Source organism: Poromitra crassiceps, assembly GCF_964638095.1.
Source record: "Poromitra crassiceps genome assembly, contig: HAP1_SCAFFOLD_57, whole genome shotgun sequence".
NCBI classification, from domain to species: domain Eukaryota; kingdom Metazoa; phylum Chordata; class Actinopteri; order Beryciformes; family Melamphaidae; genus Poromitra; species Poromitra crassiceps.
In genome coordinates this window covers 25,556-97,644 of record NW_028152260.1, presented here as the reverse complement: position 1 = coordinate 97,644, position 72,089 = coordinate 25,556, and the positions used below count along the sequence as shown (strand labels likewise).

Genomic DNA, 72,089 nt, shown 5'->3' with positions numbered 1-72,089 from the left:
GTTGTGACGCCAGGTGTATCGCCCCTGGGAGAGACTGACCTTACACCCTGACAGTATATGCCTCAATGTACATACACTAGAACACAACGGGCAGGCACCATCCTCGCCCAACCACTGATTTAAGTTCTGGGGAGATGGCAGCACATCATAAGTAGCCCCTAGAATAAATCTAATTCTGCTGGCCTCCATGCTCCACAACTCTCTCCACTTCAACTTTCTCTTCTCTACACTCTCCCAGTTCACCCACTGTCCTTGCTTTGCCTGCGACACTGCCTTAGTACATCTTACTGCCTCCTCTTGCCTATGTACTTCTTCAACTACCATCTTCCTCTTTTCTATTACTGATGCCTTGTTCCACACAGGTTTCCCTATGCACAACCCTAAGCCTCCACGCCCATGCTGCACCTGACCTATGATATCCCTGTGTCTAAGAGCTGACTGTGCTTGCTGTACTGCCTCCTTTGGGTTCCACTTCCTCCCTGTTTTAACTGTGGGCGCTACACTCCTAACCACTGGATCCTTTGACTGAGTCAGAGTCATTTCCAGTCTAACCTTAGCACACTTGAACTCCTCTGTCAGGCTAGATAATGGCAATTCCAATATGCCTTTCCCATATAAGGCTACACTGCTTAGGCAGCATGGGACTCCGAGCCATTTTCTAATGAATGAGTTAATCATCCTTTCTAGCTTTTCTACCTTTGAAAGGGGAACCTCATACACTGTCAGTGGCCACATCAACCGAGGCAACAATCCAAACTGCAAACACCACAACTTTAACTTTCCTGGGAGCCCTGACTTGTCTATACTTGAAATACCTTGAATCATTTCCTGCCTCACCTCCTCAAACTGTCCCTTATCACTGAGACTTGCATCATACCATCTTCCCAAACTCTTGACTGGTTTCTCTAACACTGTAGGCACCACCTCATCATTTATAACAAACTTCTTACCTACTACCCTCCCTTTAATGATTGAAATACTCCTGGACTTACTTGGCTTCACTTTCATTCTAGCCCACTGCAGATTACTATTTAACTTATCCAACAATCTGCTAGTACATGGAGCGGTTGACGTCATAGTCGTCATGTCATCCATGTATGCCCTAATTGGAGGGAGCCGCAGCCCTCCCTGCAGCCTTTCTCCACCCACTACCCATTTTGAAGCCCTAATAATGATCTCCATTGCCATGGTAAAAGCTAATGGGGAAATTGTACACCCTGCCATAATGCCTATCTCCAGCTGCTGCCAAGCTGTAGTGTACTCTGCTGTGGTAAAGCAGAGTTGAATATCTAAGAAGTAGGCTTTAACTAAGCTCTTAATACTACCTGGCACTCTAAAGAAATCAAAGGCCTCCCATAACAGACTATGCGGCACTGACCCGAAAGCATTAGCCAGGTCCAAGAATACTACATGCAGGTCTCTCTTCTCACGCCTAGCTGACTGGATTTGGTGCCAGATCATGCTGGTGTGCTCTAAGCACCCGGAGAAGCCGGGAATTCCAGCCTTTTGCACCGAAGTATCTATTAGCCTATTCTTTTCTAGATAACTAGACAGCCTCTGTGCCACAACACTAAAGAAAACCTTCCCTTCAACATTAAGTAGACTGATAGGTCTAAACTGACTTATCTCTAACGAGTCCCTTTCTTTAGGAATGAAGATTCCCCCTGCTCTACGCCACGCCTTAGGAATAACCTGCTTCTTCCAGACTACCTTCATCAGCTTCCATAGAAACTGCAACACATCTGGAGCACTCTTATACAGCCGGTAGGGGACTCCATTAGGACCCGGGGCTGAAGAGGCCCTTGCACGTCTCACTACTTCTTGAACTTCTTTCCACCTTGGTGGGCTATCATCACACTGGCTCTCTATTTCACCAATAGGTGGAATATCAGCTGGGACTGTCATCTCTCTAAACCTTTCCCTATCTTTGTGAACCTCCTCCAAATATTCCTCAAGCTTCTGCTTAGGTACCATAAGGCTACCATTCTTTTCCTTACTAAACAATGACTTCACAAATCTAAATGGATCCTTATAGAATGCTATTCTAGCTCTCTCTTTCTTTTTCCTATTTTTCCTAATGCTCTCTGCTCTTCTTAAAACTGCCAACCGATCCCTCACATCTGACTGCAAGCAATCAATGCCTTCCTTCTCAACCTCTGTAGCTTTTCTCCACTGCCTCTTAAGCTGTCTTCTTTCCTGGATAAGTCTATCTATCTCTTGTTGGCGCCTAGATTTAACTACCTCACCCTCTAGTTTCTTCCTTTTCTCAAAGACGCCAAACCTTTCCTTACCATAATCATAAATGCAATCTCCCATTTTCTCCAACTTACTCTCAGCAGTTCCTTTAAGCTTCTCTAACATCCTAACCAAATCACTATTGATATCTTCCCACTTCCTACTTTCCGCTGCACCTGGCCACTTAACTCTAGGCTTCTGACCGCTAATCTTCTCCCTTTTTGGCTGGCTGGCCTCTCTGCTTTCCTCGGTGCTAGGACCTGCCTCAACATCAGGGGTGCTGATGTCCTGCGAGCTGTGGGTTACTTCCTGTCGCTGGACTTCACCCGACTGACTTGATAAACTTCTTAAGAAATAATTATCAATGCGGGGTCCCTGTGTTCGCTCTACCAAGCACCTCTTCCTGCCTTGATGGATTCTAAGGCCCCTCAAAGTTGTTACCTTCTGCCAGCCACACAAGCAAACCTGACGCTTCTTTCCATCTACATCTGAACTAGTGGCTTCCACTGACATGTTTTCCCTACTCATAGTCAAGTCCGTTCCAGAGTCAATAACCGTGTCAACCATAGGTGAGTCATCTTCCGCCCCCGCTCTCGCAGACTCTAGGGGTGTTTTTTCATAATTCTGTTTCGTAGCAAGTTTGGGTGTAACCAATGGCTTATTGGCCTTGGCTACTGCCACAATGAGCAGCTAACCCATTGCAGCCCCGATGGGGTCTAATCCCTCCTGTCAGCTGTCTTTCCATGCTGTCACTAGGTCTTTCCCTAGTTGTCAGCTGCACTATTCACAACAGTCACTAGCCTAAGCTAGCTTTAGTATTAATTAATACACAGGACAAGATGTTACTATCCCTTGTGCCAAAATCCGAGGAAAAACACATTTAGAAGCCCAATCCAGAATAAAACAAGCTAACAGGCTAACAAACTAATAAACAAGACACAAATCACCAGTTACCTACCCTAGCCAACAGCAGTATGAAGCATGTCATTGGGGTTTTCAAGTGGGCACCTTCCTTCACCGACGTTTCGTTAAGTTAGGCCCACGACACCTCAAGAAGGCTTAACGGTGTAATCCAGCGTCCTGGAAACACCCCCCTCCATGCTACCACCGCACAACTGCATATTACCTCACTATCTAAGCCTAGCTATCCAGGTCGGTTCGGTATGACATTCCTGACTACACCACCACTGTCAATGATTCATCCCTGTTGATGCGGACCGTTAATCATGACCAACAACAAACAAACCCTAACTACACCACCACTGTCAATGATTCAGCCCTGTTGATGCGGACCGTTAATCATGACCAACAACAAACAATCCCTAACTACACCACCACCGTCAATGATTCAGCCCTGTTGATGCGGACCGTTAATCATGACCAACAACAAACAATCAATCTGACCTTAGCGAGCTCCCCAGCTAGCATGTTTCCTCCTTATCCACAGCCATTCACTTGCTCGTTCTGCTGCCTGAGACATGTTGCTAACCGCAAGTTTCAGGCTCCGTCCCCGAATGCCCAACTCAGTTAGTAAGGCAATAACGGACTTTGCCACAAAACCACGGCAGCCCACCTCTACAGGCCGCACTCGAGCCCTCCAACCTCGCTGCTCTGCCTCTGCTGCCATTTCAGCATACCTAGCTTTCTTGCGCTCATAAGCCTCCTCAACTCGATCTTCCCACGGGACTGTGAGTTCGATAAAATAAACTCTCTTCTCTACCTCAGACCACAGTAACAAGTCCGGACGTAGCCGGGTGCTAACTATATATGCTGGGATGACTAGCTGTTCATTCAAGTCAACCAATATATAATAATATAATGTATAATAATACAATACAATATAGACCGGTATAATAGACATATATATATAATATATAATATACAGGTTATGCAGGAAGGTCGCTAAAAAACAGTTTCCTGATCCTCTGGCGATCCGGGGAGAGTTGCAGACTAGCACATGCTTCCTCAGATAAATGTGACGAGTTTCACCAGCAGGATGTAGCGCATGGGATGATCACGCTACCCCCCCCCCCCCCCCCAATTCCCCTCCACCCCAAACAGGCGCCCTGACTGACCAGTGGAGGCGCTAGTGCAGCGACCAGGACACATACCCTTAATCCGGCTTCCCACCCGCAGACACGACCGATTCTGTCTGTCTGACCAAGCCGGAATTACCGCTGCTGGGAATTGGACCCGGGTCTCCGCGTCAAACATTTCTCCTGTGTGTTGTCAGTTTCTGTGTGAACCTCATTGTTGAACAGTGTTTCTCGTGTGTGTGTGTGTGTGTGTGTGTGTGTGTGTGTGTGTGTGTGTGTGTGTGTGTGCGCGCGTGTCCGTGTGTGTAGTTTGTCTGTGAACCTCAGTGTTAAACAGTGGAGACATCGCGCTGCACCTGAACCTGCGGCTGAAGAGCGGCCTCTTGCTCAGAAACTCCTTCCTGTCTGACTGCTGGGGGCCGGAGGAGACACGGCTCGCCGCCTTCCCCTTCACTCCGGGACAGTACTTTGAGGGGTGAGATCGTGACCTTTGACCCTGACATGGACACCGCTTCAACACCACTCATCACAAACGTGATGTTTTTTTTGGCATGTGGCTTTGAGCTTGTTCCTCTGCTGTAGCATAGCTGCCAACATGAGGCTGAATCTGACAGAGACTCTTTAGCTCACATTCAAATGAGCTTTATTGCTATTCATTCATTCAGTATCTGTCGCCAAAATGAAAAAAATAAAGTAGCAATACAAATAATTCAATTTTAATTATTCAACCACACACAAAGAAAAAATATATACCGTAAATTTCGGACTATAAGCCGCGGCTTTTTCCCCGTTTTTTGGCCCTGCGGCTTATATAACGGTGCGGCTTATCTATGGATTTTTTCTGGGGAAAAAAAAAAACGGAATTCTCTCTTTTTTAGCACTCTTTCTAACTATAAATCCACTTCTGTTTTAATTTCCTCTCTTGCCCTCTTTTCACCACACCGCGGACACTGTGTGCACTGTAAAAAAAAAACACAGGTGGTGTTGTGTTATGTTGTTTTGTTGAAATGTTAATAAATGGGAGCTTCCTCAAACAGCCATCTCTTTCCCGACAATCCCCTCTGTGCATGAACCCTTACATATGGTAATTAAACATTAAAACACAATAAAAAAAAAAAAACATTAAAACACCTGCGGCTTATAGTCCGGTGCGGCTTATATATGTAACAAACAGGCAATTTTGCTGCTGCGGCTTATACTCCGGTGCGGCTTATAGTGCGGAAATTACGGTAAATATCTTCTCTCCTCTCTCTCTCACCCTATCTCTCTCTCACACACACTCTCTCTCTCTCTCTCCATTTCTCTCTCTCTGCAGATGATCATCCTGTGTGAGGCTGGGCAGTTTAAAGGAACAGCTCACCCTAAAATCCAAAATACATATATTCCCTCTCACCTGTAGTGCTATTTATCCATCTATATAGTTTTGTGTTAGTTGCCTGAGTTTTGGAGATATCGGCCGCAGAGTTTCTGCCTTCTCTCCAATACAATGGAACTGGATGGCACTCAGCTTGTGGTGCTCAAAGTGCCAAAGAAATACATTTGAAAAACTCAACAGCAATGTCTCTTTCCAGAGACATTTTGGCGTTAAAAAAATATATTGGACAGTATTGGAAAGTACGCAAATAGTGCATACTTTCCAATACCGAGTACTTTTTCACATGGCGGAGCCGATGCTCATAATGGTAAACTGCAGTACACCCTCCCAACCACTGAGCACCGAACCGATAGATCTGGCGCTGTGGAGCACCTAAAAACTTTGGCACTGGCATGTGAAAAACAGCTCGGTTTTGGAAAGTACACACTATTTGGGAGTGCCAGGGCACCCACACCATGGATAACAACATTGTCTCGGAGGTGGGTCCAGTTGTATTGTGATTGATAGCTTGTATATCGCGTACAGCCACTTAGTCGGCGTTGCAGTGGCTGTAGGGAAAAGGACTTTGGGGTGAAGGGCATGGTGCTACAATGTACATTTCATGTACTTAATCAGGGATGCAAATTAGTCAACAGTCACCTTTTTCATCCCAACATAGGATGCTTAAATTAATGATTTTTTGTGGTTTTGTGTCTGCCCTGGTAGATCTGTCACCTTTTTCACTCTACATGAGTTTGCATCTCTGACTTAATGGTCGCGAATGGTCATGGAAATTATATTCTGCGTCCTTGAAAAGTCATGGAGAAATTTTTGAATTTTGGCTGTGAAAAAGGGTGGGAACCCTGAATACTGTTGATGTGGTCGTAACGTAGCACTGGACCAAAGCGTCAAAGCAGTGACTGAGCAGGCTTCCCCCGCTGTGCGCTGCAGGTATCCACGAGGAATACCAGCTGCCCTACTTCAACCTCTGACCCCTCCAGAGAAGAGATGAGGAAGATCTGACCCCTCCAGAGAAGAGATGGGGAAGGTGGTGCGTGACCAGAGGCTGAGGCCCAACGTGCCCAACTGGTGGCAGAGCTATGAGGTATTCATACTGGTTGACTCACTGGTTTTCCTGAAAATAGAGATTCAGATTGGATGGGTTACAAAACTAACTGACTAACCTTTGGTCCTGAAATCCTCCATTACAGTTTCACATTGTTTCTTTTGTACTACCGTAAATTCCGGACTATAAGCCGCACCGGTGTATAAGCCGCACCTGCAAAGTTGACTGTTTTTTACATATATAAGCCGCACCGGACTATAAGCCGCGGGTGTTTTAATGTGTTTTTTTTTTTTTTTTTTTTTTTTTTATTGTGTTTTAATGTTTAATTACCATATGTAAGGGTTCATGCACAGAGGGGATTGTCGGGAAAGAGATGGCTGTTTGAGGAAGCTCCCATTTATTAACATTTCAACAAAACAACATAACACAACACCACCTGTGTTTCTTTTTTACAGTGCACACAGTGTCATACAGTGTCATACAGTGTGGTGAAAAGAGGGCAAGAGAGGAAATTAAAACAGAAGTGGATTTATAGTTAGAAAGAGTGCTAAAGAAGAGAGAATTACGTTTTTTTTTTTTTTTTTTCTCTGAAAAAATCCATAGATAAGCCGCACCGTTATATAAGCCGCAGGGGCCAAAAAAGTCCAAAAAACGGGAAAAAAGCCGCGGCTTATAGTCCGGAATTTACGGTAACTGTGATGGCCCCACCCACTCTGATAAACAGTGCTGTTAATGGGAAGTATATGGCACCTAAAAAAAACAAGATTCAGATGCTGTGAAAGTAGGCAGTTGGCCGTTGCAATGCAGCAGTAGACGTCTTCACGATGGAGTACTTCAGGAATGAGTCCAGAAGATCTGGATAGATAGATAGATAGATTTTTATTTCTGTGTCATGCACCATATTCAAGGTGCCCAGCCCGTCTGGGCTTACAAGACACAAATCATTCAAGTTCAACAATACAAACAAATCAACAAACAAGCTACAAAACGCTCAAACATAAACAAGACAGAATTATATATTCAGATGAACAGCTTCTCCATTCTGAGTTTCCAAGCCCTCCCAATAAACCTGGCCAAACTGAAGACTTCATCTCTGAACAACCATTCCAACTTCGCATCATCTCCTGACCAAAATAGTTCCGGTTTCTTATTTTGCATTAACTGAAATAGAGACAATCTTGGTTCCTCATATAGCGTACAATGAAACACAAAATGAAATTCATCTTCCACAACACCTAATTCACATACAGTACAAAGTCTCTCCTCCTCAGCAATAGAATTGAATCTGCCAACCTCAATAGCCAAAGGGAGGGTACCCGTTCTCAACTGGGCACATAAAGATCTTCTGGATCTATCCAGGGGTAAAGTAACATAGGGTTCTGGAGTGAACATATTTTTAATTTGAACATATGTTCTAAGTTTTGGTTTGAGCCAGATGTCATTGGCCCATTTTTCTTTATAATCAAGAAATAGCCTATGTTTAATATAGCGAACACTACAACGTAAACTGTTTCTGAAAATAAATTGCTGGTCAGCTTCCCTGAACACAGCATTCATATCATTACACCATGGATAGTTATGTGCTTTATCCCAGTTAAACACTTGTTTTGCTACTCTACTCTCTGGCATATTAGATAGACGGTTCCACAATCTCAACATTTCACCTTTTTTTTTGATCAAACAAGGCTCCCAACCCATATCCCCTTGAAAAGCCAACACAGGTGTAAATGTATGTACGCCCAGAAAACATCGGATTGCACGGTTTTGGATGGCATTCACCTTGGAAAATTCCTTACTTCCCCAAACTCCAGCTGCATAAAACAAAACTGGTGACACACATGCATCATAAAGCTTTGAAAATGTAGCATAACCAAGATTTTTACAAGTTTTCACTTTACTTATTACTGAACCCAGGGCTCTACCAGCAGTGTCGGCCAACACACTGACGCCCTCTTCAAACGTAGAAAATTCATCAAAAGTAAAACCCAGATATTTATATGAACTGGTATATGCCAATGACATAGCTCCAACATGAAAATCAAAAATGCTTCTCCTTGTACCTGATTTCCGGACATGTACAATTTGAGTTTTTTCTCTATTAACTCATTCAGTGCCAGCCACTTTTGGAGAACGGATGCTCCCAGTGCCAGAGTTTTCAGAGCGTTTTCAGTGATTTCTCGAGGCCCACAGAATATTGTGTGATATTACTATGTAAACACCGAACACGCACAAGAACGAGCTGGCTCTATTGTATCATCAGCAAAAAAAAGTTTATTGATACCATTTTCCGTTCTTTAGTTATGAGCCGGAGAAGATAGGTTGTTTTCAGCGTTTTCAGGCTTTTCAAATTATTAGCTGAGATAATCCGCCTTTTGTGAAATGCAGCATTTCAAGCACATTCACTGAGTCTGAAGATAATATTTTCTGATGTAGTGACGTAGTTGTTGTGTGATGCCCTGCGTGCACCACCCCCCTCCCCCCCTCCCCCCCTCCCCCCGTAAACTCCTCCCCACACTGCACACAGCCTCACGCAACCATTATATTTTCGGAGTGCTGCGTGCTGTCGGCTCTCAGCGCCACAGCAGGGAAGAGCCAACCCGGATTGCTGAATGGTTTGGCGTCAGGGGCTGCTTTCCTGTCTGCTAATCGGGTGGAGAAACTATACAGACAGACAGACAGACAGACAGGGACAGAGGGGCTCAGTTGTGAGCGCGGATTGACTCCTGTTCGGAGCCAATGTCAGATCCCGCGACAGAGCAAATGGCTCTGGGAGCATGCATCGGGTTGTCTTTGATCCACGGCTTTTAGGCTGTTTCTCGGACCTGTCTCTAATCTGGACTGCACCGAGCAAGCACTGTCGCCACCTAATGAGTCCGTAAAATAGGTTATACACCTCCAATAGCTACTATAGTTGTACAGGAGCTGCGGAAGGCTTTGATCGACGTCCCACCGTCAAAAAACGCATTGGACGTCGAAGGACGTCCGTGGCATTCTACGTCACTATTTAATTGGACGTCGAAGGACGTCCATGGCATTCAATGAGTTAACTAATAATCTCCATTTCCTACTCCAAAGATGAACAACATTTAACATAATCTGCAGCTCTTTCTCATTCCCTGCTAGGAGATGGATGTTCGCACTTCTGGTTCCTATGTGTAAAAGTCAATAGGATTGTTGTATGGGGATTTGGTTAAATGGTCTGTCGTTAACAAATGTTTATGAAACAACAACCTTTGTGTTTAACGAGATCATCTTCACAAAAGGACTTTTTATGATTTTCAAAGGAAACGCTTTAAAAGTCATAAAAGTGTTCTTCATTTGTGAAGATTATCTTGCTGAACACAAACTTATGTTTCATAAACTTTTGTTAACCACAGAACTTATTTCATGCATTTAAAGTCAAGCTGAAATGAAAAATGACTTTTCTATTTTAGATCACAGCCCTGTGTATTCAGTGCATCTATTTAATAATGTATGCAAAAAAAAAAGTTTTTCACTTTTTTTTTTAACATCAAAAGTTCCTTTTTCAGGATTTCATTCATAACTGTAATCCATAGTATGCTGACGTCAGTACTATCAAATTTCTACCCCATTTCAACCAATCATACCATGACATGACATCTGTCAATCAATCTTTATTTCGAGGAGAAAATTCTGAGCAGGCAAGATGGCCACCTAGTACCTGTAACCTGGGCAGACTTTTCTGGCCCATAAATGTTAACATACTTGGCCAATAGAGAGGCAAAGTGAACGTCACTTTCTGCTTCAGCACTGTACCAGAGATTTTCTTCCGCAATTTATTTTCCCATTGACATTTCGTAAAATGCCTATAAAAATAGTTTTACTTGGTCAAACCAAACGGTTCAGGTATATTTAGAATCGGGAGAGACCATAAAACATGTCACTCGGACCAAAACTTAAACAAACATTGAACAAATATTTTCTTTAAACCCGCATTTTTAGGTTTTGGTCTGAGTGAAAGGTTATGCGGTCTCTCCTGTTTCTAAATATATCTGTACCGTTTGGTTTGAACAAGTAAAACTATTTTTATAAGCATTTTACGAAATGTCTATGGGAAAATAAATTGTGGATGAAAATGTCTGGTACAGTGCTGAAGCAGGAAGTGGCGTTCCACTTTAGCTCTCTATAAGTATGTAACATACAAAATAAAACAAATGGTGATGTCTTCATTTAATGTAGAATGCAAAGACATGTAAGTGGCTCGTTAACTTGCATTCCAGGAATAACGTTAACGTAACGGGCTCTTACCCCGGCCTCTTGGACATTTCAAGGCAGCAGGCAGCACTCTGCCTCGGCTTGGAAACTGCAGTCTGCCCGGAGGCAAACAGCCGGTCCTATCTGCCCTGGGGGCTCGCGCAGTGAGCCAGCCAGTAACAGCGCCGTATTCACATTATATTGTATATATTGTTTGTACCGTACATAGACTGCACAGTGGCTGCCCACTGCTCCTAGTTCTAGGAAGGTTCCTAGTAGAGGATGGGTCAAATGCAGAGGATGAATTTCCCCAAGGGGATAAATAAAGGATAACTTAACTTAACTTAACTTATTGAAACGTGACCGGTAGGTTTCAGATTTGTCCGGTAAAATACATTATTTTGCAGTGCAGACTGTGCGGAGCAGTGCAGGCTTGTTCTGCCCCCAAGCGCCAGGAGGCCAGGAGGAGGATTGGCCAATGTCAACTCTAGTCCCCAGAACCATCAAACCAAATCATCCACACGCCATGTCCCGCCTCTCCACCCTGTTCCAGTCAAAGTAATGTTTGTTTTCACTCGGATACGTCATCACAGACCGTGAGATGTCACTTCATGTCGTCTTTAACCGAGATCCCCATACAAAAATCCCATTGACTTTTACACATAGGAACCAGGAAGTGCCGGGACTTCTGGGTAAGCCTACAATAATCTGTACAGGGATCTGCAGTACTCTATTTTGGGGTGAAGGGGATCATTATTCAGTATTTCTAAAATACTGTATATCCATCTAGTGTTATTGTTTCATAATATCTATAGAGAGTATCGTAGGTACTGGATCACTTTTATCTTCTTCCAAATGGTAGATTTTAATTCTAGATTAAACCCCTCATTGTTTCCTAATATCTATAGAGCAGAGATGGGGACTTGGCCTTGAGACTTGGGAGATTTGGGGCTTGAGATTTGGGACTTGTGAACAATCTATTTTTGTGTGTATTGGCATTAAGGCAAGGGTTACTAATAATCATTTCAACTAATCAATGTTGGTACTGTATGCTAATAGATAAAGGAGTAAAAGCCTTGATATGCTTCCGCGTCAAACCCCTCGCCGAATGCGCCGAGGGGTGCGCCGCGGCCGGTGAGCCTGCGTGCAACTCCTTGAAAATGTGACTTGACCCAGCTGACGCGAACAGCGCGAGTATAATATAATAGGGGAGATAACAGGAGAGAGTGAAAGCTTATTACCAAGTATATGCACTACATTCTCTCCATGGGCTAACTTCTAGTCATTGAAATCCTAGTGAAATCACACAATTGACTCATTTTGCTGGGGACCGACTCCCCTGCGACCCCTCGTCAAGCTGATGTTTGAGTGTATAGGACCAGCTGCCGCCGGCAAGGCTCCAAGTCAAGGCAGACGCAGAAGTATATTTCAGCTTTAAGGATAATACAGTACATGCTTTGATTCCCTTAGCTTTAGCTCTGCAGTGTTCTAAGCAGACCGGCTGGCATCCAGCAGATGATAAAACGCTCATCCATAAGAGACTTGAGACTTGACTTGGACACTAGCTCAAAATACTTGAGACTTGACTTGGACTTGCAAAAAATGACTTGTGAGCATCTCTCAGGCCTTCTTCAACGCTGAAGAAGGCCTGCTGGCTGAAACGTTCGTTGTAACTGGTCTTGATGGAATAAAAACCCTGAAAGGACATTCATTGAGTGCTGGCATTCTTCGTTCTTTGATCATCAAAAACCTTACAATGCCAAAACACATCTGCTACAGTGGTCTTGTCAACTAGCAGTTAGGCCACAATTTTAGGGGCAACCAACCAATTCCAATTCACTGCACCAATTGTTTTTGCCAGTGTCTGGATTGATTTAGTTTGTATAGCCTAAATGGATTCACCTTAGCACCTCAGCAGGTTTCTCCACGATGCAATGCAACATTGCTCTCTAGTGGTGAATGTGTGCATGGGTTTCAAGCAGGGTCGCCAAGGTTTGACTACATTTGGGTCTGAGCCTGTGTAATGTGGGGCTCAACCAGGGACATGAAGAAAAGGTAGAGCATGCCTACAATAAGGCAGGTGCTGGACAAATAAAGCAAATAACTAGAAAAATAAGTAGAGTCCGCACACTGAAATTTACAGGCTCCTGGTCAGTTTATTGACGTTTTGATCAAAGGATCTTCATCAGAATAGAAGCAGGAAGTAGGAGGGACACTCATATACAACAAAAGACTCGATCCCATTGGTGGAGGGAACCGAGGGCAGGTGAAAACACTGATGCCAATCAAGAAACAGAGACCAATATAAACATTATCTGTCTATATATATAAGTACAGAGTGCAAAAAGCTGACCATATACACAATTCAGAAGTACAAACCCAAGAACAATCAGATCTATACAATATATAAGATCAGAACAGTGTAGAAATAAACAGCCCACTCTATTAGTCAATGATATAATTCCTACAAATAGAATTCCTACACTGGTAGATGTAGGAAGACAACTAGTGAAGGCACGAGGACTATACAATACTAAGTGTAGATATAAAATGAATAATTTGAAATTTGAAAAAAAGGGGGGGGGGGGGGGTATTTAAAGGGAGCGGAGCTCCAGGGGAAGTAGGCAAATTGACCTGTACAAGACAAGAGGACATAGGTTGAGTGTACACATTCCACACATGATGGACAAAAGATCTATGAAAAAGCTCTGAAGTGAAAAGACTCATTCATGCCCCTGTTGACTGTGTCTAGAGTAGAGATCCAGTAGGCCTCCCTCCTGAGTAGGAGGGAGTTAATGTCGCCACCTCTAGGCGGAACCTTCACATGTTCAATACCAATATATTTTAATGAAGAAATAGTGTTGGGCCTGGAAAAAGTGAACAGCTACAGGGTTTCTAAAATCCTGAGTTCTAATATCGCTTCTGTGTTCACAAATCCTAGTCTTGAGGTCTAGATGACTTACCTATGTATGCTAAACCACAAATACACTTGATCATATAAATGATATTAGAGGTGGAACAGCTGATAATTCCTTTGATTTTAAAACGTTTGCCAGTGATTAAAAGTGTGGCATTTATACTGTATGTGAAATTACATTGGGCACATCTGCCACATTTGTAATTACCATCAGGAATGTCACTTAGAAAATGAGAAGGTACAGGTTGTCGCAGGTGTGACCTGACAAGTAAATTACTCAAATTCGGGGGTCTTTTGTAAACGACATGAGGGGGAACTGAAAAAAGATCATTGAGAGAAGAATCAGAGCTTAAAATGTGCCAATGTTTTCTGATCGTTTTTCAAAGTGACGACCGAGAGGAGAGTACTGTACTAGACAGTTGAGACGCTGATCTCCAGCACTTCTCTCTCTAGTTGTGAGGCACTCAATTTGAGAGCAGTCACTGAATTTTATATCTACACTTAGTATTGTATAGTCCTCATGCCTTCACTAGTTGTCTTCCTACATCTACCAGTGTAGGAATTATATTTGTAGGAATTATATCATTGACTAATGGCGTGGGCTGTTTATTTCTACACTGTTCTGATCTTATATATTGTATAGATCTGATTGTTCAGCTGCATGTCCCTGATATGGACTCTGAACTGAAAAGGGCCAGATTAACATGTCAGTCAATCCAGCTCTGGTCCACTAGCTGTCTATACTCTGCATCCTGTGTGAGACACTAGAGACAATATCAATTATGAGGGGATCCTCTCATTTCAGATATTAAAAGATTTTTTGTTCACTGTGTAGATGGAACACCAGATTATGACAATCAAACACTTTTCAAGGAGCATATTCAAATTCAAGCATGTTCCTAACCTTGAAAACATGAAAAGATTTTCCAAACTTTCAAGACTTTGTACGAACCCTGTACAATAAACACAGGACAGCACAACAAAGCACAATAACATTCACATTATACATAGATAAACACTCAAATTCCCCCTCCATCACAGATAACAATTAACAGAGTTCCCACATATGCTCATTTTCAAAGAAATTCAAATTTCAAAACTTTTCAGGACCGATTAATAGAATTTCCATGTAATGTGAGGCAGTGACTCTGACTCTGGATCAATACTGGTATGATTACCTATAGGACAAATCGGACATAGCTGCTATTTATATGGGTTTTCAGTGCTTTAGTGTCACTGCATTGTAGAAGCTAAACTAAAACAGGAATTTTCCATAAAAAATCATATAAAATACAAGAAGCACTAAAATCGACACATATTAGAGCTACGTTACATCAAGAGCTACAGAGAATAAATTTGCTGTGATGTTACATTATAGAAGGTTATCCACGGGAAGATTACTGTAACAATTTCATTACACACATTTCATGACTTCCTAAACTTTCACGGATTTTACTAATTCCATGACTTTTCTTTCCATGGCCGTGGGAACCCTGAATGAAATGGTTACTCTCCTATGTGGATTTTCAAGCATGCTTTATGACCAAAACCTTTACCACAGACGGAGCAATTAAATTGTTTATCTCCTGTGTGGATTATCATGTGTGTTTTCAAGGACCCTTTTTGACCGAAACCTTTACCACAGACTGAACAATGAATTTTTTTCTCACCTGTGTGGACTATCATGTGTCTATTCAAGTCTCTTTTAGAACCAAAACCTTTACCACAGGCTGAGCAATTAAATTGTTTGTCTTGTGTGGACTATCATGTGTTTCTTCAGGTTTCCTTTATGACCAAAACCTTTACCACAGACTGAGCAATTAAATTGTTTCTCACCTGTGTGGACTATCATGTGTGTTTTCAAGTCTCCTTTACGACCAAAGCCTTTACCACAGACTGAGCAATTAAATTATGTCTCTCCTGTGTGGATTATCTTGTGTGTTTTCAAGGACCCTTTTTGACCAAAACCTTTACCATGGACTGAGCAATTCAATTGTTTATATCCTGTATGGATTATCATGTGTGTCTTCAAGCTTGCTTTATGACCAAAACCTTTACCACAGACTGCAATTAAATTGTTTATCTCCTATGTAGACTATCATGTGTTTTTTCAGGTTTCCTTGATGACAAAACCTTTACCACAGACTGAACAATTAAATTGTTTTTTCTCCTGTGTGGACTATCATGTGTTTCTTCAGGTTTCCTTTATGACCAAAACTTTTACCACAGACTGAGAAATTAAATTATTTGTCTCCTGTGTGGACTATCATGTGTCTATTCAAGTCTATTTTAGAACCAAAACCTTTACCACAGACTGAGCAATTAAATTGTGTCTCCCCTGTGTGGCTCGTGTGTCTTCAAGCTTGCTTTATGACCAAAACCTTTACCACAGACTGAGCAATTAAATTGTTTATCTCCTGTGTGGACTACCATGTGTTTCTTCAGGTCTCCTTTATGACCAAAACCTTTACCACAGACTGAGCAATTAAATGGTTTCTCACCTCTGTGGACTCGTGTCTTCATTACCAAATATTTGAACACACACTGAGCAGCTAAAGTGTTTCTTCCTAGTTACTTCACTGTTTTTCTGTGAGTATAAACCTGACTGAGGTTCACTAGTTTCCATCAATTCATCATCACTGTCTTCAGTCTCAGAAGAGTCTGAAGTCTTGGCATCAGTTGGTTGTGAATTTACTAGCTGGATATAAGATATAGCTAAGTCCTCTCCACCAGCTTCTGTTTTCATCTGTTCAGTTGAGCTGCTGGCTAAAGGCTCTGCCTCTGTGTTCTCCTCAGTTTGGCTTTGATGAAGCTGTGAGTACTGAGGTTTCTCTTCCTCATATTAACTCTTCACAGGAACAGCAGTGAATGGGAACTTTGTGATATCAGCCTCCTCCAGCCCTTGAAGCTGCTCTCCCTCCGGACTGGTCCAGAGTTAATTATGTTGCTCTTTAACATGTGGGGGCTCTGGGTCCTCCTGAAGCTGCTCTCTCTCCTGACTGGTCCAGAGTTCCAACTTCCTCCTGTTTCTCTTTAATGTGTGGGGGGTCTGGGTCCTCCTGAAGACGAGCGTGACCACGATATGAAGAAACAACAATCCAAATGGTTGTCGCGCACTGATTACGTCACGCCGACACCGTGATTGGATTCGGACATTACATTAAAACTTTATGTAGTCTCAAGAACAGCAAAGCCTTAAAAACTGAATATTTGTAAAGATTTAAATATTTTTATTAATGCCCGAGTTTATTCTAACATGATACCCGTTTGTTCTGTTTTTTTATTTATTTTATTTCTATCGAAGTGGCATACTCTGTACTGATGTTGAATGTATGCTTGTTGACTTACTGGTATGTGTGAATATTGCGATAGGCAGGAAACAGAACATGTAGGCTAATGATTGATTGTCCATACTACCAACAGGAAAGACAGATCCTCAACAACAGATTGGAGAGCAATCGTATCAAGCTGGAGTTAAAATAAATATTGCAGTTGAATTCAGGGAATGTGGGGTATAGGGATATATTTTCATTTTTAGAGGAAACTGGACTAAATGGAAGAATATAGGCAGGATAGTGTAGTGTTTTAGAAGTCCATACTGATCCACACTCTATTTCAGAAGGTGGCGGTAATGCACCATAAGTTGTTTGCCAACCGCCATAAAAGACTAGTAGAAGAAGAAGGTGCTTGGCTGTCAGTTGCGACCGGAAAGGGCGGGGTTTTGTTGTTTAAATGGACAATTCGGCGGTACATTGATTCATCAGTTGTTGAATGCAGCTCACAGGTAAGGGTTCATTTATAACGTAGCGTCGGTTACATTTTATCCCGCACTCAAGACAATTCGGACCGCCGTAACGCCTACATTCCACTAGGTCCGTGTTCGGTCCGTCTGCGCTGCGGTACGGCATCGGAGCCGATACGTTTCCACTCTAATCATTGTGTCAACTCCCACCTACTCCGCTGCGTTGCGTGTCTACTCCGTCCCAGCTCCGACGATCCGGAGCTCTCCGAAAAAGATACGCAAGGGTTCTATTTTTCACGGATGACGGAGCAAAGCCGCAGCAAGTTGGGCGGAGCCAGGCATGAAATCAACAGGGCAGAGGTGTTTACAGCATTCAATATCAAGCCAGAGGACAAATATGTATGAGGAAAAGTTCATAATTGAAGTGGAAAACCACAAAATAATATATGACACAACACATCCTTTTTACAAGGACAACACCAAGCAAGTCCACCCCTCCTCTGCTCCTCCAGTTGGGAACAATGATCTTCTGCCTGTTTGTCGTTGTATTTATCCCACATACAAATTGTCTCGCTCGATTTTACAGTGATAACCTGTCGGTCTCGTCACTCTAGCTGTCTGGCGCAGCTGAGCCGTGACGTGCTCTACACGCAGCCAGTGAGTGTTGCCGCAGCACAGAGCACGGAGTAAAACCGGAGATCAGCCGCAAAGCAACGCAATGCAACCAGTGGAATGCCGGCGTAAGTTTCAACACGGAACCTCCGGCCCGGACAGATTTGCGTTCACGCTGCACCTCTGCAACCAAACTGTTGCTATTATTCGCTAACCCCGGACAGCGCCATATTGTTGACATACCGTCCTGCAGCTGACAACTATAGTAACGGCCTTATTGTCGTTTCTGTTCCATTGCAAAATAGCGATAGTGATGACGGCAATAAAACCACAGAGTTGTTGTTTGTATGCTGCCGTTAATGCCTGTAATAATATACAAAAGAAAAAACGAGGTGAACAGACTTTGCTGTGAGGAGCTGTCAGAAAGTTTCACCTGTCTCTCCTAACTATCCACACGTCTCCTGTGCTGCTGACGTATCCTCCGTCTCGCTCCCTTCACGTCTGTGGACGGTAGAGATAGAAACAAACCACGGGGACTTTATTGCTGTCATTACTACAGCCACATGTAACGCAGGTCACCATCCCAACACAATTGGAACATACAGGTAATGCTAACGGCGGCTAGCTTCCTATAAACGCTGCTCTCTGTAGCGCTGTGTCGAGAATATGGCGGCCGTGGACGTGCCCGTACGTGAGTGATGTCAATCGAATAAGGTCTTAACACATATTATGAAACGTTAACATTACATAATTAAGACCTCAAATTGTGTTAAAACGTCAACAATGTCAGCTACTACCGTTAGCTACTGCTAACCGTAAGTAACGTTAACGTTACTTCCGGTTGCTAGCATTAGCGTTAGCTAACATTAATGCATTTTCCTATGTGCTTCTCTCTTTTTTTTACAGCAGAATTTTGACGTCGTTCTCCTGTTAATAGTAAGTAAGCTACAGTACACTGTATTCAAACGTGTTTTCGGCTTATCAATGCATTGAAGTTTCAATTTAGCTAACCCAATCAGACAAGCACCTCTGTCTAACGTAACGTCTATGTTTTCTTTCAGTTCTGCCCACCCACACGATCACGAATAATCCAGTCTGACTATGTTGTTAGCTGGGAAAAAGAAGAAATATATGTTGCCCTCAAGCTCAAAGGCCTCCAAGCAGCGTGAGTGTCCCATTCGATTCAGTTACACATTATTATGATAAGATAAGATATCACTTTATTGTCAGACAGAGTCCAAAATGTGTCTTGCATCCCTAAGACACTTGTTTCTCATAAATACATACAGGTGTACAATACAAACGACAACACCATCACCATCATCAAAGTGCTACATACTGTGGAACTTCAATACACGTAATTGATGACAAAAAACAAACAAGAGACAAGAAAAGTGGCTGCAGTGCTTCCTTAGTCCCTACCTAGAGCCTCTAACCTGAGTGAACAGTTTGACAGACTGGGGCACAAAAGAGTTTCTCAGTCTGTTTAAGCGAGCCTGTGGGACTCTGAATCTTCTGTTTGAGGACAACAGCTCAAATTCATTAAACAGAATGTGAGTTGGGTCACATATTATGCTACCTGCTAGAGACAACATTCTTCTTGTGTGTGCTTCTTGAAAGTTTGTTTCAAGTGTTTGTCCACCAATTTTTGAGCATATTCGGATTAACCTGCCTAGTCTAGTTTTAAGCTGCACAGACAGACAGCTATACCATGCACTGCTCCCATACAGCATAACACTCTGCACAATTGATTGAAAAAGCAGAGGTTGTGGTTTGCATTCTTTAACTGTGTTGTACTACAAAGAATAGCTGTATGCTTTTCATACATTGTTGATTGATTGCAAGAAGACAAAATGTGAAATAATTCTGTGGTCTTTCTTCTTGTCTACACCAGGCACCGCCTTCAATGTGTCTAAGGCCAAAAACGAGGCTGTTGCCGTGCCGACCCAGGAGGAGATTAGAAGGGAGCTGGAGATGGGCGACCTGCAGATGCAAGAAAATACTCTGCGCTCAGAGATGGCCAGATGTGTTCTCTCACAGCTCCGTGTTCTGAAATACCTGCATAGCAACACTCAGCTGAGCAACACTCAGCTGCTGCAGCACTTGGGCAGGATTATTCACCTTTTCTCTCGTCCTGATCTTGTGAGTATGCCTCAATATGTATCAACATATACTTTTTTCTGTGGCATGTTTGAGTTGTCTGTCAAGTCTCTCTGAGTTTGAAAATGTCAGAAAATGCAGACAACAGAACCAGAGTCTAAAGTCTTTGTGATTATTTCCTAAAGGATCTACATGGGCGGTCTGATTACTACAAGAGACAATCTGTCGACCGTAAGGATGACAATATGCAGATGGAAAGGTGAGTAAACATCTCTGTGTTCCCACAGGTCCTTGAAATCCTTGAAAGTTTGTGAATTTGATTTAAAAAAATCCCAAGGCCTTGAATGTTTTTGAAAATAGACATAGGTCATTGAATGTGCTTGAATTTATGTATTTTATGCAAGGATAGAAATTGAAGCTATTTTGATTCCCTTTACATTAGTAAATATTGATGATACTTTTGGAGAGGCACCTTCTTGTATCTCCATGGAGAAACCTTTAGAAGAATAAAGAATAGGATTATCATCTTTATAGGATTATTTTAGATTTGACAAGCTTCTCATGCAGGGTACGCCAAGTCTAGGCCTACAGTAGGCCTTACATAGGTAGGCCTACACATACACACACACACGCACGCGCGCGCGCGCACACACAGGCACAATGATCTGCACCCTAAACGCGTTCCTTATGGGTTATAGGAATGACTGTCAGTGAATGGCCTCACTAAAGGCTTTTTAATGGCTGCTTTGTTTGGGGAAAACTATGTGAGTGGGGGGGAGGGATTTCCCAGGGGAGAGATGGGGTGGGGGGATGAGGGACTACTGGAATTCCTGACTATTGACATTGACACTGCTGTATTTGAATGCAAATTCAATTGATAATTTATGACATTCTCTTTAAATGTTATCTAATTTTCCTCATTTTTGCCATCAGGACGACTGTGTTCAAATTTGGTTACTTAGGCTGCTTCACCGTATGAGCTTAACACATTCAGTGCCAAGGACGTCTGTGGACGTCCTAAAAAAAAGTAACGAGGAGTGCCAAGGACGTCTGTGGACGTCCTAAAATCATAATTCATATTATTCCATAATTCTGCTGTTTAAGGTCGTACCTAGCCAGTGAGCATGAATCCCTTCAAGGGATCACACGGCGCCACCTTAAACATCGTCACAGGAGCTGCTCCACCCACCTCAGATCCTTTACTTTGTACAGGAGACAGCGGAGAAAGTGGAAACCGATGCATGCTTTCTGCCAGCGCCGTATATATTGCTCTGCCTACAGCGGAGAGTGGGCTCGGCTGCATCCGCGCTCACAACTGAGCTCTTATGCTTCTATCTATCTCCACACGATTTCCTAGAAAGGCAGCATCCGAAGCCGAACGGCCATGCCTTTTCGTTCAGTCGCGTTTGCCCATCAAGGAAATGATGCGCGCTGGGATCTGTCCGGGGCAAAAACGAGAAAACAAACTGTGCGTGTGGGAGGAGCCCGCAGCTCAGAGGTGGAGAGGGGAGAGGGAGAGGGGGGAGGGAGGGGGGGGGGGGGGAGAGGTGTGTGTGTCACACAGGCTTCACAGAAACCACACCACACGCCACCACATCAGAAAACACCAGCCAGAGTCAGTGAATGTGGTCGAAATTAGAGTGCAAAAGGTATTCATAAAAGGGCCTATAACTTGGAAAGTAAAAAAAAACGACAGAAAACCATTGAAAGTGCACTTTTTTGAGAGGCTGTAATTTCATAATGGAACTGTCTAGAAACAAAATTTCTTCTTTGGAAGAAGCAGGAGTGTTCAATCTTTCATTAAAGTCCAGCCCCGTTAATATAGCCATAATAGAAAAAATTCTATAGCTGTTTTCAACTGAATGGAAGTGAATCTGGCACAGGCTCCAGACAATTTTACTGAAGCGCTGTGGCACTGAATGTGTTAATGTAGCTTAGCTCTAGTCTAGTCCATTTGATGAACTTTGAAAAGCGCAAGAAAGGGGATTTCATTGCTTCAGTTTGAAAGCTTCACATGTTTTACTCATTCAAATCAATTGTATTTATGAATTTAAAATCAACCATAAATTAACTGCAGCAGATGTTGTGGGTCACTATTTCTATAAGTATTGTTGATTGTATTAGTGCGAATATTACCTTGATCTCATTTCTGTTTATTAATGGGATACATTCCGCTGTCTGCGTGTGGTCTGCCATCACTGTAGCACAGCACAGTTGAGACATGTTCACACATTCAAGCCTCTCTGTTTGTCATCTTTGTCTGTGAGCTTCTGTAAAGCTGCTAGTTTTCACTATACAATTATCAGTGTTGTAACACAGTGTTGTAACAGTAATTCACCTTGATCCATGTCTCAAGGGGTTTGGTTGGGTCCTTGAATTTGAGAGAAATGGGCCTGGAAAGTCCTTAAAAAGTAATTGAATGTTATGTTTAACAAGGTGTGGGAACCCTGATCTCTGCTAGATATATGCTTTTGGACCAAGCACAGTTTTATGTTTTTGAATGAATCACACTCTCTCTCTCTACCCCTTCCTCCAACTCATGTGTGTAGGCCTACAGTTCAGTCACTTCATCAGCCAGAACTTTCAAGGGATGAGATGTGTCCCAGCAAGTCCAGTCATACTTCTGAAGGTATGAGAATATAAGGTTTTGAATTGTTATAATCAATTACTTTCACATTATTTTATGCCTTAATGCAGATGCAGAGTTGACTGAAATATGTTCTATTTTTCATGTCTTTTCTTCACAGATGCCACAAATGATATGGAAAGGCCTTTGGGTCCGGATAGGCAAGCTGTCCCGATAGGAACATCCTGCCAATCTAGCAGCCACAGGGATGAAGCAGAGTGGTTCTCAAAGAGATGCTCTCCGTCCCTATTTGATATGAACTCCCGATGTGATATGAACACATCGGAAAAGCCACAGCCGTCTGTTTCTGATGACATCGTTTCTCATCCAAGAAGCTCAGTTATGGTGACTGATAATGGACAAAAGACTACGTTTCTGGACACAATCATGGAGATAACTCTAACCAATGCTACTGAAGTAGTCACAGTGGAAACCAAGGGCAAAGAAGACCATAGCTCTATCAAACTGAAGATGAAGAGAAACACATCTATGGAAAAGGTAACAATTGTGAAGGTAGAAAAGGAAGACAAAACTAACATGGAACAAGTTATAGGGGTGATGCCAACTCCTCCACATAGTCTTCCACTCAGTGGCAACAGATCTCAGAGCAAGATACCAACTCCTCCACATGGTCTTCCACTCAGTGGCAACAGATCTCAGAGCAAGATACCAACTCCTCCACATGGTCTTCCACTCAGTGGCAACAGATCTCAGAGCAAGATACCGATTCCTCGACATGGTCTTCCACTCAGTGGCAACAGATCTCAGAGCAAGATACCAACTCCTCCACATGGTCTTCCACTCAGTGGCAACAGATCTCAGAGCAAGATACCAACTCCTCCACATAGTCGTCCACTCAGTGGCAACAGATCTCAGAGCAAGATACCGATTCCTCGACATGGGGGAAACCACAGAACAAGGAGCAGAAAGACATTTGTTATCTCGGTGGCCAGAGATAGCTCCTCATCATCACACGGTGCATCATCAGAAGGTCAAGAATCACCAGCAGTTAATGATGCAAATGTTGTGAGGCAGCATTCTGAACCAAATCCACACAGTTGCCCTGATGGAAGGCACAGCGATGGAGTCTTTCTTGCGGAAACGGCGAGCTCCTCTAAGCCTCCTTGGGTGGCCACTCAGGAGCAAGGAGACATTCCAGAGGAAAGGAACACCACACAGAGGGAGGAGTCTGTTGACTGTTCGAATGCCAAGAAAAAGAAACATAGTCATTGCACACAAGGCTTTAGGCCTCGGGACGATGTATGTTCTCCTCAGGACAACATTGCAAACAATTTGACATCTAATGTGTCATTGGCCTGTAGTCCAACAGTCGACAAAAGTGGTGAGGCAGTTCATCAGAAGATGAGCGACCTGGGAATAATGGACGAGATGCCGCCATGGGATTTTGCCACCGCCGACACTGAACTGTTCTCTAGTCCCAAGAGAGTGACCTCTGGCAGGGCAGCAGTGTTGGAGGAGCCTGCTGCTGCAATCACAGCTCAAACCTCTCCAGGTGTGGTGTCCTATATTCCTTCTCTTTCTACATGGTTGAGTGTTGATATGGATGCATTTTAGAGTTTATTTGCAGATATTTGATATGTAGTGATATTTTTTTTGGGGGGGGGGGGGGGGGGGATCACATATTTGTGTACGAGTGTGTTATTTTGTCTGTTTAATTGTTGTTAGTGCTTAATTCTAAAAGGCATTTACTGTTTATTCTTTTGTGTTGTGTGTTGTAGCAGGAAGAGTCTTGGTATCACTGACCAGCACCATTACAACCCCAGTTGATGGAAGGCAAAGGACATGTGCTCAAATCAGTTACAAGGAACCAACCATCAGCAGGTGAGGACCTCACTTAACTAGAAGTGCAGTGTGAATGGCATAGCCCTGGGCTTAGGTCACCCTGGGTTAACAAATGTCTGTGGGCTAAGAGCATGCAGTGTGAAAATCCCCAATGTAACCAACAGAGTCGTGTTGTTTTTTGTGTGTACCACCAATGATGATGCATTCATGGATTTTTTCTTTTCTTTTTTTGTAACAGTAAGCTGAGGCGTGGAGATAGGTTCACAGACACCGACTTCCTGAGGTCACCAATATACACCGACTTCCTGAGGTCACCAATATACAAGGAAAATAAGAAGAAGAAACCAAAGGAGACCAGGCCAGACCTGCCCCCTGCTGCCTGGCCGAATTGCCAATTATTATTATTGTTGTTGTGTCAGTTCTTAGGGGCCTGTATGGTTGTTCTCATGTTATAATGTTCTCAAATGTGTTCTCCAGTTTTTTTTGCTTCTGCACATTGCATTTACATGTCTTTGTGTAGTCTCTATCTGTGTCTGTCAGTTCTTATTTAATTTCTTTTATACCTAAATAAGTTTGGATTTGTATTTGTTCTTGTTTCTGGCTTCTGTCCTGCCCAATACTGCCATCTACTGGTCATAGAAATAGAAACATGATTGCAAAAGTGCAATTATTTTACCCCCAAGAATGGTTTAAATTAACAAACTGAAGGTCATTTCTTCTCTTAATCTTAAAGTAGGTACTGAAATGCTAGTTAACCAGACTTTGGACACAAAGCTCTCCAGTACTAACTTAAAGTTTAAGTAGGCTACTACAAATACACTGAGGAAAAACCACTAGGCCTATAATATTCCTAAAATGTCTTCTAGTGTGCCTATAGTAGTGAGTTTATGATGAGAATATCAATATTCCTATAGTATGCATACTGTGGTGATTCTAAAATGTTTTCAGATTCATTCTAATAGCCACAGTAAGGCCATGTTCAGCTAACTAGTATTAGCTAGTAACTAACTAGTATTAGCTAGCCAGCCTGTACAACACAATATTGCATTTATGTATTGATTACCATTCACATATTTCAAGCGCTAAGCAAGAGGGTCCCTGACCTGAGCAGGTGCCGGCCTGATATGCCTATGGCCAGGCCGGCCAGCAAGAAAACACTGCTTTCTCCCACACACTCAGAAGGATCACTGACACAACACACACTTTATCCTAATACTCTTTAAGGAACTTGATTGTAAGTGCAAAGTTCAGGTACACCAACTGAACAGTGACTTGTTTTACATTTTTACCACTAGATGTCAGAACACCATTTTATCCTGCAGTTATCCTCATCAGTGCTGATTGTATGCCTTGCTGCAATTAATAACTCATTCTGGTATATTCAATTAGGCTACATCTGATTGTTTTGGTTAAAGAAATGTAATAAGTGAAGGATAATGTAATCACATTTAAATAAAATATCTATCCCTCTAAATGTACATTTGAAAATGTTTGGAGGATTAGGGCCATGTGAAAAGTGTCTGAGTTCAGTCAAAATTCTGACTTGTAAAACTGTAAAAACACTGTTAAAGTTGCTCAATAATGTAACAAAATTACATTAAATATTTTAACTATAACTAGTAATATGATGGTACGAGTTATTTGATTCTTTGATACTATTACTACTTGGTTACACATTTTATTAGGCATCATTTTGAAATTGTATAGCAGAAAACTTTTCTGTCCAATTTTAGCAAAACAGTTTTTTTGTTGTGAATTGTGAAATTGAAATGCACAATCATCAATATATGGCGATGATGGTAAAGAAACTTCTGAGATATTTGTCTGGATATATTGGATAGTGAACATCTAGTTCTGCAGTGAAGAATGACTGACAGCATATTTGTACAAATAACACAGAAGACAGGCAAACACTCATGTCCCTTACGGCACAATATTTATTCAACAATATACAGATTACTTTCTCTCTAGATGGTCATCAAGTTGTTGTTTTTTACATTTGTCTTGCTTTCATTCTTTTGTACATTTGTTATTTACAAGATTTAAAATAAGTCTTTCTCTCCATTTATACAACATCAACAGTAGAGTGTTGTCACATCTTTCGCAGCCTCCAGATTCGATTCATCATTGATAATAGCTCTATATTTCATACACATCGACCTCTTTGAGCCACAGAGCAGCAGATAGACAGAAGGGCTCGACATGCACCATGAGTCCAGGTCTGGCTTCCTCACGGTCAGGGGCAGTCTGATGACCAATACGGACAGGGATATCGTCCTCGTGTGGCGGACTACCCACATGAGAGAGGTCCTTCTCTCTGCAGCACCACAACAGGGTGGACAAACAGAATCACATGGGATGCTGTTGAGGACTTGCACCTTAAAAAAAAACAGCTTCAATCCATCTGACCCCCTCCCGCCCAACGAGGTTCAATGAAAAGCCCAAACAAAAACAAAAACAACAAGAAAAAGAAAAGAAAAAGGAACACAAACAAGTGTTGCATAGAATCAATTCTGACCTCAAAAACAGAAATGTTGGTGCTGCCATATTTAACATGTGGCTTTTTGACAGACATTAAACTCCTGAGACCTTCCTGACCAGCCGGCCTTTGTTTTCAAAGAAAAAAGCACTGTGTTGGATGTGACATCGCATAGAAGTACTACTTTCAAGAGACTAAAACCCTGCATTACACATTTGCACATCTCGATATATATATTTTTTCAATGACTAACTTGAGGAGAGAGGTGGATAAAGATTGGATTAAAGTGCATTATACTGTATGAAAACAAAGCCCACACTTATCACATGCAGGGCATTCATAGTTTTTTCTTTTTGTCCACCGGCCACATGGCTGATCGATTCCAAAATTCACCAGCCAATATAATCCTTTTTTAAATATTTAGAATAGAATGGAAGAGCATGGTTGGTTGGTTAACCTGCCTAAATGGCCGATAGACAAACTTTACCAGCCACAGTCAAAACCTACCAGCATTTGGCTGCTGGCTAGTGTTCATTTCCGCCCTGATCACATGCAATGTTAACACAAGACACACTGAGGGATATTTGTCTATCCATTACACCAAGTCAACACACAGTACCAACATGGCGCTGGTAGCCTTGGTCACGGCCAGGCACTCATAAAAAAAAAAACGATTTTCAGACGGCAGCCCGTCTTTATTGTCACACAACACACTACAACACATGCACGGAGGGCCACAACACACACATGCTGACGGTGGCCGTTGAAATTTGTCCTCTGCATTTAACCCATCCTGGCTTTGTCCTTTCCTCCTGGGGCAGGCCAGGAGCAGTGGTCGCTTTTCTCGTACAGCGCCCGGGGACCGACTTCGGATGTTGTCGTCACTGGTCGGATGACGATGACGATCTGATCTTCTGCATGTTTTTAGTGGGGGGGGTTATATACGGAGGAACCCCCCTGGTTCTAATGACTCGGACACGTGACGTCACCAGTTTGAACAGCAAAAGGCGCCACTCAACTCACAGCAAAATACAGCAGACTGGGAACACGGTTCATTGTGAGCCAAACAGCATAGGGATGACGGTTACGAGACCGACCGGGTGTTACGAGATGGACCGGGGGTGAGTGTGAACTATAGCATGGCTGCTTACCGTCAGTCACACAGAGGAGGGGCGTGTGACAGTGAGGCCACAGAACCGACAAGGCTTTTTAGGCCGTAATGTTGAAGCGCACACAGACAGGACTCACTCAGGAGGACTAGGAGCAGCAGTTGTAATGGATTCCAATATGGTGCATGAGTGCGTTTGAGGGCGTTTCACTGCAGATTGAACAGACTTTTATATACATTAAACGTCATTCACCCTCATTTTATACAAGCACATGAGCTAACATCACCTGACGCCTACACACAAGCAGAATATACTCTGAATGTTTTTACACGTGAACGGGAAAGCTCGGTAATGATTGGTGAAAGTATATCGTACAACCCTATGAAGTTGCCTCATGAAAGGAATTACATACAAAAAGAAAAAAAGGGCACATTTAGCCATGAATCCCTTTTCTGTCCCTTAGCTTTGATTTGAAATAAGACTAGTAAAGAGAAAAATAGGCAAAAAAAATAATAATCTGAACTTAAGACACGCATGCAAAAAGAAAAGCTTTTCATAAGTACAGGATGTGTATTGGCACAACTGGCAAAGACAACAAGACTGGGTTTGGCTTGCTGGCTGTTTCATGTTGGGGGGGCGGGGAAGGTCATCTGAAACAGCAGTGCTTCGCAGGGTGCTAAACATGCAGACAAGCACGGCATGTCCAGTTCACTCAGCCTGGGGAGGGGGCACTACAGAAGGGTTAGCTAGCGTTGTGCACAGATACAGGCAGCCTGGGGAGGGCACACTACAGAAGGGTTAGCTAGCATTGTGCACAGATACAGGCAGCCTGGGGAGGGCACACTACAGAAGGTTAGCTAGCGTTGTGCACAGATACAGGCAGCCTGGGGAGGGCACACTACAGAAGGGTTAGCTAGCATTGTGCACAGATACAGGCAGCCTGGGGAGGGCACACTACAGAAGGTTAGCTAGCGTTGTGCACAGATACAGGCAGCCTGGGGAGGGCACACTACAGAAGGTTAGCTAGCATTGTGCACAGATACAGACAGCCTGGGGAGGGCACACTACAGAAGGTTAGCTAGCGTTGTGCACAGATACAGGCAGCCTGGGGAGGGCACACTACAGAAGGTTAGCTAGCGTTGTGCACAGATACAGGCAGCCTGGGGAGGGCGCACTACAGAAGGGTTAGCTAGCATTGTGCACAGATACAGGCAGCCTGGGGAGGGCGCACTACAGAAGGGTTAGCTAGCGTTGTGCACAGATACAGACAGCCTGGGGAGGGCGCACTACAGAAGGGTTAGCTAGCGTTGTGCACAGATACAGGCAGCCTGGGGAGGGCGCACTACAGAAGGGTTAGCTAGCGTTGTGCACAGATACAGGCAGCCTGGGGAGGGCGCACTACAGAAGGGTTAGCTAGCGTTGTGCACAGATACAGGCAGCCTGGGGAGGGCGCACTACAGAAGGGTTAGCTAGCGTGCACAGATACAGGCAGCCTGGGGAGGGCGCACTACAGAAGGTTAGCTAGCGTTGTGCACAGATACAGACAGCCTGGGGAGGGCACACTACAGAAGGTTAGCTAGCGTTGTGCACAGATACAGGCAGCCTGGGGAGGGCGCACTACAGAAGGGTTAGCTAGCGTTGTGCACAGATACAGGCAGCCTGGGGAGGGCGCACTACAGAAGGTTAGCTAGCGTTGTGCACAGATACAGACAGCCTGGGGAGGGCGCACTACAGAAGGTTAGCTAGCGTTGTGCACAGATACCGACAGCCTGGGGAGGGCGCACTATAGAAGGTTTAGCTAGCGTTGTGCACAGATGCAGGCAGCCTGGGGAGGGCGCACTACAGAAGGTTAGCTAGCGTTGTGCACAGATACAGACAGCCTGGGGAGGGCGCACTATAGAAGGTTTAGCTAGCGTTGTGCACAGATACAGGCAGCCTGGGGAGGGCGCACTACAGAAGGTTTAGCTAGCGTTGTGCACAGATACAGACAGCCTGGGGAGGGCGCACTATAGAAGGGTTAGCTAGCATTGTGCACAGATACAGACAGCCTGGGGAGGGCACACTACAGAAGGTTAGCTAGCGTTGTGCACAGATACAGGCAGCCTGGAGAGGGCGCACTACAGAAGGTTAGCTAGCATTGTGCACAGATACAGGCAGCCTGGGGAGGGCGCACTATAGAAGGTTTAGCTAGCGTTGTGCACAGATACAGACAGCCTGGGGAGGGCGCACTACAGAAGGTTAGCTAGCGTTGTGCACAGATACAGGCAGCCTGGAGAGGGCGCACTACAGAAGGTTAGCTAGCGTTGTGCACAGATACAGGCAGCCTGGAGAGGGCGCACTACAGAAGGTTAGCTAGCGTTGTGCACAGATACAGGCAGCCTGGGGAGGGCGCACTACAGAAGGTTAGCTAGCGTTGTGCACAGATACAGGCAGCCTGGAGAGGGCGCACTACAGAAGGTTAGCTAGCGTTGTGCACAGATACAGGCAGCCTGGAGAGGGCGCACTACAGAAGGTTAGCTAGCGTTGTGCACAGATACAGGCAGCCTGGGGAGGGCGCACTATAGAAGGTTTAGCTAGCGTTGTGCACAGATACACACTACAGAAGGGTTAGCTAGCGTTGTGCACAGATACAGGCAGCCTGGAGAGGGCGCACTACAGAAGGTTAGCTAGCGTTGTGCACAGATACAGGCAGCCTGGAGAGGGCGCACTACAGAAGGTTAGCTAGCGTTGTGCACAGATACAGGCAGCCTGGGGAGGGCACACTACAGAAGGTTAGCTAGCATTGTGCACAGATACAGACAGCCTGGAGAGGGCGCACTACAGAAGGGTTAGCTAGCGTTGTGCACAGATACAGACAGCCTGGGGAGGGCGCACTACAGAAGGGTTAGCTAGCGTTGTGCACAGATACAGACAGCCTGGGGAGGGCACACTACAGAAGGGTTAGCTAGCGTTGTGCACAGATACAGGCAGCCTGGAGAGGGCGCACTACAGAAGGTTAGCTAGCATTGTGCACAGATACAGACAGCCTGGGGAGGAGGGCACACTACAGATAGTCCATGGGCCAAACCCCAAAATTTCACATATCGGTACCACTCAAGTGGGCAAATTCTAATCATGATTTTTGAACAGGTATATATCCATAGATGATATTTTAGTATGATAGCCTTTGCAGAATAGTAGCTTTGTCATAGTTATCAGCTCATGAAGTTAGCCAGCCCTTACAATAAATTGGATTCTAGGCGCTGATGCATACCCTATCTATGCAGATTTTCAGGACCTTTACTCATGTTCTATGAGAACATGTTTGACAACATTTTAAAGGGTAGCTTCTTAGCTTTCATTTGAGCTCAGTTGTGAGTCTGTCTGACAAATAAAGAGGTCACATGGGCTCTTCAAAGTGTCAGTGACATTCATTTTTCCACAATTTTCGCCTAAACTATAGTTTTATTTCAGCACTGTGGCAACTAGGAACATCACAGACACAATCAACAAACACTGGAATACTCATAGGACTATAAGGATTCAGAAAAGGTATAATGTCCCCATACTCTCCCATCGTGAGGGGTGAATTTGGCCCTTAAGGTAGAAGAATGACTTCTCAAGGGAAATGAGCCAGAGCCCTAAATTTAACGTACTTGTGATTTTTTAAATTCATATACATCCCTAGATTATGTTTTTATATGATAGACCTTGATGCCTGGTAGCTTATTAGTGCTTATCCCCTCTTAAATTATGGACTGCTGTCGTTCAAAACCAGGAAAGTGCCCTCCCTGGAAATCATCTTTCTTTCATTATCTGTTGCCTAGGGTGTGTCTGGACTACTGTTAATATAACATAGATATAGGCAAACTATCCTATGATATTGTACATACTATACTATCCTATACTATACTAGATATATATACTATGCTTGTCTACTAAATTGACACATTTCTCAGTCAAAAACAGAGTAAATTGACACGTTTCTCAGTCAAAAATAGTTTTATTTGTGTTACATTATATGAACAGCTACATGCAAAATGTTTCCAGTCTTTCAGGACAATATTAGGACAATCTACCCTCCCTGAGACACCATGCCACCCACAAGGGCAACACCATCATCGTCATTCATCTGAGTGTGCTGGTTGGCACATTTTTGTAGTTTGCACAGGTTTGTGCACTTCAGACCATTATTGAGACCTGTGCACTCTGGTGGTTTGCACAACCTCACACACTTGCAGGAGAGCAACTGCAAAAATTAATGGTCTGGTGCTGGGGAACCGCACATCCACTGGATTTCAAGCTGCCCCTCATCATTTGTGGTCCACCCATGGTCCTTGGGGCTTGGTACAGATGGCTGGGCCTGGGTTTGAAGAGACCGTCTACAGATTGCAGTCTGATCGTTTGCATGAATGGAATGCATTAATAGCCAATCCTCAAATGGTGGAAGCTGGCTGGACTCGACCTCCCCACGTCTGGTGCAGAAAAGTTGGTATCGGAGGAGGTTGACATCTGTAATGTGTGTAGAGAGTACATATACATGTGGCACATGATTTCCAGCAGCTTCTTGAAGAGCTCATTAGATACATCCCAAGCACGGCCGAGCTCAAGGAAGGCTTCTTGATATGTCCTGTCTGTTCAGGGTTCCCACTTTTCCGTGTCCTTCAAATGCGCTGACAGTGTTGCAGCCAGTGAACGTGTGCATGCCAATCAAGGCGCCAGCAATACTATCCCTGCGTGATTTGCATAGTTTGGTGATGTCCAGGAACATTGTCTTGTTCTGTGTTCCACATTTTTGGTACATTGGGCATGGGATGTCCTTGCTCCAACCCAGAGTCAGTAGCAGGACATCTGTGTCTGCCATGATGATCACTGCCTTGAAGCCAGACTCTGCTACAGTACATGGAGAGCATGCATTAGCATGCAGGTGTCAGCTTCTTCCTGAGAGGATTTGAGCTGTGTTACCTCCTCCCATTGGTTCTTGTTGATTTTGAAGCAGACTACTTCACAGGTAACATACAAGGCCTTGTCTTGTAGTTTCGATCTGTGTTTGGGTCCTTTCCATTCCTCAAACAAGAATTTGATCAGACTGGCTTTGCTGGCAGCGCTGTAGAGCAGTTTCCTCCACTGCTGGATGTTGTGACTGGAATCATGCAGGTTGGCTATATCTGGCGGGGCAACAGTTGCAGTTGACAAGCTGACAAACTCATATTGATCTGGCTGAGTGGATTCACAAAGGAGTTTTCCATGATATCAACAATGGACTGTACTTTAAGGACCATAGGTGGACCACAGATGATGAGGGGCAGCTTGAAATCCAGTGGATGCACGGTTCCCCAGCACCAGGTGCCGTCTTGCAGTTGCTCTCCTGCAAGTGTGTGAGGTCGTGCAAACCAGCACATGTCTCAATAATGGTCTGAAATGTGCAAACCTGTGCAAACTACATACATGTGCCAACCAACACAGTGAAGAAGAGCTTGCTGCACAGCTGACAGACTCAGATGTGAATGACGATGATGGTGTTGCCCTCGTGGATGACATGGTCTCAGGAAGGGTAGATTGTCCTAATATTGTGTTGAAAGACTGGAAACATTGGAAAAGCGTGCCAATTTACTCTCTTTTTGACTGAGAAATGTGCCAATTTAGTAGACAATTAAGTAGTATGTATAGTATCATAGGATAGCATGCCTATATCTAGACATGTCATATTAACAGTCAGTAGTCCAGACACCCCAGGGAGATGATATAAGAAAGATGATTTCCCATAATTCCCATAAGTCCATAATTTAAGAGGGGTGGTTAAGCACTAATAAGCTACCATGGTCATCAAGGTATATCATATAAAAAGATAATCTAGGGATGAATAGGAATAAAAAAAAATCACAAGTAGAATTTGTCCACCCGGATGGTACCGATATCTTACATTTTGGGTACTGGCCCATTTCCCTCGAGAAGGCATTCTTCTACCAAATTCAAAGGGCCAAATTCACCCCTCACGATGGGATAGTATGGGTACATTATACCTTTTCTGAATCCTTATAGTCCTATATGAGTATTCCAGTGTTTGTTGTTTGTGTCTGTGATGTTCCTAGATGCCACAGTGCTGAAATAAAGACTATAATCTAGGCGAAAACTGTGGAAAAATGAATGTCACTGACACTTTGAAGAGCCCATGTGACCTCTTTATTTGTCAGACAGACTCATAACTGAGCTCAAATGAAAGCTAAGAAGCTACCCTTTCAAATGTAGTCAAACATGTTCTCATAGAACATGGGTAAAGGTCCTGAGCCTAAAATAGGTTATGCATCAGCACCTAGAATCAAATTTATTGTAAGGGCTGGCTAACTTCATGACCCGATAACTGTGACAAAGCTGCCATTCTGCAAAGGCTATCATACTAAAATATCATCTATGCATATATACCTGTTCAAAAATCATGATTAGAATTTGTCCACTTGAGTGGTACCGATATGTGCAATTTTTGTGTTTGGCCCATGGACTAAATAGGGGAAAATAAGAAAATGTCCAATAAATATGAAAAGCTACTCCTGTGGAAAGGCTATCATATATTAATTTACTTATATTGACCCTATAAACAATTTAGTATAGGTAAAGTTTTGCCCACCCAGATGGTACCGATATCTGGTCTGGCCCATGGACTAAGAAGGGTTAGCTAGCGTTGTGCACAGATACAGGCAGCCTGGGGAGGAGGGCACACTACAGAAGGGTTAGCTAGCGTTGTGCACAGATACAGACATTTAACAGCAGAAGAGATCCAAACTCAACTCCATGCACATGAGGGTATTAAGAATTGCACTTCAAGAATCACTACATACAAAAGTAGGACATTTGAGGGAATTGTAAATAATCAGGTCATTCCACTGTTTGATGTTCACATCTGAGAGAGAAACACAAAACCTGAAGACAGATCAGCCGTGTTACTTTGCAGCTAAATGTTGTGCATGGCGTCGGCGTGGTTCAACTGAAATGCGAGGCCAAGACCTTCAGTCACAACTCCTCACATGAACATGCACAGATTGTACAGTGTCCTTACAGCTGCAGTGTGTGAAACTGCTTATTCCAGACTGATCAAGTTCTCCACCTTCAGAACCACTGCTTATTCCAGACTGATCAAGTTCTCCACCTTCAGAACCACTGCTTATTCCAGACTGATCAAGTTCTCCACCTTCAGAACCAATGGGGACATTTGCCCCGCCTCTGACTGAATGGGATTGCAGACAGGTGTCTGTGTGGCAGGTGAATACACAATGAGGTAGAACAAAATGTTTCCTGTGCATCCAATCACAGCACACATGATCGTCACGGTGATGGACCGCTGAGGCGCAGTGACTACTATGAGCCTCCAGGGGGCAGTAATTCACTTGCTCAAAAACAAGGAAAATTTCACACATCCACACAGACTGTCAGACGGACGCACTAATAAGTGCTTTCAGATGGAAGAACCAATGAAATGGACCGAACCATAACCACCATCCAACTTGAAATACAGTCATCGTCCAGAAGTCCAGCATTGTCTTGAATGTTTTTTAGACAGCTCTCCTACAATATCTCCACTGGGAGCTTTAGGCTTAACATCAAGTCACTAGAGGACCTGGAAATACAGTAGATGAGATGTCATCCGGTCCTCTTATAGCTGCACCGTAGCGATGATTTGTCCATTTGAAAGAGCTCACAAGACAAAGCCTTTCCACGTTCCAGTTTGACTTGACGACAACAGTGTCAAGTGGGATAATTACAGATCCAAATGAGAAAGAATCATTACAGAATTAAATGAAGCTCAAACAAAATCATTGTCACAAAGTTCAAGAAAAAAAGAGAAAAGAACAAATATTCTTTGGATTGTGATTTTTAAACAGACATTTAAAAGAAATGTGATTCATAAAACAATTGAATTTAAAATGAAGAACCGTCATTAAAAAGGAGATCGTCAGCAGGAAAGATTGCACGTGAGCCCGGGAATGAACAGGAAGGAATGAGACAAAGAACAATAATCCCCCACTCTTCTCCACATGAGCAACAGTTAAGTCTTATTGCTGATTCAATACGAAAACAGACTGATTCAGTCAGGAACTTCAACTCTCTGAAATGTCATAGATCCCCCTATAGCTTTCCTAATGCCTCCTTTTGCTCCAGCGTTTCTGTGTACTGTCACAGAGGTGGAATGCTCCATTTGGTCAGAAGGGATGACGCAGTAACACGCTGTGGTCTTGTAGACCAGCAGTGTGGTCACAGTAGTGGAGAGTTCTGTTCTATTGCCTGGCTCTTTCCATTTGTTGTTGTTCTCAGTGACACCACCAGGGACTGCAGATGAAGACATTTTTGACTTTAGTGGAGGCTGAATTTGTGGAGAGCTAACCCTCTGAGATCTGAGATCACCACAAAGTCCCCTCCTACAGTATGCATGTGCACACACGCACGCACGCACACACACACAGGCACGCACACACACACACACACACGCGCGCACGCACGCACGAACACACACACACACACACACACACACGAATAGTCAACACAGGTAGGCAGGAGCTGTCACGGTAGGGCACAGTGATTCATTTCTTTTACATGTCATTATTTTGAAAAACTTGTTTTGTAACTTGTATCTTTAAAAAAGACGACTGTGATAATTGGTCATGTGACCATGTCTAATGTATTTAACTCACCTGTGGGTGCCAATGGCATTCTCTGTGAACCTGATGAAGCTGCACGCGAAACGCGTTGTTCACAAATAAATATCAGTAAGTAATTTTCAGTGTTGCGGTGGTTCCTTTAATTTTTCATTTCATGTTTATCCTGCAACCGACCAGCACCTGATCTTTCTACTGGCTGTGCACATGGGAATCCTCTCTTCACCATAAACTTTTGGAAACATCGCAGGCTGTTTCCCTGACCCTGGCTGCACGCCACAGACCACAATGGATGGCCTAGAGCAGAGGTTCTCAAATGTTTTTCAGCCAAGGACCCCTTACAAGATAGAAAATATACCGGGGACCCCCTCATTCTGATTTGTGATTTTGGGCTAAGCTTAATTGTTTCCACAGTAACGTGCTTGACTTTTAATTTGATGTTTGTTATTAGAATGTAATCCATGAACCATTTTAGATTTAAAGCATAAACTATTTTCGTTGAACTATGAAGATTTTTTTTTTTTTTTTTTATTACATTACTAATAATGTCATTTAGCAGACGCTTTTGTTTTGTCCAAAGCGACTTACAATATCACAATTTGTCAACAGTCCAGAAAACCACTATGCAACACAATCAATGACAGCCAAGATATTTTGATAGACTAGCACCATGTAGGAAGTAGTTTGAGAAGGAATAAGTAAGATGTAGCATTTTCTTTTTAATAAAAAAAAAAAAAAAAAAAAGATTTTACTTGAAAACTTTTCGCGGACCCCCTGGCAAAGTGCCACGGACCCCTGGGGGTCTGCGTTTTTGAGAACCACTGGTGTAAACCATTCATCACACATAAATGTGTTACATACAAGGGGGTAGCTCTCTCAAAATTGAAGCCAATGCGGAAGTGCACTTAAACCGGCATTCTTTCAAATGGCCTACAGGGGGTGACCCATTGGTCTGTGGACTTTTTGACGCCTCAGGTATGGCATTTTGGCCATTGCCATCTTGGATCTCGACACAAGTCCAGGGGTTTCCCACAGAGCACGGCCTGCTATTGGTCCGTGATCGGCGAGCTGTGTGATCAGTGGACAAGTGACCTGTCAATCACGCCCCAAAACAGAGTCTGCAACTACAGTACAACATAGTCTGAAACTAGTTATTGAGACCATAAACACATTAGGAAAGTGTTTACTGAGGCCATACTTGAGGCTTCAAAACAGAAGTCCACAAACCAGTGGGTCGCCCCCTGCAGGCAAAGAGGACACTTCTGCATTGGCTTCAATTTTGACAAACAGAGCTACCCCCTTGTATGTAACACATTTATGTGTCATGAATGGTTTACACTTTAGATTAGGGGATGCAGAAAGCTTTGTAGATTATTTACACGTCATTTACAACAGGTGAGGAACACTTCAAAAGGCTTAGATGACTTACAACACATGTGTATATGTTAACATAACATTTATTAATCATCTACAAATGTATATTCATGTTTTGTAAATGGTTAGTTCATCATTAACTAAAGGCTTATAAATGACTTATGACTGAATGTTATTATAAAGTGTTACCATTTTATTTTCAAACCATGGACAGCCACAATCTGTTTACAGACCCTTTTAAAGAGACAGGATCTCCCAATAAGTTAAGGTTTCCTTTTACCGTCTTTCAAAAATATAATTATTTTATACACTCATTAGTATAACAAAACAAAGCAGCCTTTTGATCTAACAGCTTAGCAATGATAATTTGATGATACATTGGGGAGAAGAAAACAATGTGAATGAATGGCATCCAAAATATGCCTTAACTGCAGTGGTAGAGATGGTTAAGTTGGAGAAAGCAATGGGCAACTTGCAAGTTGAACTTACTGTGAATAAAATAAAGCACAACATATGTCACAGCAACCATAAAGAATCCCCAACCGATAGTAAATTAATTATAAGTTGTAAAATATAAAATTCCAAAAATAAATTCACATGTACAAACCAAATAACATTATATGCTTTTAAATCCCCAAAACACAAATTAAATGCTCAACTTAAGACTCCATTACCTATTGTAATGAAGTTACTTTCTGACGCACCACCATGCTCATATGACCTCCTGCTGATTAGTTACAGATGTTTTGTAAGCTTGGCAGTTGCGCAAAAACAAACAAAACAAAATATAGCTGCTAGCTGAATAAAACAATAACCTGATTCATATCAGCTGGTGTGCATGCTGTAAAAACACATTGCCCTGAAATAAAACAGTTTAGACAGCATAATTGATTGTCCAGAGTTAATTTGTCATTCATCTTGATGTTTTACAGTATTTTGTTTAGTTTTTCATTGTGTGCAGCTCCTTATTTTTTGTAGGTCCAGAGTAACTTTTAACTGGTAACAACTGCATGCTTATGATGGTTAATAATAAAATTGTGTGATTGAAGAAGACACATACCGGTACAGAATGTAGAAAGACAGAGCTTTCCTTGACATTCACATTATACGCTCATATTTTTCTTACTGTATGTTGACCCGTAATGATATGATCAGATGATAGTGGGTTAGTGGTACTCGCATGATATAAAATAAATGAGGACACAACTTAAAATGTGACAAATACAACCGCCAACGGAAAGGGAATGTGAAATAAAATAGATTAAAAAAAAAATCAAAATAAAACAAAGGTATAAATAATCCTTGGCATGCGGACAGGGCTCAAACCCTGAACACAGGCACTCAATATCCAATAATGCATCCCTGTGTCTTCTATTTGGAGTAAAAAACAGTGTTCAGTACTTCAAATAGTACTTCTCATCCTTGCTGTGCTCATCAACACACTCACTTGTAGAAAAATAAAAATTTTCACTTAAAGTAACAGACTGTCCCTTTAACCAACCTGTCCCTTTTTAGGCCTCTTCCTCGAACAGTTTTTTTTTGGCCTTCTGTTGCCTGCTGATGCGTGCACCGTCATCTTCAACACTCTCATCCTCAATGTTCTTGGCCCGGCTGTCTTTAAAAGGGGTCAGCCCAGGTGCGATCACATCTCCATCCTGAGTGCAAAAATCATCCAAACATATCAGTGTGAATAAGAGCTGCATACCATGAAGTGAGTTAGAGGCAAGAAGAACACAATTTAACATTACTGAAGGGTAATGGTAATCATTTAGTTTAGGGACATAATGCAGTGAGGGATCATTTAAAAGTCTAAAACAATTGAACATGATCCAGGGAGAGAAAGACAATTTTATTTCATGGGAGGGGAACAGAGGATTGGGATTTTTGTTTAAGTTATAAATGTATATTTACACCTACTAGTCCAGCCTGATGTCACCATTAAATATAGGCCTACTGTGTTTTCCAGGTAGTAAAAGTAATTAGAGTTTTTAATATAACATACCGGTACTTCAAATGTTCATATGAATTGAGGATAACTGAGACAACAGGTTTTAGGGGGGATGCTGAAGCCCAGGATCCTATACGAAGAATCAGTGTGATGTCACAACGACAACAAACACCTGACTTCCAGGTGTTATGCGCAAATCCTCCTGCCTATGTAAATACATGCACCCGCACTAGGCACTGGAGCATACATGGCAATAAAACGCCACTGAACAACCAGTTTGATATAACGGTCATGTTCGACTCATGCTCTTTCCATAAAGCCCACCAGCTTTGATATCTGTTGGCTAGTTGTTTATACTGTATATTGTGGCTCTAATATAAAAAATGTATCGATGCGATAAGACTGTCATGGCAGCGACTTTCACTCCTCACTCTGGCGTACTCTGTTTCCACCCGGAATTATTTTGAAGCTAATTGTTTACCAAAATGTTGATCGGCCGATCCCTCGTATACAGCAGTTAACAAGACCTTTAAACAGAACGACTGGATGATTGGACAAAATCCCCTCTATCAACAGCACCCCTGGTCAGACATTGCAAAACTTGACTATTCAGTACATGTTAGCATCTGACTTGTGCATATACCTGAGGCTTAGAGAAATCCATGTCCATGCACCACTTGACAAAGTACACCTTGGCTGCCTCCAGGCCATCAGTCTTCTTGTAGTAGACCCTGATCAACTGCTCCGTAAAGCACTCTGGCAGAAATTTCGACACCTAACAGGAATGACAGTACAGTGTCCATTCTAAGGCCCAAACAAGAGTACAGAGGACTGATAGAGAGCTTCGTCACACAATACGACAATCACCCAGGGCCGTAGCTAGCTATGAGGACGGGGAGGTCCGGACCTCCCCTAATATTTCAGAGATTTTTTTAATATTTCAGAGTTTTTTTTTTTTTTTAGCCTTTATTTAACCAGGTTTGTCCCATTGAGATCAAAGATCTCTTTTACAAGAGAGACCTGGCCAAGAAACAGCAGCAACACAAAGTTACAACAAACAAACACATAAACACATACAATTGAAAAACATTAAAATGATCAAATAAAACATTTGCATACAGACAGCCTGTTCTCAAGAGATTTTACCATAGCCTTAAAACCATTTAAGGTTACTAAGCTATTAAGTTTAAGATCAGACTGCAGACTGTTCCATGCGGTGGGTGCAGAGAACCTAAAAGCTTTCTTCCCCAATTCAGTTCGGACTTTGGGAACAGAAAATTGTAGAGTGTCCTGAGAACGAAGATTGTAAAAAAATAAAACAATCTGCATGGAAAACAGGAAAAGCATGAAAAACACGGGATCGCTTTTATTTTGAAACGAAAGGCAGGTCAGGCAGGAAGTCATCTGACGCCGCGTCCGCGGTAACTTGATTCTGAGAGAGCAGCAGCATGGTGGTGAGTGATGACTGTCTGTCTGCCTGGCGAGATAATTGAAGGTGAGCGAGCTGCGAGACAGTGAGCGAGTGAACGACAGACAGTGAGTGACACACACTGACAGATTTTTTAGCAACAACCAAGAAAGTAAGTGTCTAGTCTGTCTAAGTAACTTTGCGGGTTGTGTACCTGTGTTTGTAGGTGTCATTTTGATATGAATTTGGCTAAAACAGTTTGTGTTTGTTAGTTACAATTATGTTGACAGGAGAGCTGAGCAGGTGGTGACATGAAAGAGAATATACTGAATAATGACATCACAACAGTATAATCCTAATGTTGATTTAAAATGATATATTACTCTAAATATGGCTTAAAAAGGGGAAAAACAAAACTCAATTTTTTTTTGGCGGCGCCCGGACCTCCCCTATTTCGGAACCCTGGCTACGGCCCTGCAATCACCTGAAGCTCAATATGAGCAAAACCAATGAGCTTGTGGTGGACTACCAGAGGAACAGGACACCCCCTGTCCTGGTTGTCTTCTAACCGACAGGAAGTGAAGAGGGTGGACTGGACTCATACAAGTATCTTGGGGTCCAAATTAATATAATGAATGTGATTATTTGGTCAATTTGAAGGATTTTTGTGTCTGAAAAAGGTCGTTTTCTCAGCTACACTACAGTGGTAAGCAAAACATTATGATGTCACAGTGAAGTTGACCTTTGACCTTTTGGATAGAAAATGTCCACTTCATTTGATCAGACTGTATGTGTGAAATTTTGTCATAATTAGCATCTGAATTCTTAAGAGTTATGGCTAAAATAAAAAAACGTCTTCTGTGAGGTCACAGTGACCTTGACCTTTGACCACCAAAATGTAATAAGTTCATCGTTGAGTCCAAGTGGATGTTTGAGCCAAATTTGAAGAAATTCCTTCAAGGAATTCCTGAAATATTGCATTAACGAGAATTGGATATATGGATGGATTGGATGGATGGACGGGCGGACGGGCAGACGGACAACCCGAAAACATAACCCCTCCAGCTATGGCTGTCATCGGCGGAGGCATACAAATACAATTGAGCAAACAACAATTTAAAGCTACAAATAGCTCATGCAAAAAAAGACATTTAAATGTTTGTGGTCATTGCTTTAGTTCTGACCTGGTCTTTCCGTATCTGGTAGGGCTTGGTAGGGTCATTCTTAGAATAGAAATGGACATCATTGATGGGGTTCTTGCTCTTCATGCCGTAGTCCAGCGTAATGACCTAAAAGATATGAGGGAGAGAGAAGTCTCTTTATGGTATGGTATGGTATGGTTTATTTACTTAATCCCCGAGGGGAAACATGTTTTGCCACCAGAGCGAATACAATTAACACAAACAAATAACTCCACAAGTATAGACCATAAAAGGGAGTCTAGAAATCAAAACGATAATCAGTGAATCCCAAAACCTCAAGAAAAGTGAATTCCCCATTTTGGAGTGATCAGTAAATGAATTTGAGGAAATTAAAATAAATCAGCCTAGATACTCACGCGTATGACAAAGTCCTCTGAATGCAGAACGATATCCCAACCCTCAGGCTTGGATTCGGCCACGTCACGTGCCCAGTCCTAAGGGAGGGGGAAGGGGGGAGAGATGGGAGGGGTAAGAGGTCTATACATTAATGGCTCATTTCCACCGCAGGTAGTAGCGCGATCCCGCTCCGCTCGACTCGATAAATTGTCTCATCCCACCGGTTTAAACTGTCCCAGCCCGGGTTGTATTGGAGTCGAGTCGTGCTACTTTTCGTACCTGCCTCGTCGGGGTTCTATTCTGTCAACCCGGGTTCATACGGTGACGTGAAAACATTGTAGACGACTGATTGGCCAGGCAGAATCGTATTTACTCTATCTACTGACTGTCAATGCGCTGCATACCAGTTTAGTGGGCTTACATTCTCTTCTGATTTCCATCAGTCTTTGTGTTGCTGCCTTCGCCTTTGTGAAATAAAGTCGTGGCGGTGGTTTCAATTGTTTTCAGAGTGAAAAAAGTCCGCTGCTCAGCAAGCTCCTGTAGTTAGTTGAGCTGCAGCGCTCCGCTAGGCCGCAGCGGGTGTTTGGTGAAGCCGCGGTCTTGCCTGAGAGGCCGCGGGGTACAGGGCAGGCTTCACTCTGTTGCGCCTCTTCCGTCCGCGCGCAGCGCAGCGTGTGCCTGAGTTTGACTAACTACAAAGTGATATCCATTTTCCTGGCCGATTGTCACATTCGCCCATGTCCACTGTAGGTCATTTAGAGGCACCAGTATTTCATAAACAGTTTAAAAGTTATGTGGATGGATTTAATTGTAACGTTATGTCTACTTCGGCTATAAGCGAAGGACAGATATGCGGGGGCGGGGGTGGGTGGGGGCAGATGATCCGCGGTGGAAGCAAAACGTCCATCGAGCCGAAACGATTAGAGCCGAGTGGGGACGAGCTGTGCAGGGCTGTTAAATGTGGTGGAATTGAGCCATTAGAGGCTATGGTTACAGGTGACTTGTGACTTATTCCATCATGCCAGGACACTTTAAGTGACAGGCCCGGATGGCCAGAAATCATCACATCATTCACAATCAGATGTGAGAGTGGTCAGGTTCGCATTGTGATAGGAATTCTATGTAGTCTGGATGCAATCCATGCTGCAGTGTGCATGCAGGCAATGTAAAAAGATAGAGAGAGCAGGGCAAAGAAATGCAGACACAAATTTAAATAAGTACAACCACAAAACATAACCCAAGTGTGGATGATATTTAGAATCAGAATCAGAATCACTTTTATTGCCACAGTATGCAAGTTACATATGAGGAATTTGTCTTAGTGTCTGTATGCAGCGTAGCGGTCACATCAATATACAGAGATAAGAAGTAGGAAGAAAACTAAAGACAATCACAAATTTGCAAAGTGTAATCAAATCGAGTAAATATATACAATATGAGTGGTGAAGTGTTCTGTGGATGATAAATATTAATTTACGTTGGATTTACATGAGATTTACAGACCGAGTTAAATAGACGTTAAATAGGCATTGGATTTACATGAATTTACAGTCTGAGTTAAATAAGACTTTACATTGAATGTACATTAAATTTACAGGCTAAGTTAAATAGGCATTAATGTGCAGGGAATTTACAGTCCCAGTTAGACAGGCATTAAATTAGATACAGTATGAGTTCCAGTTTTATGGGGGGGAGTTCAGTTGAGTTTAGGAGGAGGTAGTGAGTTTGTGTGTGTGTGGGGGGGGGGGTTGTTGGTGAGGTCCTTGGCGGAAGGGGGTTTCCGGGCCTTGTTGGTGAGGCTGATGGCGGTTGGGAAGAAGCTGGTCTTGTGGCGGGTGGTTCTGGTCTTGGCAGACCTCAGTCTCTTGCCGTGGGGGAGTGTCTTAAAGAGTTTGTGGCCAGGGTGGGAGGGGTCAGCCATGATCTTGCGAAACCGCTTCAGTGTCCTGGCTGCATGCAGGTCCTGGAGGGATGGCAGGTTGCATCCGATTATCTTCTCAGCGCAGCGGATGATGCGCTGAAGTCTGTTGATGTCTTTTTGAGTGGCAGCAGCATACCAGACGGTGATGGAGGAGGTGAGGATGGACTCAACGATGGAGGTGTAGAAGTGCACCATCGTGGCCTTTGGCACTTTGAATTTCTTCAGCTGCCGCACAAAGTACATCCTCTGCTGTGCCTTCTTGGTGAGAGCTCTGATGTTCAGCTCCCATTTTAGGTCCTGGCCCTATGGTCCTGGCTGATGATGGTCCCCAGGAAGCGGAAGGACTCCACAGTGTTGACTGGGGAGTCACCCGGGTGATGGGGGAAGGTGAGGCTTTGTTCCTCCTGTAATCCACAATCATCTCCATTGTTTGTTGAGCATTTTACACCAGGTTGTTTTGACTGCACCAAGTCACCAGATGGTCAACTTCCTGTCTGTATTCCGACTCATCTCCATCTGTGATGAGCCCTATGAGGGTGGTATCGTCTGCGAACTTCAGGAGCTTGACGGACTGGTGACTGGAGGTGCAGCTGTTGGTGTACAGACAGAAGAAGTAGGGAGAGAGGACACCGCCCTGGGCAGCGCCGGTGCTGATGGACCGAAAGTCAGTGATGTGCTTACCCAGCCTCACGTGCTGCTTCCTGAACAAGTTCTCAACTAGAACGACCGCAACGTGGACTTATGCCTCCGCCATTAGTTCATTCTTGAGTCCAAATCGCCATTTGAGGTAAATTGGAAGAAGTTCCGTCAAGGCGCTCCTGTGATGTTGCGTTACAGAGCTTGGAAATTGGGTGTGTGAGGTCACAGTGACCTTGAACTTTGACCACCAAAATGTAATCAGTTCATCCTTGAGTCCAAGTGGACGCTTGAGGCAAATTCGAAGAAATTCCATCAAGACATTCCTGAGATATCGCGTTAACAAGCTTGAAAATGGCATTCAAGAGGTCACAGTGACCTTGACCTTTGATAACCAAAATGGAATCAGTTCATCCTTGCGTCCAAGTCGATGTTTGAGCCAAATCAGAAGAAATTCTATCAAGCCGTTCTTGAGATATTGCGTTAACCAACTTGGGAATGGCGTTCGTGAGGTCACAGTGACCTTGAAGTTTGACCACCAAAATGTAATCAGTTCATCCTTGAGGCCAAGTTAATGTTTGAGACAAATTTGATGAAATTCCGTCAAGGCATTCCTGAGATATGGCGTTAACAAGCTTGAAAATGGCATTGGAGAGGTCACAGTGACCTTGACCTTTGATCACCAAAATGTAATCCATTCATCCTTGCGCCCAAGTCGATGTTTGAGGCAAATTTGATGAAATTCCGTCAATGCATTCGTGAGATATCGCATTAACAAGCTGGAAAATGGGGTTTGAGAGGTCACAGTGACCTTGACCTTTGACCACCAAAATCGAATCAGTTCATCCTTGAGTCCAAGTCGATGTTTGAGACAAGTTTGATTAAATTCCGTCAAGGCATTCCTGAGATATCGCGTTAACAAGCTTGAAAATGGCATTCGAGAGGTCACAGTGACCTTGACCTTTGACCACCAAAATCTAATCAGATCATCCTTGAGTCTAAGTCGATGTTTGAGGCAAATTTGATGAAATTCCGTCAAGGCATTCGTGAGATATCGCGTTAACAAGCTGGAAAATGGCGTTTGAGAGGTCACAGTGACCTTGACCTTTGACCACCAAAATCTAATCAGTTCATCCTTGAGTCCAAGTCGATGTTTGATACAAGTTTGATTAAATTCCGTCAAGGCATTCCTCAGATATCGCGTTAACAAACATTGTACGGACGTACAGACAACCTGGATCCATAATGCCTCCGGCCTGGCTATCGCCGGTGGAGGCATAAAAATCACATGTCATTAGGGTGACCAGATGGGACAGGAGGTTGGGGGTTGTGGTCACGTCCTCCAGTAGGCTATATATTTCAAACATAACTACAGTACATGTGAACCAATGACTCAAACGGGTGGCTTAAGGGGAAAGGTCATACGGATTAAAATTTATAGAATTTAGAGTAACATGACTAACTGTGATAACTGATCATTTGTTATGAATATTATGGAGATCAGTTACAGATGGATAAAATAGGTTTGGTTCTGCTCATTTCCCCTCGGCCACGGACCACCCATATCATTATGCAAAAAGGACGCTATTACGTTAATAAAGGAGTACTCATTCATTAATTAAGAGAGTACTCGAATATTTAAATTACCGTAAATTCCGGACTATAAGCCGCGGCTTTTTTCCCGTTTTTTGGCCTTTTTTGGCCCCTGCGGCTTATATAACGGTGCGGCTTATCTATGGATTTTTTCAAAAAAAAAAAAAAAATCTCTTTTTTAGCACTCTTTCTAACTATAAATCCACTTCTGTTTTAATTTCCTCTCTTGCCCTCTTTTAACAACATAACATAACATAACACAACACAGGTAAGCACTAAGCAGAAAGAAAAAGACGAAGCAATCACCGCCATGAATGAGGAAATGACTCACCTGCTGGAGGCTGGAGATACACGGCTTGGGCTAAACTTTTACTCCGTGAAACACTATCGATTAAGTCCGACATCGCTCAGAGGTTTGAGCAGCTTGAAAACAAGTTTGAAAACGTGCAGAAGTCCATCCACTCACTCACTAAAGAAAATAAGCGAACAGAGTTTCTAATGCGGAAAAGCGCATCAGCGCACTGGAGGACAAAAACAACACAGTGAGTCCGAAAGTGGATAAAAAACAAATCGAAACCCTGCACACGCAGGTTGATGACTTAATCAGCAGGAGTAAAAGAAATAACATTCGCCTGATCAATGTAAAAGAGGGAGCTGAGATTGGTGACATGGACGCTTTCGTGGCAAAATCCTGTGTTACATCCTGGACCTGAAGGAAGGCGAGAAACCACCAGAGGTGGACAGGGCACACCGGGCGCCTCGGCCACGTCCAGACCCCGGCCTGCCACCGAGGGCCATCTTCATCTGCCTACTCCGCTGGCCCGACCGTCAACTCATCCTCCAGGCTGCGGGGAAGAAGCCCCTCACCTGGGAGGGTACGCGCTTTTTCGTCCGGCAGGACCTCTCCGCGTTGGTGCAACAGAAACGCGCAACATACAACAGCATCATCGAAAAGGTTAAAGTCAATGGATATCGCTTTGGCGTACTGTACCCAGCGAGACTCGTCATAACCATTGATGGACAGCGGCGGAACAAGAGCTCAAAGTGAAACTGCCGAATATCTTTTGAGTTGGACTGGTCAATAGTACTGTGAGTAACTAAAATAAAAAACGGAATTCTCTCTTCTTTAGCACTCTTTCTAACTATAAATCCACTTCTGTTTTAATTTCCTCTCTTGCCCTCTTTTCACCACACCGCGGACACTGTGTGCACTGTAAAAAAAAACAAAAAATACCATTAAAACACCCGCGGCTTATAGTCCGGTGCGGCTTATATAAGAAAAAAATAGTCAACTTTGAAGGTGCGGCTTATACACCGGTGCGCCTTATAGTCCGGAATTTACGGTACTTAAAATGCCCATCCCTACCAGGACTTGCCTTGACAAGTGCTTGTAATTTGGGACTGACAGGCTACGTCGTGAAAAATGAAATGTCAAGCGTAATGGACAAGTATACACGAAGATAGGAGCACACACCGGGTTCTCCTCCATGGGTTTCTTAGGCTGAGTTTCGCCCACAAACTTGTACAGGCGCCGACAGACAATGTTGCGTAGAATCTGCCTCGATTCAGCCAGCTTCGGGGAAGAGGAGTGGAGTATTTGTTCAAACACAGTGTCTATAGGGTTGGACAGAGTAGAGGACCGGTCAGACAGATCAATTAACGACAACAAAGGTAATTCATTTCATACATTTCTCGCTGGGACTTTACTGTCCCTAAAGATAAAAGTTTGCATATTGAGTTGACAGTAAAAACACAAGAAAATAGACTCAGAGGGGTAGAGAGGACTGATAGAGCTTCGTCACAAGGTGCAACGACATTCACCTGAAGCTCAATAGCGAGGCAAAGTGACCGCCTACTTCCTGCTTCAGCACTGTACCAGAGATTTTTATCCGCCATTTATTTTCCCATAGACATTTTGTAAAATGCTTATAAAAATAGTTTTACTTCGTCAAACCAAACGGTTCAGCTATATTTAGAATCGGGAGAGACCATAGAACATTTCACTCAGGCCAAAACCTAAAAAACTACATCGAAAATATTTTCTTTAAATCCGCAATTTTTTTAACGTATCCTGGTATCTTGCCTATCTCCTCCCTGTTTCTTAGTGTTCTACAAACATGAGCTAAGAGGACATACTGTAGTGGCCTCCACTGACCTGTCAGCTTGGTGTAGGCCTCCATGTCATCAATGGCGGAGGAGAGGGTGAACATCTTCCCCCCTGAACCTTCGATCTGGAAGTGTTTGTTGTCTGCTTTTATGAAGGCCTCTGTGATCCTGAATAATCAATTCCAAAAACATCTATCACACAAGATATAGTGAACCATAGAGCAAAGGCGAGAAGCTACATGAGACACAAGACCAAGCTACATCAGATGTTGCCAAAGTACTAATGTAGGCAGAGCACTCACATGGTCTCTATGATGTTGCCCACTTTGTGCTGGTAGGCTCTTCTGTGGAGACAGTTCCTGGTGTGGAACAGATCATACAGATTCCCGACTTCCTGTTGAGGGAATTCACATCTAGTTCAGTCTTCTTAACTAATAATCGGAATAGATTGCTGTTTAAATCAGAGCTGAAAGTGGGGGCCTGTTTGCATGGTGAGCACCTTGTCTCTGGTGCAGATTTCCTTCTTCCCTTCCACCTCACACACCCTGGCAAACTGGAGGAAGCGGTGATAGTCAAAGTTATTCTGGATGCCCAGGTGGTAGCAGTCCCTGAGGAGAAACCAGTGAGAGATATATGAAGAGAACTAATAATCAAAACGATATCGGATCAGGTCACACGTATGAATTCTTCATCAGTCCGTGGTCAAAAGTGAATTATCACAATTAATCAATGAGGCCCACCTGGCAAAGTAGTCCCACTTATCCACATCGATGCCATTTCTTTTGTTGGCCACGATTTCATAGAGGAAGGACTTGTCCTTTGACCGACCCTTGTACGGCCACTGTGGAGACAGCAGCACAACACGGCATTAGACACAGTCTGGTTAAACCAATGGTGCAACTGACTGGTTGGTGATTAGGGCTGTCAAAATTGGCCAAAAATTATGTTCAATTATCCCCTTCTAAAAAAACACAATTAGGTTCGAACAGTGTGTGAAATACCCGGTGGCAATCGGAGGCTCCCCCCTACCTAGTGGTCCAGTGTTATGCTGAAATCTTACACAGATGCATACATAGTTGTATAGCTACAAGATTGCATGGATGCAAACCAAGGCAATCAACCAGTGGTGGAAGAAGTACTGAAAGTTTGTACTCAAGTAGAAGTACTGTTACCTTACTGAAATATTACTCAATTACAAGTAAAAGTACTGGTGTTAAAAATATACTTAAGTAAAAGTAAAAAGTACTCTTCTAAAAAACTACTCGGAGTATTAGTTACTTTTTTAACCATCGATTTTTAATAGCAGGCTGTCACAGGCATTCACTTGAAACGGGAGATCCATGTAGAAAATACATTATACACTTTCAACAAAGCATATTTCTCTAATAAATTATATGAATGAACGATCAATCCCTTCTTAGTATCAACAGGGAGCAAAACCCTAAATAACTGAAAACTGGTGGTTGGGAGGGGTCTGTCAGTCACACCTGCTTTGCTCTTCCCCCAGATGTTATTCATTGGTAATAATACTGGTAAGCATTTGACTCTTAAAGAGGACAGGAAACATTTGATCATATGAATCTAGTTAATTTGCATGTCACCTCAGAGAAGACAGGACACTGCTTTCAAGTCTGAAATGTACCTAGATTTGCTAGAAGCATGAACATTTCACCTTTTTTTTACAGAACTGTTTTTGTATTGCTTAACTGTGAGTCTGTGACTGTTTTATTTCTGAACAGAAGGATTAGCCTCGCCTCCAATAAACAAAAACCCCTGATGCTGTTGGTGTGCATTTATTTGAAAAGGAATAGGGCCCACATGATATGCAAGTAAAATAATAATAGCAGCCAGACATCAGCACTCAGCAACACTTTTTCCAACAATAAAGAAAATAAATGTTATTCACATACCGAGTAACTGTTATCCTTATGATTAGTTTCCCGACTTTTCAAGATGTGCTCTGTACTGATACTGAACCAGTGGAAACAACTATTATGAAATTAATGGTTGTATTTTAATTTAAATATTTGCTTTGATTGAAACAAAAATCTTGTCATTAGTATTTTTTTATAGCCTATAGCAAGCTGTTAGGAGTTAAACAGGTCATAATTCCCTCTCTCAATTTTATATTGCTGTGAAAACACATGTATTGTGCACTGCAAACTATTTGGGCTTATTTTTATTGTTTTTTTTTTACGGAATACACATTGAATATCCACACTGGGTAGACTAGCCTCTATACCATATACAATCAATGCTGTCTATACCCATGGTCACCTATTGGGCTACATTGCCGCCTGCCCTCCTAATATGGTCGGACAACGGTACATGTCATGACGTGTCACAGACCGCATATTTTGGGATTATTTTATCAAGTGGATTATGTCAACGAACGGGACTTGCGTGGCGTCCGTGGACAATGCATACCTTGGGTGGCATTTGGCTTCAGGTTTGTCTTTCACTTTGGTGAAGGGTTCAGCATCATGTCGCTTCCTCCTGAGTCCTGTGTCGACTGGTCTGTCACGCAAGTTCGCAACCAAATTAATGATCAGCAGTGAACAGGGGGCATGTCGCGTCACGCGTGATGCACGTGATTCCATCCTTAATCGAATTTGAATTAAAAGTGTTATTTAGACAGTCACTGCACGGCACGGCAGCACACATGCTTGAGTCAGTGACAGAGACAGGGCGCTTGACAGCGAATTCAGCAGACAGATCAGAGGGGAAAGACTGGCGGGGGGGAATGAATGGACCAAACGGCCGCTACTCGATAACAGTATCGATAAGGTCGGACCTTATTGATTTTCGGGTTTCGAGTCGAGTCCCATCCCTACCTACGAGCGGCTTGAAATCCCCGTCTCTGGCGTGATCATGCCGGAAAACAACATCTAACCTGTGGGCGTCTCCCTGCCCCCCCATTTCATGGTTTTCATTGCCCCGTTTGCGATCAGCTGATAGAGTTTATTGGCTGCGTAAAATGCAGATCAAAGGTTTGGATGTTTGGATTTAATTAATTCAAATTGTACTCAGTACTCAGTATGATTTAAAAAGTAACGAAGTAGATTACATGGTGCAATCCATACTTAAGTAAGAGTAAAATTACAGACTTGAAAAAATAACTTTTAAAAGTACAAGTACCCAAAAAAAGTACTTAATTACAGTAACGTGAGTAGTTGTAATTCGTTCCTTCCACCCCTGCAATCAACTAAGGGTGCTTTCTCACTGGCGCCCGGGTACCGTTCCCGAGCACACTTGGTGGTCTGAGGAGCACTTTGGCGTGCCCGGGCACGGAACACTTGCGAGTGTGAAAGCCAACTGTTCCGAACCACATAGACAACAAACGGGCGAGGATAAACTCCAGGCATAGTTGATGACGCAAGTGCACTCTGTTCCGTTTCCGAGCGCGGAAGAAATGTTGTAATGTGAAAGCTGACCAGTGGGGGAGAGGGGAGGCAATCGTTCCAGGGTGCGGAACGGAATGAAAGCAATTGTTCCCAGTGAAAAAGCAGTAAAGCACCCTAAGTTATACAGATTTTCATACTTTACTTTACTTTACTTTATTGGTTTATTGTGACGGGACAATGCACATTAATGGACATGTTCAGAAATACAGAAGCCTCTATATACGAAAACATGTAAATATGGCGGAGTTAGCTAATGCTAATTTACATCCGTAGTCCCCAATAAATATCAAAACAATCACTCATTACATTCATTCAACGCACAAACTGAAATATACATGTAACGTGTCATCGCAAAAGATACCACAGCATTACAGACATCAAAATTACAGCAAAACACAGACAGGATGTACATGCAGCATGTCAGTGCTAAAAGAAGAATACTACACCTTCCATTCGACAGGTTACATGATAACAACATCACCATCATCATCATCATGATACACATCACCAAGGCTAATTTTGTTAACAATAAGGCCACTCACAAATAAATACAGTATTCACCTTATGTAGCCACGCCCATTTGACCCGGTTCTGTGGCCGTCCTACGACTTCCGGCAAAAAAAAGAAGAAAAAAAAATGGCTGGCTGCTCCAATATAATCTAACTCTGAATTAACTAATACTTTAGCCAATTGTATACCATAATACCAAATAAAAGCAAACGGCAATGTCTAAGAATGCAATGCCATGTAACTGGCTCGTTAATTCTCGCATTCCAGGGAATTACGTTAACGTGTGCGGGTCTTATAGACGTAAGTGGCTCGAGCTGCGCTCGGAGGACAGAAAACCTTCTGAAGCTTTCTTTGTTGGAGTCCAGGTATGTTTTACAAGAAAGTGCTCGTCATTGTCGACGATAACGTTATCTGACCTGGCTAACAGTGGATACTCCGCTTGCTTGCTGTGTACCGAGCTCAAAGTAGTAGGCTACGTTTTTGTTTTACACCCTGCGCTGTCCGCTACAAAAACAACTCTCTTCTTCATGACGTTCTTTCATATTTGGCGCCGTGACCGCCGGAAGTGTTAGACGGACCCGGAAGAATTTGGCCCACTGTAAGGTCTGAACATAAGGTGAATACTCTGCAACAACTCCAGGCACATGCACAGATAGACCCCAGGAGGTGCTCAAGCACCTCCCCTTTTGGCCTCTGATTTGCCATCACAAGACGGTCTCTAGTAATACTTCCTTGGCATGGTAGGCTATAGCTTATTTTTTATTATTATAGAGCTTTGATTTGCTTTGATTATTATAGATAAGTAGGCTGTACTTGCAAGCTCTTTTCTTAGTAACCTGCCCATCCCTGCTACAGATGGCAGGTTAGAGATATGCATGTATGCCTGCCTGTACAGATCCAGATTGTTATCAAGGTGTTATCATTTACTCTGGATTGTGAAGAAGAACAATGCTGTCAAGCAGGTGATTTCCGTGATGAGCAAACATTCATCCAGAGTGACAGAGAGGAGGAACTAATCATCTCTGCACAGCTCTCAAGATGCCAGGTTAGATGTGTTTTTGTTGGTATGCGTACATTGGCTATAGAGGTACAGTAGTAGAGGCAGGTTCATTATTAGTTCCTCATCTCTGGTCATCACTGAAGTCATCTGCTGCAGTGTTGGAATGAAAAGCCATGGCACATTGTTGTCCCATCCCTGCCATAACACCATAACATCTTGTTACTTACCGACATACTCTGCATACCAACAGAGGCTCCTCTGACCTGCCATCAGGGCAGAACTGGGCACAGTACATTGTTTGCTGTTTTTAATACTTTAATACATGTAGTGAGTCAGTCAGATGAAGGATGATGCTTTAGTCAGGTTTACAGTATTTGATTCCCACTCCTGTTGACTCTTTTAATGAAGCGCTCTATTGAGATGAAGGTGAAAGCAGGTCAAAGCCATTGTCCCTTATTAATTTAGCTTATTAAATGGCTTAATAAATCTATACCAATCACAAAGGAGGAGATGTAGCTAAAGAGAAGCAGGTAAGAATTGAGATGTGTACTGTGTGAAAGGGGCTGGAACTCAACATCACAGATGTCCCTTACCACTGTGTCAATGTTTGTCTCATGAAGGTCACCTGCTGGACTCCATATCTTACCCAACTTGTTCTCTCCCACTGCATCTCTGGGTGTGTGGTATACTTTATAAAAAAAAGCCTCTACCTAGCCAGAATTGGCATTCATGCAATGGTCCAAGAACACTACGTTCTTCCACACTTCCCCTCCCTTCAACACACATCGCTTCACTGTTCCATCCATCCGGACCATCAGCCCTTGATATTGTGGTTTGTGATCTTGCTGACGCTGCAGCCTGTCTTGGCTGGGTGAGGGTGTAATGTCATTCTAGTAGGTTTCCTCCTCTCTTGGGCCTGTATCTGTGTCTGGATAGGGGCCCTGACCCCCTGCACCCTCAAATGGACATGGACTCCAGCGCCGCTGGGCTCAGCCAAGTCCCTGGTGCTCGGGTCCCCTTCACCTTCAATGAGTATTGACGGACTGAGGCCTCGGTCCAGCATCTTTCACACTTGCCTCAGCGAGCCCTCTGATGCCACCGCTGACATCAGGGGTCCGGCCGGGCGGGAGGGGTGCAGAAGCAGCGAGCTCGGGGATTGGCTGAGTGAAGGAGGCGTGTTCACTTTGCTCCTTGGACGCTCAGGCCCACCTGTGTCTTTGGGCCCCTGGGTCCAGGGTTTGGCAGCCACGTTTGTGCCCGACCTCCACTGTTGGTCTCAGAGAGCAGCGGCTGAACCACAATGGAGGGCCCCTGCCTCTGAGCGTACTGCAGCTCCTGGGAGGTGAGCTGGTACTGCAGCTGTTCCAGAGCAGACAGACGGCCATGTTGGTGCCCTTGCTTCTCTATGGAGACCCTCTCTAGCTGTAGTCCAGCAGTGGTGGTGGTGTGGGCTCGCAGGCGGTTGCCCATCTCTATCAGCTGCTGCCGCTCCCTGCTCAGACGGGCGATACAGCGAGCCGCCTGCTTCAGCTTGGCCTGCAGGAGAGGTGCGTTTGGTTTACCACCTGGCACGTCCCCCGGCACACCGGCAGACCTCAGGCCCAAGGCCAGCTGCTGCCGCCGGAGACACAGGTTCTCCTCCTGGAGCTGTCGCACCATCTCACTCTGTTCACACACAATGGGCTGCCGCCTGCTAGCAATGTCCAACTTCAGTGCCGAAACCTGGTTCCCCAGGGCAACAGACTCCAGGTTGTTGAGGACGTTTCCTTTCTGGTACTCCTCCTTCTCTCGCCTCACTTCCTCCAGCTCCATCTCTACTGCGGCCAAACGCTGACGAAGACCCGCCTCCTCAGATTGGCCACTTCCAGACGTAGCTCCTCCCCTTCCACCTGCTTGGCATGGCACTGTTGCGTGAGGCTGGCGAGGGCAGACTCCAGATGTGCCACTCTCACCTCCTGCTTCTTCAAGGCAGCAGTGTTGCTGACTTTCTCCATACGCAGACCGCCAATAGTTTAGTTGAGTGATCGGATGTGGTTCTGTAGGTACGTGTTGTCCAGAGCCACGGGGGCCAGGGCCTCAACAGGTCTGTCTGTGGCTGCAGCTGGATTGAGGTGTCCTACAGGGCCCTCTAGCTGCCCCTCCAGGTGTCTGCACCGAGCCTTCAGCAGTGACACCTCCTGCTCCAGGGCATGACTGTATTCTGGAGGAACTGGAAGTGCTGTGCTGGTTGTAGAGGAGTTGCCAGTGGGCTGTGCTGGTGGTCCACTAGCCACCTGTATGCTGGTAGTAGGGATGGTGGAGGAGATGACAGGGCCGCTTGGAGGCTGGGCTGGGAGATGGCTGATATCCATATCCTTCCTCATCTGGGCCACCACAGCCCTCAGGCTGCTGCTCTGCTGCTGCAGGCGACGGGTCTCCTCCGATGCCAGATCACTCATGTTTGGTGTGAAACCCTGTAGTGCCTGGTCTCTCTCCACTGTAAAGGTGCGTTCACACGAGATATTTATTTTTCGCTCTGTCGCTCAAGTCAACCCTTTGGAATCGCTCTGTCGCTGTGTTTAAATCGCTCATCAACAGGCACACGAAATGACGGACATGTGGGGGATATAACGTTACGCAATGTCATGATATTTGTCCACTATGAGCCACCGTCATTGTTTACAAGCTAAGCCTATCAGCGTGCCCCTAATGCGAGCTCCATACCGGTAGTACAGACTTCACTTCATGTCAGCTGTCAGCCTGTCAATGCGGTTTGTTGCCACACAATAAACCAGCGGTTTGTTCCAAGTCATCAAGTGATCCTTGACTCACTCTCACGGCAGCCAATCAGCGTTGAGCGGCGAGCGACTGATGCCAGCATAATTTCACTCGAGTTGGGATATTTCATCTCGAGCGACGAGCGTATTTTCTCCCTATCGCTCTGTCTCTGCCGCTCGGACGCCCAGCGATTTTTCTCCCAGGCGAATATACGCTCAATCGCTCGTTTGCATTGACTTTGTATGAAAACTCGACGCCAGCGAAAAACTTTAATAGGTCGGTGTGAACGCACCTTAACAGAACGCAGTAACAGTCAGGTCCTGTAGCTCTCTGTCTCGTTCCCTCAGCTCCGCCCTGGTCTGGTCTCTGGCCTGGGTCAGGCCCTGTATGAGCTGCTCACTGGCCAGGTAGTGTTCAGCCTTGGTGTCCTCACAGCGTCTCTGCCACTCCAGCTCCAACTGGACTCTCGTCCGCTCTAAAGCCTTCTCTCTGTCCAGACCTGCGCCCAGCTGCAGCTTGTATCTCTCCACCTCCTCCCTGCTCCTCTCCAGTTCACCCCTCAGTTTAGCCTCTCTCTCCTGCAAGGGCAGCATCTCCGTATCCTTGGCAACAGCCTCCTTGGAGGCCTGGCTGATGTACTTGTCCCAGCCAACTTGTGTCACCTCCAACTCTGAGCGAAGCCTCTGTGCAGTCTTGTCTCTCCGTTCCAGCGCTTCCCGCTGGTCTCTGTGCCCGGCGCGCCTGTGCAGCCATCACCTCCATGTCCTCCTGCAGCTTCACCACGTGTCTCTCAGCGGTCTGCAGCTGCTGGGTGTGGGCCTGCCGCTGGGCCTCCAGCCGGGCCTCCAGCCGGGCCCTCAGAGCCCGGTCCAGATCCTCGTGTTGTGGTTATCCTCCTCCTTCTTCAGTTTACAGACCTCACTGCTGGCAAGGATCACATGATTAAGGAGCTTGAAGACAAGCTGAAAAGGATGGAGACCAATCTTCCAGGCGCTGTGTTGGAGCTGGGTTTGGAGCTGTTGACAGAGCTCCTCAGAGGCCTGCAGAGCCTCCACAGCCTGGACCTGTGCCTGGGAGTGCACCTCCATCTCTTTAGACAGCAGCTTCACCTGGAGTTCATGAGACAGCACCACACCTCACATCTCATCCATTTTCAGGTTGAACTCGTGTTCCCGGAGTCTGAGATCGTTGTCAAAGTCTGCCGTCATCTCCCGTCTCTGTAGGGCCAGCTCTCCTTCCACCTCTATTATCCGGCGCTGCAGATCCTGTTTCATCCTCTCATACTCCTCCCTTTGCTTCTGAATGTCAGTAGCCATAGAGCCCTGCAGCTGGTCCAGCTGCAGGCTGTGCTTAGCAGCTCGGTGCTGGCCGGCCCTCAGCTCCTCCTCCCTCTCCTTGGCCTCCCGGCCTCTCAGCTCCTCCAGCTTGACTACCTGGATACGCAGCTGGCTCAGCTCCTTCTGTCTGTTGCTCTCTACAGTCAGTGACATGGTGGCCACAGCATCGTATCTCTCCAGCTCTGGGTCTCTCTCCTCTAGGACCGCCAAGTTGAATTGGAAATCCTCCCTCAGCTGCTGGAAGCGTTGCCTCAGGGAGGAGCGCTCGTCCTGGGCCTCTTTGAGGGAGCTCTCCAGCTGCTGGATCCTGAGAGACTGGAGCTCCTTCCATTCCTTCTCCTTACTGGCCAGCTGAGCCTCCAGGTCCCCATCTGCCTGCATGGTCAAACTGGGATACACCTAGGAGTTTTGACCCCCTCTTCTCTTGTCTTCCATGTGACGTAAACGCTTCCCATGGAAATCATCCGTTACGTTAACATGCTATTCACATTTTAGTGGAGAGCAGCAAGTATAGAGAGCAGCCACTCTGCTGCACTGTTGTGGGGAAAGCCATCGTTGTCCAAGTCGTTGAGCGGGCGTAGGGTTTTTGAGGTGAAACGGACTGAGCACGAGTTTTAAGTTCTTCACCTTAGAGTTGCACAGCGCTGCAGTGTGTTGGTCAGCCAGTCTCATGTGTTACTGTTGAGTGAGCACTGCTCTGCTGCACTAACATTAATGTTGGTCTCCGAGTGACGGCGAGTTCAGAATGTAACGTTCGTCTGGCAAAGGTCATTATTGAGTCCTTTGAAGATGAACAACAAGATGTTTTGACAAGATAGGCTGTCTGCGCCATATAGTGTCTGGACACTGCGGCGGCACTGCCGTCACAGTTAAGTTCCACACACGCAAAACTGTATGGGTGCTACTGCTGTAAATTATTTCATAGCATGTGTGACATAATTGCACTGTACAGCCCTCACTGATGACATCACAATTGCGTGATTGATGACATAAATTCAGACTTTTTCCTCCGAATTCATTACATTACGTCATTTGGCAGATGCTTTTATCCAAAGCGACTTACAATAACACATTTTTGTCAGCAATAGAGCAATCAACTATGCAACACAGTCTATGACAGCTACAACTTCTGAAGAAATAGTGGTAAAGTTTTTTTGTTGTTTTTTTAGAGAGAGAGAGAGAGAGAGAGAGAGAGAGAAAGATGTTAGTTCAAGAGGGGGCCAGGTGGAGCCTGAAAGGTGTGTTTTAAAGTCCCTGGAAACCAGAAATATTTCTTTATTATTTAGCATTTTGAGTTAATCACATCACAGGAGCCTATGTTAATAAGCCACCAGCCAAATTTGAACGATGATGAACGTCGCAAAGTATATAAATTTAGGTTTGACAGTCCTGGCAAAAGTCATGAGAATCAATTATTTTTTAGAGTGTATTTTCTCCCGCGGACTGTGTGGGCGTGTCCCGTCTACAGCAGGGAAATTTCCCTCTCTCAGACCTCTCTCCTCTCCTCGGAGAGGGAGAGAGAGAGAGATGGTTTGTGTGTGTGTGTGTGTGTGTGTGTGTGTGTGTGTGTGTTCGCGTGTTGCTGCGCGCATAGCGTACTGACGGTCATCTGTCTATCTGTCTATCTGTCTGCACGCGCGCACACACACACACACACACACACACACACACACACACACACACACACACACACAGCAGCGCCGCAGCAGGCAGAGGAGAGGTTTCTACACACCGCCGACGAGACTAATCTCTGCTCTGCCACTTCGAGTGCACAGCGCTTCTGTCTCCCTCCCACCGTGTGCTGTGTTCGTTCGTTCTCTCTCTCTCTCTCTCTCTCTCACTAGTCCAGAGAGAGAGAGAGAGAGAGAGAGAGAGAGAGAGAGACAGAGAACGAACGAACGAACACAGCACACAGAGTGGGAGGGAGACAGACAGACACTGAGCAGCGCTGTGGGGGCAAAGAACGCGCGTGTACAAAGGTTATATAGAGCTTATGACCTCATAATCTCCTGCGTTTTAGCACCTCGCGCACTGCTCTCTTCAATGAGGAAGTACTTTGTAGAATCTTGTAGAAAAGTGTCGATTTTAAGGCTTTGGGTTGAAAGTAATGTATAATAATTTCGGAGGCACACAATTACTAACATAAGACCCTAAATAACATAGTTAGAACGTTTTTGTGGATTTTGGTTTCCAGGGACTTCAAGTTTTTGACGAAAGATTGGCAGTGAAGCGGCCGTCCTGACCATAGGGGGGAGCTCATTCCACCATTGAGGTGCCAGGGACGAGAAGAGTCGCGATTGGGATGAACGACTTTTGAGCCCCGTAGTGAAGGGGGGCGAGGCGTCCTACACTAGTGGAGGAGCGGAGGGAACGGTGAGAGGTTTGGAACCTGACCATAGATCAATTTAGCCAAGTCACACACTTTTCTAATGCTTAAAAGTCTATACACATTTGTAGTGTGTGTTAATGACTGACCCCCTGGCTGAGAGAGACGGGTCCACCGATCTGCTCCTTGATGAAGTCCAGGTCCTCAGGCAACACCAGGCCATGCTGCTCCATCACCGGCTCCAGGCCATTATCACTCACCAGGTAGTCAAACATGTCTTGAGAAGCAGTCTCATGCTGCAACACAACAGGCACACAGATGCATATTAAGATGAGAACGTGAACATTCACCATTTCAAATTGTCTTGACTCACTAATCAAACAGAAAGAGCTTATCTAAGAGTTTACTACAATGACAGGCATACTCACATATAAATGCTCATGTGTGGTTAGAATTAAACAGATTCATATCTTCACAGCGACTGAGAAGGTGTCCTATTTATTTCGACATATTCATATAGAATTATCCACGACAATAACAGTCCAGGATACAAACTTGAATGGTTCTTATCTCTCTCACGTTTGATCAATTGTATTAATGACACCATGACTAAGAGTTCTTATCACTGAACCTTATCAGGCTGGACACTGTAATAATGACTATCTTAGTTGACAACTGTTTTGCTTACTAGTCATTTGACAGGAATTGCTTAGCAGATCAGCCTTGGTTTAATTATATACAAAAAACACCATGCTGTTCACTTACATAGTTCTGGCTTTTTGAAAACTTCTTGTTAAACCATATTTTAAAAACACCGGAGAGGTCAGGTCAAGCTTTGTGAAACTAAAGTTTTAGCTTCCGAATTGCTAGAAAATAGCCAAAATAAACAATAAATAATAAATAAATAATTGGACAATCCAACAGCATGTTTGGGCTGGATTATTACTGTGGTTGTGGATTGCAGACATGGGACCAAGTCACTTCGGTCCAAGTCTCAAGTAAGTCCCAAGTCATTTGGTCCAAGTCTCAAGCAAGTCCCAAGTCATTTTGTTTTGGGCAAGTCAAGTCAAGTCAAGTCACAGGTTTTGTCAAGTCAAGTCAAGTCGAGTCCCTAGTTAAGGCAAGTCAAGTCCCAAGTCAAGTCACTTTTTTTTTCCACGCCCAAATACCTTACCTTTGTTTATAAAGAAAAAAGACATGGTATTAATACCTGTCTAATAGTGGTGATATTATTGGCCAATTTACAGTATCTAACCCATTCAAAAAGTATGACAAATTTAATTTGTATTCTAATCATTGATATTCAGTGAAATAAATGTAATCAAACAAAAGTCAAATAACTTTATAAACGCTTATTTATTTCTTAACTGCTTCTCAGTAAAAAAAAAAAAAATCTGCCACGTCAGTTTTAAACTGTGAATTAGTGACAGGCTGACAGCCATACTACAATGTAATCAAACAAAAACAAATAGCTTAAACTTAGAGTATTTACCTCTTCTCAATCAAAACATATTAATATAAACAAGGCTAGGTGGAAACGTAGTAGTGCAGAAAAGCATTGTTGAACCTGTTGACACACACACACACACACACACACACACACACACACACACACACACACACACACACAGCTGACAACATGTACCTCTCCCCCCTCCAACCCAGGGCTGACACATAGGCTACATTTGCATAATGTCCCAATATGCATTGTGGTTGACAAGGAAGCAACCAGATGAAGCTAAATAAGTGGTAGATAGTAATATTTCTTTTTACCAAATTTTTACCACAAGTTGTAATATTTCAATGTTGGCCAAAATAAAAATTTAAAATTGACTTTATGAATTAACACCCTAAGTCTAAAGCACATTTTCAGGTGGGGTATATATACATCTCACAACTAGAACGAGTTGTAGGATGATTAGGAACTTTGGAGACCACCGTGTTGCGCAAGCTTGTGCATAATATTTTAAGATCTCTTGGCGTGCTCGCAGTCTACAGATCGAACCGATAGTCTACGGGCCTGTGCTGGCCAAAAGTATTTAATAAATATTTCCTCTCAATCACTGTTAAACAGTGAAACACTGACAGCCAGACTACAACATCAAACGTTCCGCCCCTGTCCCTTCTGCCTGTTTGAAGAATATCGCAGCTGTGTGCAATCCAGTGAGATGATTGATTGACGGCCAGTCATCCAATCACGACAATGCTATAAGGCGGAGCATGACTGGATGACAATTTGTCATTGGATGACTCAGTCATGTTCCTCCTATAGCATTGTCGTGATTGGATGAGCGGCTGTCCGTCACGCTCCTCTCTTCGTCTCCTCTCCAGCTTGCACTCCCCGCCATGCACTGACTGACGCATACCGGACAGACAGAGAAACTTGGACAATGTTACGTTATGATTTAATTATTTAAACAGACAAACACAAACAAGTCATCCAAGTCATCACCTCTCAAGTCAAGTCAAGTCTCGAGTCTTTAACTTCCAAGTCCAAGTAAGTCTCAAGTCATTTATGTTTTTGTCAAGTCAAGTCACAAGTCATCAAAACAGGGACTCGAGTCGACTCGAGTCCAAGTCACCAAGTCTCAAGTGCCCATCTCTGGTGGATTGATAGATTCTTAGGAATCTAGCATATCCTTGCTGCTAGAGATAGTTTTCTGAAGTATCTAACATTGGACATTGGTTTAAAACAGTTCCAGCTTGCATATTGACAGCAGATGTGTCTTGTCGTTCAGTTGGTCATTCAGCCCTTTCAATCAGAGCCTCACAGTGCTGGAACTGTGTGCCAGTACTTATCAAAGAACTTAATACAGTTAAATACTGTTTGTGATTGAACCAGTCCAGTTTGACAGTGCTGTGTTTGTCAGTGATGTCATACATAAGCATTGTGACATTACTTTACTCCCTGGCGAAAGTCGTTCCACTACTCGTTACATTACTTTTGCGTTACTAACATCGCACCCCCTCAAAAGTTGTAGACAGCGCTGCCATCCCCCCCTCCCCCTACAGCCCCCCCAAACTGACTCGAACTCCTATGAAAGTTGGTGCTACAATGGATCGGCCAGAGGGATGACTGCCTCCGATTGACATGAAACATCCTATCGTCACTCCTCATGCCTAAATCTAACCAATCATCACTCCTCCCCGTCCCTCTAGTCCATCCATTCTAGCAATTAACGGCTTTTAACAGTCAGCTGTGGTGTTGCGCAATCGTGCATTAAAAAGCACTGGAGACATTGGATGTTTTTTTTCCAGAATCCTGAAACAATCCCGATCCTGCTGATGATTGAAGGATTTATGTAATGCAAGTAATGACAGTGTTTGATTTAGTAACTAATGTGATTACTGGATTTAGGAACCGTAACGCCTTACACTACTCGTTACAGACAACTGTAATGTGATTACAGTAATGTGTTACCCCTCAACACTGACCAATATATGACATGAGACTATAGAAACAAAATTAAAAAAAATATATAAGGGGGATAGTTTCTCACCTTCCATTCGTATCCTGGACGCGCTCTGGGGATGAACATGCGATCGAACATATGGGAAAAAGGCCCATGTCCTGGATAAAGAGGGATATGGAGATGTTACTGATTTGTTTGAGTGTGCATTAAACTATTCATGTTTATATCTTACCAAGTCTTGTACCAAATAGAAGCTACTGAAGCTACAGTTTCAGTTTTATTCTGACTCCCAACCACACCCAGTTATTAATGATCAGTTACATGAGATGAGTCATGGCATGGCAGCCACGGCTGTGTGTGTGTGTGTGTGTGTGTGTGTGTGTGTGTGTGTGTGTGTGTGTGTGTGTGTGTGTGTGTGTGTGTTTCTTAACTCACCCAGGTCATGGCAGAGACCAGCGATCTGCACACAAAGGATGTCCCTGCGCGAGATGAGGAGTTCTGGCTGCCTGTCATTCAGTGCTTGTACAAGCCGTCCTGCTAGGTGTCCCACCCTGCAGCAGGGCATCAACAACAGAACAACCCCTTTCACAACCACTGTGTGACCATCCTGCTGCTACCCACCTGGAACTAACACATCATGAGCTTTTGATGCATCAGAGTTGACAATTTAGTCTGCTATCAGGCTAAAAACTTAATATTTTGCATTGATGACTCTGTTGACTGTTCTTTACATGTTTTCAAATAGGTTTTATTGTTCTTATTGTGTGTGTTTTACTGCACCCTGTCTGCAAACCAAACTTCCCCAATAGTAAACATTTTGAATCCACACACACACACACACACACACACACACACACACACACACACACACACACACACACACACACACACACACACACACACACACACACACACACACACACACACATCTGAAAACACACACAGACATACCCAATGGAGTGTTCAAAGCGGTTGTGAGATGCACCAGGGAAGACATAGTAGGTTCCTCCCAGCTGCTTGATGTTTCGTAGTCTTTGGAACTGGGGTGTGTCTATGATTCGGATGAGAAGTGGGTGTATCTCCACATGCCCATGGATGGGATCATTAAACACCTGGTAGAAAACAGCACACCAAACAGCTAGGATTAGAAAAATATACACACGTATTGTATTATTTATCAGCTAAGAGACTGTTAGTTAAAAACAAATCTGTGCCTGTCTTTCGGGAGGCAGGGAGGCCGTCTTTACCTCTTGTAGTGTGACATATTCAAAGACCAGCGTCTTGGCATCTGGGATGCCTCACAACACCCAAATGAAAAGTCTATCATGCCGGTCCCTTTTTGGTATTGTCACAGTTAGGGATGGGAATCGAGAACCGGTTCTTGTTGAGAACCGGGTCCCAGTGGATCGATTCCTTGGAATCGTTAGCCAACGTCCTGAACGATTCCACTATCGATTCCATGCGCGATGACGTCACACGCTGCGACACGCACGCAACGCAGCCTTGTTTTGTTTCCAGCCACCATGGCGTCTAGGCAGAAGCAAAACGATGACCACAGTGCCACTTGCAATGCTTGCAAAACCTCTATTTCGTCAAAGGGGGGAAATACTAGCAATATGCAGAAACATTTGTCCACACAGCATGCAATAATTTTGGAGGAATGTCACGTTTTTGATGTGCTACGGAGTGACGATAATAACAGCTGACAGCAGCGCGGCTAACGTTAGCGCGTCATCTGTTAATATGGAGAGTAAACTCCGCCAGACCCTGTCTATTGTGTAAACCAGATTTCACCAATACTCCATTTCCATCCATTTAATTTAGAGGATGATGACGTTCAGAGTCAGACTGGTTCAGGGGCTGGTAGTCGCTTTGGGTCAGACTCTGACAGAGGCTGCAGCGAGTACTTCTTGTGCAGCTCTAGCCCCTCCATTCACCCAGACCCAGGCAGGGAAGAGTAAAATGACCGAGGCGAGGGTAAACGAATGTCCCCGAGCAGTGACCAAGTTTGTCTGACATGCCAGCTAAAGTAAAATGTCCAACGTTGCATGTTGTCATTTTAACCACTAGTTCTGTTTCATTCATTCCCACTATATATTTTCTATAGGGAGATGAAAAAGATGCTCAACCCACAATACAAACCCCCAAACAAAGCCAGTTTAACAGACACACTGATCCCTGCTTGGTATGGGATTGAAAAGAGCAATCTGATATCAGAGCTGAATAATAATACATAATTATAATAATAATAATCTAAAAGAAAATTAATGTTAATAAACCCGTTTGTACTCTTTTTTTTTTCCTTGCCCAATGAGAATCGATAAGAGAATCGATAAGGAATCGGATCGATAAGCAGAATCGAAAATGGAATCGGAATCGCTAAAATCTTATCAATTCCCATCCCTAGTCACAGTTGGTTAATATGATGGTTGCTGGTTACCCCTGTTATGTGATTTATGGCATCGCGTGAGGCTGTCATAGGAAAGTGGGAGTTGACTTGAAGGGGTGTCTCTCGGCCACTCCAACCAAGGAAGACATGTTGTGTCCCCCGCCTCCTGTTCTCTCTATTCTCTTTATTCCTTTATTTTCACGTATGAGTGAGTGTGTGTGAGATACTTTTCTGTTAGCGTCTAAACTAATGAACGGAAGCTGGTTGTAGCTAGCTTCCACACCCCGGCTTGGGCTATCCAGTAAAGCACGAGCCGTCTGCCTCGGCCGGCCTGCTGTCTGCGCCCTACGCCTGTGCCGGGTAAGTCAACCTCCCTTTCACAAACTTTCCATCTGGCAGCCTTGTGGGTCTTTGGTTCTGCCGTGGTATGTTGCGGGTCCAGTTCATCTAGACACGAGCCTATCTCTTTTTATAACCGAAACCGTGACAGTATCGTCTCGCATAGTTTGTCTTCCTGGCCAGGAACCAACTCATTCGTTGCACAACCACACCTGTGCCGGGTAAGTCAACCTCCCTTTCACAAACTTTCCATCTGGCAGCCTTGTGGTTATTTCCTTCTGCCGTGGTATGTTGCGGGTCCAGTTCATCTAGACATGAGCCTATCTATTTTTAGAACCGAACCCGTGACAGTATCGTCTCGCATAGTTTGTCTTCCTGGCCAGGAACCAACTCATTCGTTGCACAACCACTGCAATACCCTAACGTTTAAATTGAGATCATTCCTCGTAGTGGTTTTATTTTGGTGTGTGGAGTGGACTCCTGATTCAACATCGTCCTCGGCAACCTGGGAAATCCACACGATAGTCCCTACCAACTCCAAGGGTGTTGTTTTAGAGCTCACTGTTCAATATCACTGGAAGGGGCAAGCAAAGATGAGGGGATGATGAAACTAGTGTTTCATCATTCATCTTATTCTACCTCTCTTCCCCCTTTTTCCAACCTGCTGACTTAACTTGACTGTAGAGTGAGAGTAGACAAGGACAAAAACAATAACAGCAAGCAAAAAATAAACCATAGTGGATGGTACGTGGCTGTGATGGTCCTTTACTGACCCTGGTATGTCTTGACCTTCCCTTGCTGTTTATCCTAAACACCTTTCTTCTTTTAAATAGTCAGTCTCTGTTATCACCACATCCTTCAACATGAGTTATTTTGAAGAACATTGTATACCTTTGGCTCCGCTGCTCTCTGCCAGAGCTTCCTGAGACTGTATAGGAGTTGCAGACGGACACCACGGGGCCTAGGGAGAGAGAGAAAAGCAGTGTAAGAGAAAGTGGACTGTGAAACATCAAAGGGGGCTGTGGGTTTTGCTTGACTGCCTGCCATTCTGGTCAACCATTATAGTGATACCACACCAAGGGGCATTGGCTTTGAATGAAACCCCCTTTGGTTAGGCAGGATCAGGCCCGTAGCTACCATTGAGGACACCGAGGTCATGACCTCGGTATTTTCCACACCAAAAAAAATAAAAAAAATAATAATAATAATAATAATAATTGAAAAATAGCCCTGGTCCCCAGATCTATTCATCTGTCATTGATGTTTTAATGCGGCTGATCGGAAATGCAACAATTTGCTTCCTCTCTGTGTGCTATAGAAGGAAGAGAGATAACTCACAACATTCAGATTTTTCATTGAGCTAGACTTTGGGGACAGTTCCATAGAAGTGAATGGGTAAGTTTGTTTGTTTGTTTGTTTATTGTGGATCCCCATTAGTCTGCACCAAGGTGAGACTACTCTTCCTGGGGTCCAAACACATAACATAAAAAAAAACATAATACAGTAACTCCCCTGTAAGTGATAGTTAGTGAAGTTAGTCACTGCACCTTGAATAAAGCAATTTTCCAGTGAATCGTGTGCTCCAGGATGCTCTTTGGTTTGTCCATTGAACTTTTGTCGTGATACTGTCCTGTCCTGAGAGCACCGACCTCCTTTTGTGGAGGGGCTGACGCGCAAGAGACTCCTTTTGTATTGATATCCCCTGTAAGTGATGTTTGTGTAGATGGGCCATTGTATTTAATTGAGCAGTATTCTGCCATATGTGGTGACCTGTATGCAGAATATAAATTATATTATATGGGGAGACATTTATTTTTTGTATCATTGTAAAGCAACAGCACAGTAAAGAGGATATTAATCTAACATGATGTCTGTAGTTTTTTTTATAGATCTAGCCTCTTCATTTTGCTCTCAAAGTGCACCAGATTGAAGCATTTTACTTTAAAATGGACACTCTTTTTTTTTTGTGCCCCCCACGCCACGCTAAAATGACCTCGGTATCTCCAAAACCCTGGCTACGGGCCTGGGCAGGATTCGTATGTTTTCTTAGACATCCGACACCAGGACAAATGACACACTTACCCTATGCCAATCTTCTCCAACTGTGTCTCGGAGAGATCCTGCAGACCGACACCAGTTATTTTTTCCTCTGGACACAGGAGGAAACACAATGTTGTTGGCATTTCATAGTTCTCCTGTATCTCAGGGAATAGAGCAACACAACACTGTCAGGGTTAGGCGTTTGGTACTTGTGGTATTGCAGAGCACTTTGGATAAAAGCGTCCCCCAAATGGCACGTTAAATTATGCTTATTGATTGTGCGTAGCTAGATTTAGCTAGACACCCTCTCTGTAAAGTCCTCTGAGACATGCTTGTGAATTAGGGCTATACAAATCAACTTGGCGTGACGCGTGTAACTTAACGTAGACACTACAGTCCCTCCAGGAAATTGCGATTTTGCGATCGCAATAATTAATGCAAATTCAACCAAACTCCGCGATATTTGCGGGGCTTGCAATTTTTCAAAATTCCCGCGATTTTGCCACAAAAAGTTAGTAAAATGCCGCATCTATTCTTTACCTGGGTTTGAGATATGTGCGCGCTGTCATCTTGCCTGGTTGCTGTGGGAACGAGGGACAACAATAGGAAGTGACGAGAGTATGGGACGTAACGTAACACGTCATCGCATTGTGATTTGCCAACAAAAATAACTGCAAAACAATGACCAAATGTTTTGCATGAAAGTGGAGGCAAACTATTTTGCACTCCCTGCAACACTGTCGTGGAGGAACACAAACGGAAATCGTCACTGGACAGCTACTTTGCTAGCGCGAAGCATTTGAGACACACACACACACACACACACACACACACACACACACACACACACACACACACACACACACACACACACACACACACACACACACACGTGGCATATTTAGCTTAGGGTCTAGTTGTTTGAATATTTAACAAGGAACAAGGAACAAGGAAGGGATGAGGAGGACAAGGAAGGCATGCCAGTCTATAAACAAATCATAACGGAACTGAAAAGACAAAGAACACTGGACAGAACAAAGAGACCCACACCCTGGCACCTGCTCACCTTCTAACAGACTTCTTATTTTTGAGAACTATTCCTTTCTACTGTTTATAAAATAAATAAATAAAAATGTATTTACTGTAAATGTTTGTAACCCCTTATTGAATAATTGAATAAAGTATATTTAAAAAGGAAGGCATGCCGGCTCACCCCCCCCCCTTGCTTCGCGGGCTCAAGGGCCACTCTCAAGCTCGCCTTTTTACCTGTCTCGCCCCCAAATGGTGGAACGAGCTCCCCCCCATGGTCAGGACATCAGAATCTCTCCCCATCTTCCACAATCGGCTAAAAACTCATCTCTTCTCTCTCCATTTTACCTCCCCCTAACCTTACTTCTTCATCTCCCTTATATGCTGCCCACGGACTGTCAACTGTTTTTGGTTCTTTATTTTATTTATCTTTTTCATTATCTCTGCTTTCCACTATGTATGTTACATGATCTATGCTTGTTTTTTATCCCTCTGTACGTCGCTTTGGAGAAAGGCGTCTGCCAAATGAAATAAAGTAAAGTAAAGTAAAGAGGAAATAAGGATAAGAGGAAATATATGAAGCACTAAGCAAAAGGTATGAGAAAAGGCAAAGTGATAATAGCATTATTGAGGATGAGGAAGAAAGGAGAAGAGAAATGATGAAGGGAGGAAAAGAAAAAATGTAATTAAAAATTTAAAAATTAAATCGAATTTTTTTCCTCAACGCCGCAATTTTTGCCAGTTCCCGCAATTTTACCGCAGAAAATCACATAAAATGTCGCAAATTGCATCGCAAATTTTGAGAAAAGCCGCCGCAAAATCAAGCATCTACAGCTTGCAACTGTGTACGTTTTGACAACAGCTGTAACAAGAACATGAACTAGCTAACAAGCTATTAGTTAGCAAGTCACACAAATAAACATGGACAGGTGGACGTTAACCGAGCTAGCAGCTGTCCAAAAGGAGAAGAGACTGGACTAGTCAGGCTAACGTTAGCTGTAAGAAGAAAATACATTTAAACAGATCAAACTGTATAAACCAAAACCATAATAAGACCGACTTCTAAATGTGTCTGCCCATTCCTCGAGTCCTTGTTGTCGCTGCAGGTATTGGCACGTTTCCTCCACTCCCCATCTCATGAAGTCCTCTTCGTGCTCTCGGACCACAGACACTCTCTTCTCTGGGGTTTTGAAAGTGTCAGCAGTGGATGGATCTTGCTCTAACGGGTGCTTTCAGTTCGCCATGTTGAGCAGACAAAAAGCAGTAGATAGAGTGGAGGCCCACAAATGAAATGTCACGGGAGCAGTTTCAGCTGATCAGGTCAGACATGCACACAAGACAAGACACCCAGGCAGTGAAAAATGTTGGGTTTTTGTTTCTCTCCCTCTCACTCTGTTGTCTGTAGTCAAGAGCCCCAGAAAGTATGCAAAGTATGCAAAGTATGCACATGACATGCAGAATACATGCAGTGAATATGCCACTGTCTCTGACTTGTCTTATCACTATACTGCCTTATTGCTTGTTGTGTCTCTTGTTGTTTTTGCACTCAGATGCCCTGTTATATTTGTACTATGTTGTAAATGGAGTTCACAGCACAAGAATTTCACACTGATACTTGTACTACGGAGTGACAATAAAAATCTTGAATCTTGAAGAATCACAATAGAACTTCCGGTTACAGCCTTCAGAATACAATTCTTTGGTTTAACGCTAGTTCTTTTTAAAGTAATAACATCATTCATACAGAAGTGGGAACAACACTTAATGAGGATAATATCGGGTCTGTTTTCCCCCTCATGGCGAGCTGCAGGACGGGTGAGGCCGCGCAGCGCGCAAGGTAGCAAGCCCGCGTAGCGGGCGAGCCTAGGGATCGAGCGCGTATGCGCGCTCGATCTGTCAATCCCAAAAGCTGGATTGACAGTCATGGCTGCGTTTCTTGATTAGAACTGGGAGGTGGACTATTTCTCTGGCCTTTTGACAGCAGAAACGGTTGCTGAGCTTTGTGCGTCCAGATCACTGGCATAATTCTCTTTTACAGGGAACCAGTTAGAACAAATAGCCACAAGATGGCACTGTTGTTCAATACTCTCAGTTTGTTTT

General features: G+C 43.9%; 1 protein-coding gene and 1 pseudogene across 3 annotated transcripts; both read right to left on the bottom strand.

The window, feature by feature from the left end:
- Nucleotides 1-37,738: 37,738 nt before the first annotated feature.
- On the bottom strand, nt 37,739-71,347 carry LOC310800733 (deoxynucleoside triphosphate triphosphohydrolase SAMHD1-like). Of its 2 annotated transcripts, none has more exons than XM_083664664.1 (16): nt 71,050-71,347; nt 69,003-69,069; nt 67,812-67,881; nt 65,144-65,304; nt 64,628-64,743; nt 64,280-64,350; nt 60,929-61,075; nt 50,186-50,286; nt 49,945-50,053; nt 49,748-49,839; nt 49,495-49,613; nt 48,814-48,953; nt 43,210-43,287; nt 42,836-42,940; nt 40,887-41,018; nt 37,739-39,950 (listed from the first exon to the last, which is right to left on the bottom strand). In XM_083664664.1, the coding sequence occupies exons 1-16, from the start codon at nt 71,126-71,128 to the stop codon at nt 39,807-39,809; spliced, it is 1,731 nt and encodes a 576-aa protein (XP_083520790.1). In that variant the 5' UTR covers nt 71,129-71,347; the 3' UTR covers nt 37,739-39,806. The 2 variants fall into 2 exon arrangements, with proteins under 2 accessions (XP_083520790.1, XP_083520791.1); XM_083664665.1 differs by having other exon boundaries at nt 69,003-69,115; nt 71,050-71,098.
- Nucleotides 55,174-58,834, bottom strand: LOC310800731 (coiled-coil domain-containing protein 57-like; annotated as a pseudogene). The gene is made up of 3 exons: nt 57,981-58,834; nt 57,415-57,857; nt 55,174-56,835 (listed from the first exon to the last, which is right to left on the bottom strand). The product of its transcript is annotated as a coiled-coil domain-containing protein 57-like (transcript).
- Nucleotides 71,348-72,089: the final 742 nt, after the last annotated feature.

Coding starts and splice junctions, on each gene's coding strand:
- LOC310800733 (XM_083664664.1), bottom strand. CDS start 71,128: ATGAGATGGGGAGTGGAGGAAACGTGCCAATACCTGCAGCGACAACAA. Junction 61,076..64,279: donor GTCCAGGATACGAATGGAAG/GTGAGAAACTAT, acceptor GTTGTGTTGCAG/CATGAGACTGCTTCTCAAGA. Junction 49,840..49,944: donor AAATCTGCACCAGAGACAAG/GTGCTCACCATG, acceptor TTCCCTCAACAG/GAAGTCGGGAATCTGTATGA.